Source organism: Lactuca serriola, chromosome 4, assembly GCF_051521515.1.
Source record: "Lactuca serriola cultivar US96UC23 chromosome 4, Lser_US96UC23_V15, whole genome shotgun sequence".
NCBI lineage: Eukaryota > Viridiplantae > Streptophyta > Magnoliopsida > Asterales > Asteraceae > Lactuca > Lactuca serriola.
This window is the reverse complement of record NC_136411.1, coordinates 277,516,972-277,589,060: the sequence shown is the minus strand read 5'-3', so window position 1 is coordinate 277,589,060 and position 72,089 is coordinate 277,516,972.

Genomic DNA, 72,089 nt, shown 5'->3' with positions numbered 1-72,089 from the left:
CTCAGAACCCTCCAAACCTGTTGGCGCTAAGCGGAAGATCTGGGAGGAAAAGAAGAAGAAACAGCGAGCTGCCAAAAAGCAGCAAATTGTGGTAGTACACGCCGCAATAACCCCTGCTGCTGCTACTGCTCCAGTAGGACAGTATGCTGGAAATTTGCCTAAGTGCAGCAAATGCAATTACCACCACAACGGCCCCTGCCGTGAAATGCAGTGCTCTAACTGCAACAGGAAAGGACACACAGTTCGTTTCTGTAAATCTCTGGCGAGGCCGATCACCCAAGTCCCCGGCTCTGGCGCGAGCCCGACCTGCTATGGATGTGGTGAAGCAGGCCACTATAAGAGGGACTGCCCTAAAGCGAAGAATCATGGCGGAGAAGGGAGGGTACTAGCAATAGCTCATGGGGAAGCAGTTGCTGACTCCAAAGTGGTGACTGGTACGTTTCTCCTCGATAACTCCTATGCATTCATTTTGTACGATAGTTGAGCGGAGCGAAGCTTCGTGAACCACAAATTTGCTCGCATGCTTAAACAACAACCTCACACACTTAAAGAACAATTCACAGTAGAAATGGCTAATGGAAAAATAGAAAGCACGAATAGCATATACTTAGGTTGTACCCTAACTCTAGACAACCATTCATTCCCAATCGACCTTATGCCGGTCTCGATTAAAAGCTTCGACATTATCATCAGCATGGATTGGTAAATTCTTCATCGCACCGACATAATGTGCTACAAGAAAGCAGTCCGTCTAAACCTCCCGTCTAACGAAACTCTTATCGTCTACGACGACAAACCCGGTGCGAGTCTTCGTATTATATCAAGTATTCAAGCACAGAAGTATCTACGTAAAGAATACCATGCATTCCTTGCTCACGTCGTCGATACGAGCCTCGAAACGAAAGAACTAAAGAGCATCCCAATAGTGAGCAACTTTCCCGACATCTTTCCAGAAGAGCTACCAGGATTACCTCCGCAACAACAGGTCGAGTTCAAAATCGACTTAGTACCAGGAGCTACCCCAGTAGCCAAGTCGCCTTACCGATTAGCACCAGCAGAGATGCAGGAACTATCTGGTCAACTTAACGAACTGCTCAGCAACGACTTTATAAGACCAAGTTTCTCGCCTTGGGGAGCACTTGTATTGTTCGTTAAGAAGAAAGACGGATCATTCCGTATGTGTATCGACTACAGGGAACTCAACAAACTGACGGTCAAAAATCGTTACCCTCTGCCTCGCATAGACGATCTATTTGACCAACTGCAAGGGGCGAACTACTTCTCCAAAATTGATCTAAGATCCGGATATCACCAGTTACAAGTGCTAGAGGATGATGTTCCGAAGACAGCCTTCCGAACTCATTACGGACACTACGAGTTCGTAGTGATGCCATTCGGATTAACCAATGCGCCAGCAGTTTTCATGGATCTGATGAATAGAGTATGCCGACCTTACTTGTATCAGTTCGTCATTGTCTTCATCAATGACATCCTGATCTACTCCCGAAGTAACGAAGAGCATGGCGATCATCTGTGACGAGTTCTAGGAACTTTACGAGCGGAGAAGCTCTATGCGAAGTTCTCTAAATGTGAATTTTGGATCCGAAGAGTCGAATTCTTAGGACACGTGGTAAGCGAAGAGGGAATCCACGTGGACCCATCCAAAATTAAGGCCATTGAGAATTGGTCAGCACCGAAGACGCCTACAGAAATTCGTCAATTTCTAAGTCTCGCTGGCTACTACCGCAGGTTCATAAAGAACTTCTCCCGAATTTCGAAACCACTTACAGCACTGACCCAGAAAGGCGTGGCCTTTGACTGGGAAGAGAAACATGAGAGAGCGTTCCAAACGCTCAAGCGAGCCTTGTGCACCGCACCAATACTATCCCTCCCCGAAACGATAGAAGACTTCGTAGTCTATTGCGATGCATCTAATCAAGTGCTCGTGTGTGTTCTGATGCAGCGAGGTAAGGTCATAGCCTATGCCTCAAGACAGTTGAAGACACACGAAGTTGACTACACGACCCATGATCTTGAGCTAGGAGCAGTTGTGTTTTCCCTGAAGATCTGGAGACATTACTTATACGAAATGAAAAGCACTATCTTTACCGACCACAAGAGTTTACAACACATATTTGATCAAAAGGAGCTCAACATGAGACAACGACGGTGGGTCGAGCTACTCAATGACTACGAATGCGAAATTCGTTATCATCCGGGTAAAACCAACGTAGTAGCAGACGCCCTAAGTCGGAAGGAATATTCTGGTCGAAGAGTCAGGTCGTTGACAATGACTATCCATTCACACTTGTCTAAGCAAATTCAGGAGGCCCAGCTTGAAGCCATGAAACCTGAAAACATGACGAGTGAATCCCTTAGAGGAATGGACAAAAATTTAGAAGCCAAGGGTGGCAGAGCTTTATATTTCATGAACCGGATCTGGACACCGAAGCACGGTGGTTTCCGAGACTTGGTCGTGACCGAGGCGCACAACACTCGGTATTTTGTCCACCCAGGTTCAGATAAGATGTATCTGGATCTCAAAAAGCTATACTGGTGGCCTAATATGAAAGCAGACATTGCTACCTTCGTAAGTAAATGCCTTACTAGCGCAAAGGTTAAGGTCGAGTACCAGAAGCCCTCCAGTTTATTACAACAACCAAAGATTCCATAATGGAATTGGGAGCGGATCACTATGGATTTCATAACCAAGTTGCCCTAGACAACGGGTGGACTTGATACCATATGGGTCATCGTCGATAGATTGACCAAGTCTGCACACTTCCTGCCTATCAAAGAAACTGACAAGATGGAGAAGCTTACGAGAACATACATTAAGGAAATCGTACGACTACATGGTGTACCTATATCCATTATCTCCGATAGAGATAGTAGGTTCACCTCAAGATTCTGGAAATCGCTACAACATGCCCTGGGAACAAGGCTGTACATGAGCACAACCTACCATCCACAGAAAGACGGACAGAGTGAGAGGACCATCCAAACACTGGAAGATATGTTGAGAGCCTGTGTGATTGACTTCGGAAAGGCATGGGATACTCATTTACCCCTTGTCGAGTTTTCCAACAATAACAATTATCACACAAGCATCAAGGCTGCTCCATTTGAAGCCCTCTACGGCCGAAAGTGCAGATCCCCTCTGTGATGGGCTGAAGTGGGTGATACCCAATTAGCTAGGAGGCAAGTTTCTGACAGTACTCTCATCGGTCCAGAAATGATTCGGGAAACGATAGAGAAGATCGTTCAGATCCGTGCACGATTGAAAGCCTCTAGAGACCGACAGAAGAGCTAAGCTGATAAGCGAAGGAAACCTTTGGAATTCCAGGTGGGAGACCGAGTCCTCCTTAAAGTCTCACCTTGGAAGGGCTTGATATGCTTCGGTAAGCATGGGAAGCTTAATCCGAGATATATAGGACTCTTCGAGACTCTCGCAAGAATCGGCCCTGTAGCTTACAAACTCAATCTACCCGATGAACTTCGTAACGTACATTCTACATTCCGCGTATCTAACTTGAAAAAGTGTCTGTCCGATGAGACTCTTGTAATCCCACTCGACGAGATCAAGATCAACGAGAGCCTCAACTTCGTGGAAGAACCAGTAGAGGTCATGGACCGAGAAGTCAAGCAGACGAAGCAAAGCCGTATCCCGATTGTGAAGGTCTGCTGGAACGCCAAGCGAGGACCGGAATACACTTGGGAGCGTGTGGATCAGATGAAACTGAAATACCCTCATCTTTTTGCTTAGTTTTTTGTAACTTTTATTTGTTTAGACTTTAATTTCGGGACGAAATTCCCTTTAACAGGGGGATGATGTGACAACCCGAAATTTCCATTCGGTCAAACCCTAAAAGTCAACCACTTCGTATCATAAATTAACATCATTATTTCTTATTTTTAAGAAATATAAAGTTCGTTTGATTATTTTAATGTTATTTTTAAACGAACGGGTGAAAGAAAGTGTCGTCTTGGGTTTTGAATTTTAAAAACCGCAAACACTTTGCGTATTAGAAACACCCGACCAAACTTTTATGTTTTGGGTTGAGAAATCACCCAAAACCATGAACTCGTACCTATGTATGAGTTTACTCCCCAAAAACTTAGTCATTTGTGTTTACTCCCCAAAAGTCAAAAGAGTAAACTCCAAAAACTCTCTCAAGTATCATCCTAGATTTAATTCCAAATCTTCAAAGTTGTAATTGTTCTAACCATTTCAAGTTTGTAATACACTTAATCTAGTGTTTGTGCATCTATTCATCCATTCATTTATGTATTTTGTCTAGATTTTCCAAAACACCAAGAACACACACTAAGTGTTCTTGGCCTTTTAGCTCAAATCAAGCTTCATTATAGTAAGTACTTCCATCCTTGAGTGTTATTAAGCTAGCTTTACATTTAAACATCAAGAAAATATGTCAAGAACACAAGGATTTAGGTGTTCACGGTCCAAGGAGATGCTTGGGCCGTAAACACCATAAAGGGCACCAAAGTGTGCCTAATTCCTTATGTAAGCCCTAGTTTGATGTATAAGCCTTCCTTGATATGTTTAAACCTTCCTTTGATGTGTCTAAGCCTTGAAAAACACCATAATCCAACATTTATAGGTGTTTACGGTTTGGGGATCTCCCAAAACCGTAAACACCCTAAAGTATGTTTAAGTTGGTCATTTTCCTTCCTTAGGCTTAGAAACTAGCACACACACTTACCTAATTGTGTTAAGGACTTGAAAACATGGCAATACCCTTCTCCTTAAGGGTTTACGTGTAACAACCCGTTATTTCCGGGCATTATAAATCGAGTCTTGTAACCTCTTTGGAATGTAATAGGAATACCATCGATAAATGAATTATTCAAAAGCTCTGATTGGAGTACACTATGTAGTAGATATCGTCTTAAGGTTTCCAAATATATAAAGAACACTAAAATCCGAGTTATGATGAAGAAGTTATGACCATTCTAAGATTTCCGACAACACCGATTAAACGGAAAACGCAAAGTTTCAATATGATAACATTTAGCCTTAGGTATCTAAATGAAAGTTATAGATAACATTAAACCATGAGCGTACACAAAAAGAACGTCCAAATCTGACTTCGTATGAGGAAGTTATGATTTTTCCAAGATCCGAATATAGCAGTAGACAGCTAAAAACTCGAATCGGAGATCGAGCGACTTTTGGCCGGAATGACCTAAACGAGAATCGAAGGTCTCGACAATGGTATTTTAGCGGTAAAAAGTCTGGCAAAAACCGACATTAGATAAAGAAGTTATGAATTTTCAAAGAAATTCCTTAAACACGTTGAGTTATAAAATAAATAATAAAAATAATTTCTGAATTTGCCAACGGAGTCTAAACGAAAGTTGTAGAGCGTAGTCTCACCTATGCGTGGATATAAAGACCATCGAAAACGGAGTTCGTATGAAGAAGATATGAATTTTTGAAGTTTATTAAATAAATTATATATTTATTTAAATCAAAATTTCGGACCTTATCCGAAGAGGAGTCAGCGTCCTCATCCGCGTACGCGTTGCGTACCCCTGTACGCCCCGCGTACCTGAGAGACTTGGCCTCTGATCATCCACGTCGCCCTATCCGAGCCATCCTACCCGTCCGAAGTACCCGACCCGTCCGACCCGCTGTCCCGTCCGACCCGCCGTCCCATCCGACCCGCGTACCCAGCAACCCGTCCCATCGGAAGCCGAGGCAGTCGAGGCTTCGGTCATCCATGACGTACACGTACGCGCTGCGTACGGGCGTACGCCCCGCGTTCGGAGGCGGTTCAGCCTTCCTATAAATAGGATGCGAGGGCTTCCGAGAAAAATGCTCATTTCTCTCCTCTCTCTCACAATCTTGCCTCGTTTTCCATGCCCGTTCAAACCCGAAGCTCTGGTCTTTTTGCTCAAATCCCGAGGGTCGATTTTACTCCCGAGATTCCTGAGAATCCCGAGGAAAATCCGTTTCCCGAGACGAAACTCTGTTCGGTTTTCCATCTCGCTATCTTCAAACTGTCAGGTGAGTTCATACCCCTGCAAGCACACTTTAAATGCGTTTTTAAATGCTTTTTTATACTCTTTTAGGGGGGGAATACAAGTAAACACACGACTAAAATCGTGTGAAACATCGATCTTTTTATATACTTTTCATACTGTTGCTTTAACTGTCTTATGAAGTCGTTATCATGCAAAACGCCTCACAACACAACTTTACCCTCTTGGGATACAATATGTTTATAAATAGAAATATGTTTTATTTATACGTTTGCATACAAATACATCATATCAAGGGTAACATTCTTTACTAAATCATTTTATGCATTCAAAGAACTTATGATTTATGCTTTGTCAAACATTGTGAAAAAGGATAAACTTTGCATACGAACTACTACTTTAATACAGACTTAGTTGAGAATCCATGAGACGTGTACATCTTCAAACACTGCCTTTTTGATAAAAGGTATCGCTACAAGTCCTGTCTATAACCAGAGTCTCCCGTTCGGAGAACGTGTCAAATGTGTATAGATCTATACGGGAAGTCATGATCCCGCGCCCTGACTGTTAGCTACAGTCCGTCTTTTGGGGTGACAGTTGTCATAACGCTACGACGCCTGAAGAACGTCGCTACAGGCATATTATGTTTAGTATGGTTATAAAACTCATCGGATATACAATTATTATGGTATTATGCTTTTATGAACGAGTAGTTATTAAAACTATTCTTCATCTATCAAGTGCGAATCTTCGTATAGCTTTACTATGTAAAACTATGACACAACTTACAAGCACGTCGTTTGCTTGCGATTTTCGGTCTTAGAGACTGCCAGTTATGTCAGGAAAATAAGGGTTTTTCCTGTATAAAAACCAAACAACTAATAGGAAAATAAGGGATTTTCTCGATACAATTAGTTGCAACTTATATCACGAACATTCATATGCATTTCATACTTTTATAAGAAAATAAGGGTTTTTCTTGGAAAACACAACAAATCTTATCTCAACTATTAGGGAAAATATGGGATTTTCTGGATCTAATACATTCATTTTCAACACACGAATCATAACTCATTACAATTGAAATACTACATTTTCTGGAAAACATACAAACACTTTCGAATGGCATACATTTTCTCAAAACACCACTTATGAACTCACCAACTTAAATGTTGACAGTTTTTCTTTGAAATAACTTGTATTCTCAGGAAACCGCTAGACCAGGTAGCAACTACTTCTGAAGACTAATGCGCTGGCGTTAGTAACATATTTTGGATCACCATTTTGTATTTGATTTCTTTTGCAAACATGTAACATATACAATCATGTAAACTTTTCAAATATATTTATGTTATGGTGGTGTGTACTTTCCTTTCTATGAACTATTATGATACTGAATATGACGTCCTCCGCCCCCGAACGTTTCCGCCGTTCTGGTTTGGGGGTGTGACATTACGGTAGTAAACCTAAAGGAAAATGCCATGAGGCCGTAAACTCTCAAAGGGGGTGTTTTGTTGCCCTAGTCCATTCCAAAGGCCAAACCACTTAGTAGAATTGCTTCAAAAGGCTTGCTAAACCACAAAACAACACCTAGTCATTAGGACTAGAGTTTATGACCGTAAACTCTAGAGTTTATTTCCGTAAACTCTTTGAGTCAAGACCACCAAAATCGTAAACTCCCAAGGAGTTTACCCTTGAACCCTAAACACCCTAGCTTTACCCTACTAACACTTGGATGCAATCCTTGCGATCTTTAACACTTGAAACAAAGTGTTTTCATGTTCTAGAGTGTCCCAACTTATTTTATTAGTTATAACTTGGCTAATTAGTTATATATATGTTCATTATATGATAACTAGGCTCGTGCGTGTGTACAAGTCTTGATTTGTCACCTAGTACCGTACCCGACACTTCAATCCAATCCACTCACCACAAGTGAGTTCATACCCCTTTAATTAACCTTTGAAATACTTTTAAATGTTTTAAATGCTTTTATGGGGGGGGGGGGAATACAAGTTGAATACTTATTGTTATTACATCAATCACATGTGATTAATAACTACAAAACCAATGATTTTATTACTATTCAAACTGTTAATCAAACTGTTTTACTTCAAACTGATTTACAAACTCTTTTACTTATCAAATACTTTTACTTAAACTTTTTTACACTTATTATAAATTGCATGCCCGTATATGTATAGTCATATAAGCAATGTTTAAAAGGCTTAGGAAGGCCGTCCGCCCTGTTTCCTTTTCCTCGATTTGGATGTGGTCAGGTGGGATATCGGGTAGCCGTCCGAAGGTCGTTTCAATATTAATTATATATCATGTGTACATATATAGACATAAAAGTGCTTCCATACTCATGCGTACTAGTTACATCATTAGTAAGCTACCATTGGGGTAGCACGGGATCATACTTATACTATTGCTAGATCAATGAGTCAGTTCATTCATGAGTCACTACTTATTAATATGAGAACATATACATTACATTACTATGAGTACATATGAAACTATACTAGAGGAAGAACATATACAACTATACTAGAGGAAGAACATATACAACTATACTAGAGGAATAACATATATAACTATACTAGAAAGAGAACATATACAACGATACTAGAACGGGTAACAATACATTACATATACATATATATACATTGACAAAATTGTGATCCACTATATCGGAGCATGCCTTAAATGTCATGGCCTGAGTTGTAGCCAGAGTCTCTTGGAGGGAGAGCGTGAGTTTGCGTATAGATCTATACTGGATTGACTATCCTACAGCTTGCTGCTAGCTACAGCTGGACCTGCAGATCTGCGGGTGCCAAACGTCATTTCTTTTTACAACCATACCTTTGTCGTTGTAACCAGTCGATAGTATGGTACAATTAATCACATGATACCTTAATATAAATCCAGTTTAAGGTAGTTAGTACATCAGTAGTTCCTATAATACAACACTACAGTACTACAGTAATTTACCCTTTACATATATTTAGTGATTATTTCACTTAAACATTAATGTACAAACTATATTTTGTTAATGATAGTTACACTTGGGAAATTACACACTTTTACAATAAACAAACATACAAAACAGTTACGCCTTGGTAGAAGGCTACTTTTAATATAAAATATAGGTTTTTTTGAGAGATTCAAACTTTTACAAACATTCACATGCTTTTATCACCAATGTTTACATATTTGTACTTTAGAACCATGTTCAAACATTTTGATACAAACACCGACACTAAAATACTTATGAACACACCAGCTTAATGCTGATAAACTCTTTCAAAATAAATTGTATTCTCAGGTCCACAGTAGACAGGTACCGAGGTCAGCTTCTGAGAAGATGGAGCGCATCCAAGACTCATCTTATTATTTTGATTTACATTTTTGGTGTCTATAACTGTACGAAACACACTTGTATTAAAATTATATATTTAATGCAATGGATGATGTTGTTTGCTTATTTACTGTTATACCGTGTTATGATACTTTACATGACGTCCTCCGCCCCAGAACGTTTCTGCCGTTCTTGGTTTTGGGGTGTGACAGATTGGTATCAGAGCATTGTTTATAGTGAATTGAGTATATCAACCCATAAAAGATATACTAACTATAAACCCATTTGGGATTAAAACACTCTGACCAAGAGTCTATACTTTAAATATTAAAATATTTAATTAAGTATACTAGTCTGCATTCATGCTAAAATCAGTGTCACAATGACAAGAGCAAAAGTATTACGATTGTTAAATATCACAAGTGAGCTCGGGGATGTATGGTCAGTCCTGGGAATGGCATAGCCTGATCAACTATGCTGGTCCGAGGAGTGATTAGCATATGCCCTAGAATGGTTGTGATATGTTAACAAGTCTAAAAACTTACCAACAATACCACAAGGAGATCAGTAGAACCTAAACTTAAAATACTATAGTGGTATTTTGTGCTACTACAAGCTACTTTTATACTATATTCTTATACTTCTCTTGTCACGTAGATTAAATGGATGGATTCCATCATGGCGACCCGTACTTCACAAATGAAGGCAATGCTGGGTGGATTGAAGAAGAGCCCGAAGATGAGCATCCAATCCCTTTGGATGATCACCTCGCAGAAGGCTTTTCTGATGGATCCAACTCTGAGCCTGAAGTCAACAACCTACCGCCAGTAGGTCAAGCCCCAAACAACAACCCCCGACCAGCTTTTCCAGGTCCTACACCTTTGTGGGCAACCAACTTGAATCGTTGGAGCGATGAACAGGGTCAACCCTTAACATACTTTGGGGACCGGAGGTTTTACAACGTCAGCTAAGGTGGTTCTGCTGACTGAGCTTTGCCCGTCATTATCCGCAGAATAGCTCGTAATGTTGAGCAAGGTCGAGCAGCCATCGACAGGGTCATGGAGATTGATACCAACTCTGGTGTCAACACGGTCCGCATCCGCCGTCTTGAAGAAGACATGGAACAGACAAGGAGAACCAATGAGACCCTGCAGCAACATCTGGCTACCTCCTCAGCCGAAGTCATGGAACTTCGAGCCCGTTTGAGGGCTCATGAACGACACCTTCAGGAAGTGGTTCGTCAAGTTGCAGACCTCAGGGCCGTTAGAAGATGCCTAGTACATCTTTGTCTTTTGGTTAAGGAATAGCCTTTAATATCTGTGCTCTAAGTAGCACTTGTCTATAAAATATTCCTAACTTTTAGTACTATAACTAGGAATCTAGGAACTGTCAAACTTTTCCGTATGGTACGACGTAAGACCTAGTGTTTGGTCGATTTTCCATGAACTTATTGCATCATTAATACCACTATTAATGACAACTAACTAATCTATGGGAAAAATCTGTACACTTGTGTTTTCCTACTAATCTTGTTAGTTGTGATCTTAAACACTCATTCAACTGTTGGGCTATGGTTAGTTAGTCCATGTGTCACTCTCACCTCACTTACAATCGATTGTTACCACTTTGTTTATCTTTAAAAACTTTTAGTTGAAAGATGCCTCCTCGCAAATCTACCAAGAATAACCCTGCACCTCCTCCTCCTCCGGTCATCGATACTGCAGCCATGAATGTTGTCGTAGCTGCAGCAGTGGCAACTGCCATTGCTCAGTATCACTCTACTGATGCCAGCTGAGGTGGAACCCCTGTTGACTAAATTCCTGTTGAAATCCCTGTGCGCTCGAGAGAGTGCTCCTATAAGGATTTCACCAACTTCAAGCTGAAGTCCTTTCATGGAACCGGCGGAGTCATTGCCCTCTCGCAATGGTTCGAGAAGACTGAAATAGTCTTCGAAATTTGTTCGTGCCTTGCTGCGAGCAAAGTCAAATATGCCGCATCACGTTAAAGCGCTAACTCTCATGGTGGCGAACGACATGGGTTGGGAAACCATGAAGGACCTCATGATAGAGGAATACTACCCGAGGGGCGAAATCCAGAAGTTGTAGCAGGAGCTGTGGAGCCTATCCATGAAGGGCTCCGACGTAGTCTCATATACCACTAGGTTCAGCGAACTGGTGGCCCTCTGTCCCAATATGGTTACCACTGAAGGGAAGAAGATCGAGAGGTACATATAGGGGCTAGTGCCTTCGTATTAGGGGAATGTCCTATCATCAAACCCTGCTACCTTCGATAGTGCCAAGCAACTGGCACAGCGACTCATTGACCATGGAGTCAAAGCCCCAGCAACAACAAAAACCCTAGCCATCTCAGAACCCTCCAAACCCGCTGACACTAAGTGGAAGTTCTGGGAGGAAAAGAAGAAGAAACAACGAGCTACCAAAAAGCAGAAAATTGTGGCAGTACACGCCGCAATAACCCCTGCTGCTGCTACTGCTGCGGTATGACAGTATGCTGGAAATTTGCCTAAGTGCGACAAATGCAATTACCACCACAACGGCCCCTGCCATGAAATGCAGTGCTCTAACTTCAACAGGAAAGGACACACAGTCCGTTTCTATAAATCTCTGGCGAGGCTAATCACCCAAGTCTCCGGCTCTGGCACGAGCCCGACTGGCTATGGATGTGGTGAAGCAGACCACTATAAGAGGGACTGCCCTAAAGCGAAGAATGCTGGCGGAGCAGGGAGGGTACTGGCAATAGGCCATGGGGAAGCAGTTGTTGATCCGACAATGGTGACTGGTACGTTTCTCCTCGATAACTCCTACGCATGCATTATGTTCGAAAGTGGAGTGGAGCGAAGCTTCGTGAACGACAAATTTGCTCGCATGCTTAAACAACAACCTCACACACTTAAAGAACAATTCACAGTAGAAATGGCTAATGGAAAAACAGAAAGCACGAATAGCATATACTTAGGTTGAATAGAAGTTGAATACTTATAGTTATTACATCAATTACATGTGATTAATAACTACAAAACCAATGATTTTAGAAGTTGAATACTCAAACTATTTATCAAACTGTTTTACTTCAAACTGCTGTACAAACTCTTTTACTTATCAAATACTGCTATTTAAACTTTGTTACACTTATTATAAATTGCATGCCCGTATATGTATAGTTATATAAGCAATGTTTAAAAGGCTTAGGAAGGCCGTCCGCCCTGTTTCCTTTTCCTCGATTTGGATGTGGTCTGTTGGGATATCGGGTAGCCATCTGAAGTTCGTTTCAATATTAATTATATATCATGTGTACATATATAGACATAAAAGTGCTTCCATATTCATGCGTACTAGTTACATCATTAGTAAGCTCCCATCGGGGCAGCATGGGATCATACTTATACTATTGCTAGATCAATGAGTCAGTTCATTCATGAGTCAATACTTATTACTATGAGAACATATACATTACATTACTATGAGAACATATACAACTATATTAGAGGAAGAACATATATAACTATACTAGGAGAAGAACATATACAACTATATTAGAGGAAGAACATATACAACTATACTAGAGGAAGAACATATACAACTATACTAGAGGAAGAACATATACAACTATACTAGAAAGAGAACACATAAAACGATACTAGAACGAGTAACAATTCATTATATATACATATATATATTGTCACACCCCCGAACCAAACGGCGGAAACGTCCGAGGGCTGTTGTGACTCAATTGAATACCATCACAGTGAATATAGATGAAACATAACATCATTCATCACCATGCATTGAAATATTACAACTGGTAGTGTTTACATTTAGTACCTTGTTTCAAAACATTACATTCCCAAAAAGTAAATTGTTCGATACTAGTTAAACAAACAACAAGACATCACTGAGTACATTTTTCCTTCGATTTTACCTGTTACCAGAGAATACAAGTATTTTGAAAAACGTCAACATATGAAATGTTGGTGAGTTCATAAGTAATGTTTGAAACATAATGTTTTGTATTATTTTGAAAAACCACCAGAAAATCCGATATTTTCTGAAAAGATTATTGTAAGTAAGAAAAAGCATGAAGATCTGTAAGTATGCTTGTTTATTTCTATAAGTGTGAAAAATTGTTATACTTGGTATGCATCACGTAGGTGTAAGTGTTGAAATCCCTAGGAAACCCGATGTTTTCCTAATACTTTAAATTATGCGTTTTATATATTGTTATACCGTTGCGACGTGTGTATTCAATGATTCCAGGTGACATTGGATTAAGTATGGGTGGTGAGTTGTTATAATCACGCATTAATGAAAATGACTAGCTTACAACTATACCAACGATCCCTTAGGCATCGTCTGTACTACTCACCTAATCCAACCACCTTGACTTCCCATAGCCCCACAACCTAAGAAGAAAAGAGGGTTTGAATCCCCCGTTAATTCCATGAGTCGTTAAAGGCTATCGTGAATGCAAATGGCCCTTGGCCCGACTTGCATTTGACTTCTCGACTTTACTAGCAGTGCCAAAGGGCCCTTGGGGCCCAACAACACAAAAGCTATTGAAAGTCCTTTTACACGGTATTAGGTCATATAAGTCCCAACAACATGTAAGCGCATTTCCTTCGGGCCTAAAGATCATGTCATTGGGCTAGCTAGGCCCAACAAGCACGATTTGAAACTTTCGAGCCCAAAGATGGTGTATCGACGTCTGGTGAATTCCCACATGTGTATTGACTTCCCGTAATTTCCGCATGTGTATTGGAGTGTCGTCGTGTATTGATTTTTTATTTGTTATTGATTCGAGACCGAATCAATTCGTTTGGTAACGATTTTGGTGTTGAAGGTGTATTATGTTTTGCCGGTAGTCGTGGTACTCGTATTTTATCTTAAAGGACTTATTGTTTAAAACATTAGAATTTTTCATTTGAAGCCCTTTCTTGGATAAATTTACACTTTTAACCCTTCATATAAAAGAATTTCCATTTTTTTCCTTAAACCACTTTTCTTGACACTTTAGTATCAAAACTTGTTGAAAAGGTATTTTTCAGCTCAAATTTACATGAAAAACAGTTTTAGTCCCTCAAAATGAAGTTTTCTCGGTTGAAACCTCTATTTTCGCAATTTTTACAATTTTGGCCCGAAATGGAATCTTTTTGCATCTTTGGTCTCTTTTAAATTTGAAAAGCGTTTTTAATCCTTGAAATGGACTTGGTACACTAGTAGTCCCCTGTTTTACAGAAAAGTGCAGTTTCAGCCCCTCCAAATTTAAAATCTCGCAATTTGGGCTTTATTGGGCCGAAAAGTTCATTTTTGGCCCATTATGTTTAATAATTCACATTTTAGTCCTTCAAAAGAGTAAGTTTTCAGAGAATACATTTTTAAACTGTTTTGACTCATCTCAACCCTCAGAATATTTATTTTGTCATTTTGGGCCCTTTAGTTTTATATTTTTAGCATTTTGAGCCCAAAAATGGGTTTTAAGCCCAAAGATGTTCATATTCACCAACTTGGTTATTTTTCTAGAATTGATTTGTATGAAATAATATAAGTTGTACATATTTCATTCAACGTATTGTAGATCTCGTTTTCTAAGCTCTTTTTGACTAGATCCAACACCACCATCACATAAGAACATATATATATATATATATATATATATATATATATATATATATATATATATATATATATATATAAGCATAGAAATCACACAAAGCATACATATACTCATAGATCTACACATTTGCTTGTATTCTCCCCCCACAAAACTTATAAAAACCGAAAAATAGGGGGTATGAAGCTCACCTTGAGTTGGGTTTCGGTTTTTGAGAAGATTGGAAGAAGTTTGATGTTGTTTTCGGCTCTAACAAGTCTTCCCTTGTTGATTTTGAACTTATGGAGTTTCTAAGAGAGTGATCATGATTTTTGCATGGATTAGAAAGAGATTTTTGATAGATCAAAGAATCTAGATTATAGATCCAAGCATAATCTTACCTTAGATGAAGAATTTGTGGAAATATCTTCTTCAAAAACCTTCTAAAATTCGAGATCTTGATGAAGAGTGGAGGGAGTTTCTTTGAGAGATTTGTGGGAGAATTGTGTGTGTGTGTGTGTGTATGGAGGCGGCTGAATGCAAGAGAGAGAGAGAGAGAAAAAGATAGATCTTGAAGTGATATGTGCATGGAAATATGAGATAAGATGCATGGAAAACCATAATGTAAAAATGAGGTGGCCATGAAAGTCAACTCTCCCTTTTTACATGGGATTGGGCCGAGAATTAGAGAGGAAGAGAAAAGAATTTGGGCCTTGTAAGCTTAAGCCTTTTTCATGATTATGTTAAGTGGTGTTTGGTCCAAATAACCATAAATATGATTCTTATGACCTATTAGGGCTACATTAGGTTAAATATGGCCCAAAATGGTTCATATAATTAATTTATTTCATTCTAGGCCCAATATGGCCCAAAATGTTGAATTAAATGGAAGTGGGTCCAATTAGAGCCCATTTAAGAGTTCTAAGCCCAAGATGGTCAAATTGGAAGCTTATTGGTCCATTGGGCCCAATAAGGAAGTCTTAGTCCAAAATGGACCTAAGCAAGAACTTCTAGGGTTTCCAATTGCTTGTTGACTATTTGTAATGCTTGTATGGTGTATATGATTGCAATTTTGTTGTCATAGAATAAGCATCATACATGCTCTTATGTTTTTGGATTTATAATTTGACTTAAGTATTGTAGTTACAAGGCACAAAAGTTCCTGATTGTGACATCATCCCCCCGTTAGAGGGAATTTCGTCCCGAAATTCTTTTGAACGTTAGATTTGAGAATGCTAGAATAGGTGAGGGTACTTTCGCTTCATTTGATCTTTGCGTTCCCACGTGAATTCTAGCCCACGCTTCGCGTTCCACCATACTTTCACGATCGGGATGCGACTTTGCTTAGTACGCTTCACCTCCTTATCCATAATCTCGACTGGTTCTTTAACGAACAGGAGATTCTCGTTGATTTCAATCTCGTCAAGGGGAATAACGAGTGTTTCATCCGATAGACACTTCTTTAGATTAGAGACATGGAACACGGGGTGTACACTGTTTAGCTCTGCGGGTAGTTGCAGTTTATACGCCACTGGACCTATTCGGGCGACGATCTCGAAAGGTCTAATGTATCGTGGGTTTTGTTTTACCCGTTTTCCGAAACGAATGACTCCCTTCCAAGGTGAGACTTTTAACAGTACTCGATCCCCGACCTGAAACTCTAAGGGCTTTCGCCGTTTATCGGCATAGCTCTTTTGTCGGTCGCGCGATGCTTGTAATCGAGCTCTGATTTGAACTATCTTTTCCGTGGTTTCACGAATGATCTTCGGTCCCGTTAGCGCCTTATCCGATGTGAGTGCTTTTGCTAGCTGGGTGTCGCCCACCTCAGCCCAACATAACGGTGATCTACACTTACGCCCGTATAGTGCTTCGAAAGGAGCGACCTTGATGCTCGAATGGTAACTGTTGTTATATGAGAATTCGACTAAACGTAAGTGGGTATCCCAAGACTTCCCAAAGTCTATCACACATGCGCGAAGCATGCCTTCGAGCGTTTGAATGGTTCGTTCGCTTTGACCATCCGTTTGTGGGTGATAAGCGGTGCTCATGTCGAGATGGGTTCCGAGTGCTTTCTGAAGTGATTGCCAAAAACGTGAAGTGAATCTACTGTCTCTATCTGAGATAATAGACACTGGTATTCCATGAAGTCTCACGATTTCTCGAATGTATAAACGCGTCAGTCTCTCCATCTTGTAGGATTCTTTTATTGGTAGGAAATGAGCAGATTTCGTCAGTCAGTCGACTATTACCCATATGGTGTCTAGTCCATCCAGCGTCTTGGGTAGCTTGGTCACAAAATCCATAGAAATCCCTTCCCATTTCCACTTAGGGATCATCGGTTGCTGTAATAATCCTGAGGGCTTCTAGTACTCCACCTTTACCTTGGCACAAGTAAGGCACTTACCAATATAGGTGGCAATTTCTGCCTTCATGTTAGGCCACCAATAGTGTTGTTTAACATCCAAATACATCTTGTCCAAGTCGGGATGGATGGAGTATCGCGTCTTGTGAGCTTCCTTCATGACTACCTCCCTAAATCCTCCGAGTTTAGGGACCCAAATACGGTTCATGAAATAGTATACTCCATCCTCTTTTACCTCTAGATTCTTCTCCATTCCGTGTAATGCTTCGTTTGCTCTGTTTTCCGTCTTCATGGCCTCTGACTGGGCTACCCCAATCTGAGTGGTTAAGTGGGATTGGATGGTTATTGAGAGAGTTTTCGCACGACGATTAGAGTACTCCTTCCGGCTCAATGCGTCAGCTACCACGTTGGCCTTGCTCGGGTGGTACTTGATTTCACACTTGTAATCGTTTAATAATTCGACCCATCTTTGTTGCCTCATATTCAGCTCTTTTTGATTCAAGATATGCTGGGGACTTTTGTGGTCCGTGAAGATGGTGCACTTTGTACCATAAAGGTAATGCCTCCAAATCTTCAGAGCAACGACCACGACTCCCAATTCCAGATCATGGGTTGTATAATTCACTTTGTGTGTATTTAGTTGACGGGATGCGTAAGCTATCACTCTTCCACGCTGCATGAGAACGCAACCTAAGCCCCGATTCGACGCGTCACAGTAGACCACGAAATCTTCCGTTCCCTCCGGTAGAGATAGTACCAGGGCACTACAGAGGGCTTGCTTCAGGGTTCGGAATGCAACCACTTGTTTGTCCGTCCATTTGAATGGTACGCCCTTTTGTGTAAGTGAGGTAAGTGGCTTGGCGATCTTAGAGAAGTTTTGAATGAACCTCCTATAGTAGCCTGCTAGACCTAAGAATTGACGAATTTCCGTGGGTGTTGTCGGGACGGCCCATCCTTCGACGGATTTGACCTTGGAAGGATCGACATGAATTCCTTCTTGACTAACAACATGACCTAGGAAGTTCACACTACGGAGCTAGAACTCATACTTGGAGAGTTTTGCGTACAGCTTTTCTGATCGCAGAGTTTCTAGAATTTGTCGGAGATGTTGACCATGCTCTTCCTCGCTTCGGGAATAGACAAGAATGTCATCAATGAAGACAATGACAAAGTTGTCGAGGACTGGTCAATAGATTCGGTTCATCATATCCATAAGGCGGCAGGGGCATTTGTTAGACCGAAGGGCATTACGACAAATTCATAATGTCTGTAACGAGTTCGGAAAGCAGTTTTAGGAATATCCTCTTCCCGGACTTTGAGTTGATGGTATCCGGACCGTAGATCTATCTTAGAGAAGTAACTAGCTCCTTGGAGCTGGTCAAATAGATCGTCGATTCGTGGGAGTGGATAGCGATTTTTGATAGTGAGTTTATTTAACTCTCTGTAATCGATGCACATCCTAAAAGATCCGTCCTTCTTTTTGACAAACAGGACCGGAGCTCCCCATGGCGAGTAACTAGGTCGAATGAATCCCTTGTCCAGGAGTTCGCTGAGTTGACTGGACAATTCCTGCATTTCAGCAGGAGCTAGCCGGTAGGGCGATTTAGCGAGAGGGGTTGCTCCTGGAACGAGGTCAATTCGGAATTCAACTTGCCTCTCTGGGGGTACTCCAGGAAGATCTTCAGGAAATACGTATGGAAATTCACGTGCTACTGGAATATCTTGAAGGTTAGTCTCTTCCTTGGTTTTATCCAATATGTGAGCCAGAAATGTCAAATCTTTCTTTCGTAGATGTTTTTGTGCCTGGATGCACGAGATGAGGCGAAGGTTCGTGTTAGGTTTGTCTCCGTAAATGACTAGGGTTTCGTGATTGGGAAGGCGAAGACGAACAGCCTTTTCGTGACACATAATTTCAACATGGTAGAGGCTTAACCAGTCCATGCCAATAATCACATCGAAACTCCTAATGGACACAGGCATTAAGTCTATTCAAAAGACGTGTTGGTTCAAGGTTAGGGTACATCCGATGTAGATTTCCCCCGTGGATTCTGTTTTCCCATTGGCCATTTCCACCGTAAAGGTTTCATTGAGCTTCTGGGGTCGTTGTTATAGATAGTGTTTAAACTTATTGCTCACAAAGCTTCGCTCCGCTCCGGTATCAAATAGGATGCATGAATAAGTGTGGTTTAGGGGAAACGTACCGGTAACAACTGCGGGATACTGAATTGCTTCCCCCTTACCCATGGCCAACACCCTTCTCGTTCCTCCATTTTCGGGATTGTTGTTGTTAGGGCAATCGCGACGAAAATGCCCAGTCCTTCCGCACCCATAGCAGGTGTGGCTAAGACCGGCGTTGTTGCCCCCAACATTGATGTTGTTGTTGTTATTGCTTCCCTGTTGTTGATTCTGAGGAGGGTAAGTCCTGCAGTACCTCGCCACGTGCCCTTTCCGATTGCAACTGGTGCACTGCAACTCCTTGCATTCTCCATTATGATGGAAACCGCACTTGTTGCACTTGGGAAGATTACCGGAATAAGGTCTAGGAGTATTTGGAGCAGCTGAGGCTGGAGCATGTGGTGTAGCTGGAACTTGCGCGGTGGCAGCATTAACCGCTACTGCCTGCTGCTTCTTGGAAGTCTCGGAGCCTTGACGCCCCTTCCTTTTGTTGTTCTTCCCTTTCTTGCCATCACTTTCCTTCTTGGCCTCAGTCTCCGCTAGCTTTTCCCCCTTCTTGTTGTTGTGGTCATACAGCTTCTTCGCCAATCTTTTAGCATTGTCGAAAGTTTTGGGATTTGCAGCTATCACGTTTCCTTGGATCGGAGAGGTTAGTCCCTAGATGAATCGCTCAATCTTCTTTCCTTCCGAGGTGATCATCGTCGGTCTCCCCGAACTAGTAGTCGGTGTCTATGTATTCGTCAGGTCCGACGTCATGTGCTTCCTCTGGATTCCCTTCTGGTTCATCTTCAAGCATCCCGTGAGCCACTAGGACTTGATGAAACTGGATACCCGGCTGCTCTCCCTCCATGAAGACTGGGGGAAGGTATAAACTATCGTTACTCCTATGACTCTACAACTATGATATATACTAAACATACGTTCTTCTCTTTTTGGTGATAAAGGGGTTTGTTTTTAGGTTCCCTAGTTATCGCGATCTCATCAGAACATGTGTTAATTATACCTTGGAGGGAATGTGGTTGATCAGGCTACATCCACTCCTTGATACCACTAAGAACAGTCCTGAATTAACCGGGATACTAGCGTTATCTTGTTTGGTTCGACGTTATGTTCTTATTCCTAATGCAAGCAAGGGTGTTTTATTGTTGTGTTTTACTTGTTTTGTTCAGAGTTGTGTTAGTCCCTCTTTTGGTTTATAGTTGCATATCAATGTGTGGCTAGATATGCTAGTTCACTACAAACAGAGCTCTGATACCAACCTATCACACCCCCGAACCAGACGACGGAAACGTCCGAGGGCTGTTGTGACTCAATTGAATACCGTCACAGTGAATATACATGAAACATAACATCATTCATCACCATGCATTGAAATTTTACAACTGGTAGTGTTTACATTTAGTACCTTGTTTCAAAACATTACATTCCCAAAAAGTAAATTGTTCGATACTAGTTAAACAAATAACAAGACATCACTGAGTACATTTTTCCTTCGATTTACCTGTTACCTGAGAATACAAGTATTTTGAAAAACATCAACATATGAAATGTTGGTGAGTTCATAAGTAATGTTTGAAACATAATGTTTTGTATTATTTTGAAAAACCACCAGAAAATCCGATATTTTCTGAAAAGATTATTGTAAGTAAGAAAAAGCGTGAAGATCTGTAAGTATGCTTGTTTATTTCTATAAGTGTGAAAAATTGTTATACTTGGTATGCATCACATAGGTGTAAGTGTTGAAATCCCTAGGAAAACCCGATGTTTTCCTAATACTTTAAATTACGCGTTTTATATATTGTTATACCGTTGCGACGTGTGTATTCAATGATTCCAGGTGACATTGGATTAAGTATGGGTGGTGAGTTGTTATAATCACGCATTAATGAAAATGACTAGCTTACAACTATACCAACGATCCCTTAGCATCGTCTGTACTACTCACCTAATCCAACCACCCTGACTTCCCATAGCCCTACAACCTAAGAAGAAAAGAGGGTGCGAAGCCCCCGTTAATTCCATGAGTCGTTAAAGGCTATCGTGAGTGCGAAAGGCCCTTGGCCCGACTCGCATTTGACTTCTCGACTTTACTAGCAGTGCCAAAGGGCTCTTGGGGCCCAACAGCACAAAAGCTATTGAAAGTCCTTTTACACGGTATTAGGTCATATAAGACCCAACAACATGTAAGCGCATTTCCTTCGGGCCTAAAGATCATGTCATTGGGCTAGCTAGGCCCAACAAGCACGATTTGAAACTTTCGGGCCCAAAGATGTTGTATCGACGTCTGGTGAATTCCCACGTGTGTATTGACTTCCCGTAATTTCCGCGTGTGTATTGGAGTGTCGTCGTGTATTGATTTTTGATTTGTTATTGATTCGAGACCGAATCAATTCGTTTGGTAACAATTTTGGTGTTGAAGGTGTATTATGTTTCGCCAGTAGTCGTGGTACTCGTATTTTATCTTAAAGGACTTATTGTTTAAAACATTAGAATTTTTCATTTGAAGCCCTTTCTTGGATAAATTTACACTTTTAACCCTTTATATAAAAGAATTTCCATTTTTGTCCTTAAACCATTTTTCTTGACACTTTAGTATCAAAACTTGTTGAAAAGGTATTTTTCAGCTCAAATTTACTTGAAAAACAGTTTTAGTCTCTCAAAATGAAGTTTTCTCGGTTGAAACCTCTATTTTCACAATTTTTACAATTTTGGCCCAAAATGGAAATTTTTTGCATCTTTGGTCCCTTATAAATTTGAAAAGCATTTTTAATCCTTGAAATGGACTTGGTACACTAGTAGTCCCCTGTTTTACAGAAAAGTGCAATTTCAGCCCTTGCAAATTTAAAATCTTGCAATTTGGGCTTTATTGGGCCGAAAAGTTCATTTTTGGCCCATTATGTTTAAAAATTCACATTTTAGTCCTTCAAAAGAGTAAGTTTTCAGAGAATACATTTTTAAACTATTTTGACTCATCTCAACCCTCAGAATTTGTATTTTGTCATTTTGGGCCCTTTAGTTTTACATTTTTAGCATTTTGAGCCCAAAAATGGGTTTTAAGCCCAAAGATGTTCATATTCACCAACTTGGTTATTTTTCTAGAATTGATTTGTATGAAATAATATAAGGTTTACTTATTTCATTCAACATATTGTAGATCTTGGTTTCTAAGCTCTTTTTGACTAGATCCAACACCACAATCACATAAGAACATATATATAAGCATAGAAATCACACAAAGCATACATATACTCATAGATCTACACATTTGCTTGTATTCTCCCCCCACAAAACTTATAAAAACCGAAAAATAGGGGGTTTGAAGCTCACCTTGAGTTGGGTTTCGGTTTTGGAGAAGATTGGAAGAAGTTTGATGTTGTTTTCGGCTCTAACAAAACTTCCCTTGTTGATTTCGAACTTATGGGGTTTCTAAGAGAGTGATCATGATTTTTTCATGGATTAGAAAGAGATTTTTTGATAAATCAAAGAATCTAGATCATAGATCCAAGCATAATCTTACCTTAGATGAAGAATTTGTGGAAATATCTTCTTGAAAAACCTTCTAAAATTCGAGATCTTGATGAAGAGTGGAGGGAGTTTCTTTGAGAGATTTGTGGGAGAATTGTGTGTGTGTGTTTGGAGTCGGCTGAATGCAAGAGAGAGAAAGAGATAGATCTTGAAGTGATATGTGCGTGGAAATATGAGATAAGATGCATGGAAAACCATAATGTAAAAATGAGGTGGCCATGAAAGTCAACTCTCCCTTTTTACATGGGCTTGGGCCAAGAATTAGAGAGGAAGAGAAAAGAATTTGGGCCTTGTAAGCTTAAGCCTTTTTCATGATTATGTTAAGTGGTGTTTGGTCCAAATAACCATAAATTTGATTCTTATGACCTATTAGGGCTACATTAGGTTAAATATGGCCCAAAATGGTTCATATAATTAATTTATTTCATTCTAGACCCAATATGGCCAAAATGTTGAAATAAATGGAAATGGGTCCAATTAGAGCCCATTTAAGAGTTCTAAGCCCAAGATGGTCAAACTAGAAGCTTATTGGTCCATTGGGCCCAATAAGGAAGTCCTAGTCCAAAATGGACCTAAGCAAGAACTTCTAGGGTTTCCAATTGCTTGTTGAGTATTTGTAATGCTTGTATGGTGTATTTGATTGCAATTTTGTTGTCATAGAATAAGCATCATACATGCTCTTATGTTTTTGGATTTATAATTTGACTTAAGTATTGTAGTTACAAGGCAGAAAAATTCATGATTGTGACATATACATTGACAAAATGGTGATCCACTGTGTCGGAGCATGCCTTAAATGTCATGGCCTGAGTTGTAGCCAGAGTCTCTTGGACGGAGAGCGTGAGTTTGCATATAGATCTATACTGGATTGACTATCCTACACCTTGCTGCTAGCTACAGTAGGACCTGCAGGTCTGCGGGTGCCAAACGTTTACATATTCATTCACATGCTTTTATCACCAATGTTTACATATTCATAGTTTAGAACCATGTTCAAACGTTTTGATACAAACACTGACACTAAAATACTTATGAACTCACCAGCTTAATGCTGATAAACTCTTTCAAAATAACTTGTATTCTCAAGTCGACAGTAGACAGGTACTGAGGACAGCTGTTGAGAAGATGGAGCGCATCCTAGACCAATTTTATTATTTTGATTTACATTTTTGGTGTCTATAACTGTACGGAACACACTTGTATTAAAATTATATATTTAATGTATTGGATGATGTTGTTTGCTTATTTACTGTTATACCGTGTTGTGATACTTTACATGACGTCCTCCACCCCAGAACGTTTCCGTCGTTCTTGGTTTTAGGGTGTGACAGACTGTAACATCCAAAATTTCAAAACAATTAAAACTTTTCAAAATCACCCATTTTATTAACATTGTTGCAAAAAGGTTTTCAATACATTATTAAACAGAGTAATTTCCCAGGTTCATATCATAAAACACCAACGCGTGGAACGGTACGATCACGCCTTTGCCTTGCCACAGACTCTTGAGAACCTGAAACATAAAACCACAACTGTAAGCCCGAAAGCTTAGTGAGATACCCCCAGAATACCAACCACATATACGCCTTTCCAGGCCCTGACCTTCCGGTCCATGTGTCTCAGGGGACTTCCGTCCCTGCTGGGTAAACCTTCCGGTCCTACCCACGCCGACCTTCCGGTCCATCACACAACATAATCGCCTTCCGGCCCATAACATATTGCCTTCCGGCCCATAACATATCGCCTTCCGGCCCATAAGCATAAAATGCATATATAAAATAACAAACAATCATATAGCAGTTCATAGACAACAATCGATCAACAGATCACATATCATAGCATTACTCTAACAAGATACCGGTCTAGCCGGTCACTATCATAACATTACTCTATGAATCAGTCAACATACTAAATGCATACATACGCCTTTCCAGGCCATGACCTTCCGGTCCACATAGTAATGCCTTCCGGCCTGTAACATATAATGACAACTACCCGGATTTCCATCCGGTAAAAAGGGTCGGCCTTGGTGCCATAAACCCTAGCGATATAGTGAGGATAACTCACCTCGAAACTACCGACTGAACAGATAGCTCAAGCTGCTCCAATCACTGATACGATCTCCACCTCTGGACAGTCACCAATACATTGAACTCAAACAATAAACAACAATTACCAAAATACCCCTGGAACCACTGGTCAATCCTTGGTCAAAGACAAGGTCAAAGTCAACCCCTGACTGACCCTACTCGTCGAGTCAACCCTATGACTCGCCGAGTCCCCATACTCAGAACTTCACTTAACCCACGACCTAACTCGCCGAGTCACCCCAAGACTCGCCGAGTTCAACGACTCTGAGTCCACTCGCCCTTGACTCACCGATTCCTTAAGATTCCTTTTCTACACGTCGAGTATCCCCTTTTTACTCGACGAGTTCCTCCTGGAAGAATCGCGGGGCAACCCCGACTCAACTCGCCGAGTCTGAAGAACAACTCGACGAGTCCCAGTTATTCTTCAAGCTACTCGCCGAGTCTGTTCATCGGACTTGTCGAGTCCATGCCATGCAGTCGATCAAACTACTTCCTGAGATAAGTATTGTCCCGAAATACACAAGCATGGGACCTTCTGGACCTCTAAGGTTCTAATACAGGGTTACAATCGTTTGGGGGACTAGGGTAGCATTCAATCTAATCACAAAAGGGTTCCACAAACCCTAATTCCATAAACACATCAACATAGCAGAGCATAACTCGAATTCTTACCTTAATAATGTGCCCTCTGTGTCCCCAAATCCTCAGAACGTGACTCCCTTGCTGTTCCTTTAGCCAAGCCCTTCTCTTCCTTGCACAACAACTCTTCCAAGATCAACAATGGCTCTTAACTTTGCTCCAGATGCACCCAAACGATTTAGGGTTCTTCTCAGAAGGCTAAAATGAACAATGACGGCCAATCAGTGCCTCTTATACGTCCCAACCTGAACGGTTAGGGTTTTCGCCAAACAGCGCAGACTCGCCGAGTCCATATCTGGACTCGTCGAGTCCAGTCGCGAACCCGCGACCACGTCTGCGATCCTACTCGGCGAGTCTAGGCTCCAACTCGCCGAGTCCCCTCTTAAAACCCCCAAATCATAATTATATCAATATTTGAAATTCCGGGCTGTTACAACTCTCCCCCACTAGAACTAGACTTCGCCCTCGAAGTCTCACTCTGAAAATAGCCCCGGATGCTGCTCCCACATATCACGTTCCAGGTCACAGTTCATTTCTGATCCCCTCCGGTGCTGCCACTGAACTAACACCAGAGGTATCTCCTTATTCCTCAGAACCTCGATCTTCCGTTCTCTGATGACCACTGGCTTCTCGGCATAATTCAGGCTTGCATCCACCTGAATGTCTTCTAATGGAACCACTGCCGACTCATCGGCTATATACTTCCTCAATTGCGACACATGAAAAATATCGTGGATTTGTCTCAAATCCGTGGGCAACTCCAACCGGTAGAACCCCAGGCCTACCCCCGCAATCACATGAAAAGGCCCAATATACCGGGGCCCCAACTTGCCCCTCTTCTTGAATCGAACCACTCCTCTCCAAGGAGAGGCCTTCAGGAATACGAAGTCACCGACCTGAAACTCAAGCTCGGACCGGCGTCTGTCTGCATAACTTTCCTGTCGGCTCTGGGCGGTCAATAACCTCTGTCTCATCTGCTGAATCTGCTCTGTCGACTGAAGCCCGATCTCTGTACTGTCCACCGCTCTCTGTAACCGAAAAATTACCCAAGATGCAACTCTGCTCTAAATCTCAACGATCACTCGACCCATAAGGGTTAGGAAACCATGAACCACCGGATCCCCGATCCAAAGCCCACTTTGTCCATTCCGGACCGACTGAGAGATCCGTTCTCACTCTCAGAGCAACTCTCATAAGTTCTCCTCTTGCCATCACATACACATGCTGAACTAACCCCAACACCCGCAGGGTGGAAGACCCGATACACTGATGATATCCTCGAACATCTCCCAAAATGAACCACTACATCCACCCTACACTCTGATCAGAATCACACTGAGAATTTAAGATTCTCTCTCCCTCTGCATCCCTTCTGAGCCTCAACAGACATCCCCAAACCGGATGGGTTCCTACTTCGCTGCCGCGAACACGATGCTCGAAGCCATACTCGAAATACTTTAACCATAACTCTGCTTTGTAGCTTTCATTCTTGTGAACTTGCACTCCCCTTCGGAGTTACACACCTTTCTCTTTTCCTTCCAAGGGACCCTCTTGGCCATAATGCCACTCCCACCGGTGCCACGGTGCTTGCCCCAAGCGACACCACCCTTTTTCGTAACCGCTATTCACATACTCTGGTTATCATTGCAGGGGCTCTCAATCCCATGCACTCTCTCCACTCATCAAAATCACTGCCTCAGCTAAACAAGATTACTAACCTGGGGCCAGACCTTCCAATGCAATCACATTGCAACATACACAATCCGCAACCTCAAACTGATCCAGCAATACCAACAGAGTCTCCAGCATGACTGGACCGACTCTCATAACACATACTAGCCACTCGAGGCTATATCCCTATGGGTCCGTACACCCAAACTCTGCGAACCCTCAGGTTCTAACTCTGGGAACCTTCCGGTTCCAGCTCTAGAAACATGCACAACATAATCCCGTGGGATTAATACAGTACAACCCATCACGTACCTCAAACATACCAATACTCTGATCGCATAACCCCGATTACTTACTCAAGCTTGATCCCGGCCTCCTCTCAGGCCTCCACAATCAAATGCCCTAGGTCTGTATCCCGCCCCGCATACCCGACACCCGCTCTCGTCGGCCTATACTCTGAGCTGACAAACGCTGCTGAATCCCAACAGCTAAGCACCCTCACATACTCATCGATCTCCTGGAGAATTCTCCAATTCTCCCCCACTAAAGCACTGACTAACTGCCACCGATCGTCATTAATGACCTTTCAGAACAATCCTGCACAGAGAGAACATTTACACACTGACTGCTTCCCACCAGCATAAGCAACCCTCAGCAAAACACATCTCCTCCCTGATCAATCCACTCAAAAGAATCCGGTCTTTCAATTATCCACTCTACGACTGCAGATGCTATCCGACATTCAACCCAGTGCCGCATCTCCACTAACAACCCTCACGAACAATAACCAACGGAGTTCCCAACAATAACCCGTAACCAAACCCACCACCAGCCAAAGGATGAATACCACATCGAAAACCGCATAAGGCTACCGGCACCAAAACACCAAACTATAACCATGCCAAACCCGCGAAACAACGAATACCGCATCGAAATCCACACTACCAGCACAAACAATACGCCACAATCAACGCAAGCTAATCAAGACATCAAGAAAGCATCATACCCGCAGCTGCCTCCGGCACTGCTCTGTCTCCCTCTGCCGCAAGCCGATAAGCACGACCCTGAGCCCTTGGGGCTCCGCTCCCTCCTGTCCTCCTCCTGAACTCCTCGAGGTGGCCGGTGCTAGAGCCTGCACCGGTCCTGCAGAAAGCTGTGGACAGTTGACCCTCAAATGTTCAACCTGCCGACACTGATAACAAATCCTCAAATCCCGAATTGGCACTGACTGCCGACCATCCCGTGCACCGTGCCCCTCCTTTCCGTACTTGCGGTATGCACCACCGGACCAACAAGCTCCGGTGCCATCCCTCCCACACTTCCCACAAGTGTGACCGCTCCGATCCCCCATTCTAACGTCTACGGTCCTGGACCGTTTCGGCGCCGACTGCGACTGCATCGGGGCCTGCCTCAGCTCACGCAACTGCAACTCAACCTCTAACTCACGCCACATGGCGGCCTCCTGCAACTCCAACAAGGTCTCACACTTCTGCGCAGACACGAACTGTCTGATATCCCTCTTGAGCATACTCAGATCTGAGCCCGCTCCGAAGCGAACGCAGGGCAAAACATCGCCCTCTCAATAAACATCCTGGTGATCTCAGTCACCGACTCCGAATCCTGCTTCAGCTCAAGGAACTCCCGAGCAAATCTCTCCCTCTCATCTCGCGGAACATAGCGAGTACTGAACATCTCTCTAACTGATCTCCCTGAAACCGCAGCCCTCTGCGCGTCGGAATATGACCCCATGGTCAATCTCCACCAATAGGTCCAGAGCACACCTCGCCCTCTGATCAGCAGGGCATAAACTCGTGGAGAAACACCCCTCCACGTCTGATAACCATCTCATAGCAGCAATCGGGTCCTGAACTCCATCGAATGTGGGAGGCTTCGCATAATAGAAGTCCCGATACTGAAAACCCCGACTAGCTCCTCTCTTTGCCGTTGCTACAGCCGCTGTAACTGCCGCGACAGCCGTCTCTGCGAGAGTCGCATATCGCTCATCAAACTACTCAATCATAGCGGTCCTGATCGACCCAAACAATTCTGGCGACTCAGCCCGCAACAATGCAGCAACCTCATCACGCAGGATCTCGCGAATCCTCGCATCTCGCTCGCTCGTGCTTGTCCGATCGATAACCTCCGACGACACCGATCCACCCGGAACTCGCTCTCCAGCTCCCGATCCTGATCCGGATCCACTATCGTCATGCCTCGAGATCTCCATAATGAAGACACCCTACCAATCTCAGACACTTCCCAAAATCCTGGGATCCAACTCTCGCAACCCTACCCTAGAGACCATGGTTTCCCTGATACGCGTATGGGTCCTGTGCTTTCAGTAGTACGGGCCCATACTACCTTCCACACCTACCCATATTTGTATGAAGTACTACCACAATACCCTAGGGAACATGCATAACAACTATCAACCCTCACCACTAGAGGAACACTGAGAATATCCCATAAGGGACCCTAGGCTACAGGCATCACATATCAGGCAACATTATCATGAATTCCTGAAGATCCCTAGCCTAACTCTAGCATGTTGTTCTATCAAGCTCAATAAAACAAATATCACGTATGGTATCTTGGGGTTACTTACTGGCTCCGGCTGATCGTACCTCCGCGTCCTCCTTTTACGAAATTTGAAAACCATTTTAATTTCTTTTTTTTTTTTTAAAAATCCTCCTCGATTTGAGACTGGAGTCACACGAATGTTTCCCCAATTCACTCAAACCAAGACTCTGATACCAACTTGTAACATCCAAAATTTCAAAACAATTAAAACTTTTCAAAATCACCCATTTTATTAACATTGTTGCAAAAAGGTTTTCAATACATTATTAAACAGAGTAATTTCCCAGGTTCATATCATAAAACACCAACGCGTGGAACGGTACGATCACGCCTTTGCCTTGCCACAGACTCTTGAGAACCTGAAACATAAAACCACAACTGTAAGCCCGAAAGCTTAGTGAGATACCCCCAGAATACCAACCACATATACGCCTTTCCAGGCCCTGACCTTCCGGTCCATCTGTCTCAGGGGACTTCCGTCCCTGCTGGGTAAACCTTCCGGTCCTACCCACGCCGACCTTCCGGTCCATCACACAACATAATCGCCTTCCGGCCCATAACATATTGCCTTCCGGCCCATAACATATCGCCTTCCGGCCCATAAGCATAAAATGCATATATAAAATAACAAACAATCATATAGCAGTTCATAGACAACAATCGATCAACAGATCACATATCATAGCATTACTCTAACAAGATACCGGTCTAGCCGGTCACTATCATAACATTACTCTATGAATCAGTCAACATACTAAATGCATACATACGCCTTTCCAGGCCATGACCTTCCGGTCCACATAGTAATGCCTTCCGGCCTGTAACATATAATGACAACTACCCGGATTTCCATCCGGTAAAAAGGGTCGGCCTTGGTGCCATAAACCCTAGCGATATAGTGAGGATAACTCACCTCGAAACTGCCGACTGAACAGATAGCTCAAGCTGCTCCAATCACTGATACGATCTCCACCTCTGGACAGTCACCAATACATTGAACTCAAACAATAAACAACAATTACCAAAATACCCCTGGAACCACTGGTCAATCCTTGGTCAAAGACAAGGTCAAAGTCAACCCCTGACTGACCCTACTCGTCGAGTCAACCCTATGACTCGCCGAGTCCCCATACTCAGAACTTCACTTAACCCGCGACCTAACTCGCCGAGTCACCCCAAGACTCGCCGAGTTCAACGACTCTGAGTCCACTCGCCCTTGACTCACCGATTCCTTAAGATTCCTTTTCTACACGTCGAGTATCCCCTTTTTACTCGACGAGTTCCTCCTGGAAGAATCGCGGGGCAACCCCGACTCAACTCGCCGAGTCTGAAGAACAACTCGACGAGTCCCAGTTATTCTTCAAGCTACTCGCCGAGTCTGTTCATCGGACTCGTCGAGTCCATGCCATGCAGTCGATCAAACTACTTCCTGAGATAAGTATTGTCCCGAAATACACAAGCATGGGACCTTCTGGACCTCTAAGGTTCTAATACAGGGTTACAATCGTTTGGGGGACTAGGGTAGCATTCAATCTAATCACAAAAGGGTTCCACAAACCCTAATTCCATAAACACATCAACATAGCAGAGCATAACTCGAATTCTTACCTTAATAATGTGCCCTCTGTGTCCCCAAATCCTCAGAACGTGACTCCCTTGCTGTTCCTTTAGCCAAGCCCTTCTCTTCCTTGCACAACAACTCTTCCAAGATCAACAATGGCTCTTAACTTTGCTCCAGATGCACCCAAACGATTTAGGGTTCTTCTCAGAAGGCTAAAATGAACAATGATGGCCAATCAGTGCCTCTTATACGTCCCAACCTGAACGGTTAGGGTTTTCGCCAAACAGCGCAGACTCGCCGAGTCCATATCTGGACTCGTCGAGTCCAGTCGCGAACCCGCGACCACGTCTGCGATCCTACTCGGCGAGTCTAGGCTCCAACTCGCCGAGTCCCCTCTTAAAACCCCCAAATCATAATTATATCAATATTTGAAATTCCGGGCTGTTACACAGACGATTACAACTAAATACACAATCAAACTAAAAACACAAAGTCTAGAATAGTCAAATAGTCGATTACAACCAAAACATGCAAATACGAATATTCAATCCATATCCATGTAAATTTCTTCACCAATTCCCAATTTATCTACAAACCAAAACACATTAGTATTGATCAATGATTATTTAGTAATAAACTTGTGTAAAAGTATAAAATTATAATTATTGAGTTATAAACCTTTAAAATTCAAGTAAAATCCTCATCCATGCAACTCCCTTGACCACGCCCCCATTCCTGTACAAACACAAAACAATAGTATGTAATTATAAACATATGTAATTACAAACTTATAATTATGTACAAATAGTAAAATATTTACCGGTTTCTATTGGCCCCAACTTCTCTCGCGTCTTTTCCATATCTAAAGTCGTCATATTTTTAAACTGGATATCAATTCGGGTGTCCTGTATCCAATCTTGTGCACAAATCAAAGCTTCGGTAGTCACATGTGTAAGGGAGCTTCTACTTTCATCAATCACCCTCCTGCTAATACTGAACGCCGACTTTGATGCAACTGTAGAGATTCACATTCCTAAAACAAGTTTTGCGACTTCAGAAAGTACAGGAAACGTTGTTAAATTAGATTTTCACCACCCCAAAATCTGGAAATCTTCCGCCCGCTTTTCCATCCCATCTTATAAATAAATATCAAACTTTGTTTTATTAACCCCATGCCCACATTGTTCCATAAAACTTTCAAAATCGTCTTCCATATCAACTCCGTGCCCAATATCAAAATGACTAGGTGTAGAAGACGATGCAATCCTTGTCTTTTCACATCTTTCTCTCTCTGTCTTGTTCTTGAAGTGTTGAAACAAGTCCTCTAGTGTTTTGTTGAGATGCTCCAGAATTGTTTTTGTGTAGGTAGAATTCTTACCATAAATCAACTCCAAGCAATACTCCAAATAACACATCTTGTTGCGGGGATCTAAAACGACAACAACATGAAGCAAGTTCATGTTCTCAATGTTGTCCTAATATTTGTCGTATATGTCTTTCATTGACTTTGCCATCATTTTCTTTTTCTCATATGTGCTTGAACACATTCTAGTTATGCTTGCTTGCATTTACAAAAGTATATTTGTTGTCACTTACTTGGACCTATATATTTTTTTATGACATTGTAAAAGATCCTCAAATTGTCGATAAGATACCTACCAAAGCAATTAAACAATATCAGATTTCACAATTAAAGTATATATATATATATATATATATATATATATATATATATATATATATATATATATATATATACCTAGCAACCTCCCAATTGTCGGCATCGGGAGTCCCCACAACTTTCTCAATTCTTCTCTTTTTTCTCATAGTCACTTCACCATCATCAACCTCACTTCCGCAAAAAAAATTAAAACCACTATCAATCACAAGAAGCCTACAATACAAAATAAAACCCAATAAAAACATTAGTATGTAAATTATATATATATATATATATATATATATATATATATATATATATATATATATATATATCATACTTAATAGTATATAAAATACCTATCAAACGCCGCCTCATACTTTTATGTCGTCTTTCACATAAAAAATGTAGAATTTCATCTTGTGTCAACATCAATGGATGGTTTCTTACTACAATTAATCTTCACTTTCTCAACACACTCTAGGAATGTAGCAAACCTAGCACCCGATGACCTCACATACTTCATATCATTTCAGATCTTTGTGATGGAACTAAAATGTTCTTCTAACTCGTCCCTAACCACAAGATTTATGATATGAGCATAACACCTCAAATGCAAGTATTTTCAATCCAAAAGAGCATGGGGTCCCCTAAGCATGCTCGCTAGATACCTAATTGCCCCATCATTTGAGGAAGCATTATCCACACTCACTATAAACACCTTCTCAATTCCCCAATTCTGTAAGCATTTGTAAATGACTTTTCTTATGGTTACACCTTTGTGATTTGTAATGGGACAAAAGTTTGGAATTTTATTTCTTAAAACGCACATCTCATCAACCCAATGTACCGTTAAACAACTATAGTTAATGTTTTTGATGGATGTCCAAGTATCAGTTGTAATGGAGACGATTTAATTATTTAAAATATCCTTCAATTTATACATTTCTTCTTTGTATGTCTGCAAACAATACCTTGCGACAGTTCACCTTGAAGGCAATTTAAATAGAGGTTGAAAATCCCGTGAATATTCCCTAAATCCTTCATCTTCAACTATACTAAAATGTTGATTGTCTTTAATATGCATGCGGGCTAAGGAATTCCTACATTTCTCTTAGCTGAAGGAATGAACTTCCAAAGAAGTAGCCCCTAGGCCTCCTACTTTTTTGAAACTCAACACAAATTGTTTTTGCGTATCACCAACTTTACCTTTAGGGTCATAAACAGGAGATTTTAGACAATAGAGTCTTAAATGACTTCCCATTGCACTCGTATCATTTTTCTATGAATTTTCACACATCATTGTTGGATAATATGGGCATTTCACTTTCTTTGCCATTCCCAAGATACTCTATGACCACCACCCTTATTTTCTGCAACTTCTTCATCATCTCCTTCATCAACATCAAAATCAAAATCAACACTTTGTGGAGCATCAACATCAACCGTTTGTGCATCTAGTTGAGACATTTCCATCTACATAGAAAAATGCAATGAACATCAACAGTTTCTGGCATTACCAAATAAATTATGTTTTTAGGTCATACATGAACTATATTTCAGCATCAGAATGTCAGAATTCATAATAAACAAGCAATATTTTAGCATTATAATTCATAAACAAAATCCAAAACCAAACCATCAACTTTGAGTTAAGAAATTAAGTATTATATACAAATTTATAGTAGTTGGAATAAGAAATTGAAATTAGTGTGTAATAATTTCATAAATTGAATCGGTGTAGAAGACTAGAAGAGTCGGCAGTTTCCTACCATTCCAAAATCAGTGTACTAATCGACTTTTTAGGGATGAACAAGTAATCAGTGCAACCAAGAAGTGAGAAATTGAAAAGCGAAAAGGGAGAAATTTGAAAACAAACCTGATAATTTGATAAGTGAGACGCGAGAAGGAACCATTGGAGGCGTAGCACACTAGCAGATTTGGAAGGGTGGCGTCGGTGGTTTGGGAACGGGGTTGAACTCGTCGGAGCTCTTGCTACTGGAGTGTTGTGTCGTCGGCTTTGCTCGGGGGAGGGAGATGAGCAATATTAAGAATGGAGCTATGTGTGAAAATGACACCTGATTTCCGATTTCTGTTTATAGATTACACCATTTAGGGTTGTAATATTAAATATTTTGTTTTTTTTATATATACATGGGTCGGTTTCTTGGGTTTAGATATAGGTCAGTTTTACGGGTTTAGTGGGTCGGTTTTATGTAAAAACCAAAACCAAACCCGATTTTTCGATTTTTAAAAAATTTAAACCCTAACCGTCAGTTTTGCTTCGGTTTCAGTTTTGCTTCGGTTTCGGTTTTGCTGGTGTTAATCGGTACCTTTGGGTTTGCTCACCCCTAATCCACATATAACACTAGAAAGCTAACTATACTCCCACTAGCTTTGACATATACACAAGACTTATCCTCGCTTCTTGAGAAACCAAAATATTTGACTTTCTCATCAAAACAAAGATTCCATCTGCGAGATGCTTGCTTTAATCCATAAATGGATTTCTCAAGCTTGCACACTCTATTAGGTTACTTTGCATTGACAAAACCCTCTGGCTAATCCATGTAAAAATCCTTAGCCAACTTACCATTAAGGAAAGAGGTTTTGACATCCATTTGTCATATTTCATAATCATGAAATGCTGCTATGGCTAGCATAACCCTTATAGATTTAATCTTCGCTACGGGTGAGAAGGTCTTGTCATGGTCAACTCCAGGAGTTTGAGTAAATCCCTTTGCAACTAATTGCATATTATTAGTGTGTACTTTCCCATCCATGTCGGTCTTCTTCTTGAAGATCCATTTGCACCCAACTTTCTTACGGCATGGGACATTGTCAACCAAGTTCCAAACTTGATTGTCATACATGGACTGAATCTCGCTCTCCATTGCCACTTTCCATTTAGCAGACTCAGGGCCTGCCATGGCTTCGTTGTAGTTGTTAGGTTCATCCAAATTTACCAGTGTGATATCACTGATAAATGTATCACCCTCAGTAGTAATATGGAAACCATAAAACTTAGGTGCATTGATAACTCTACTGGAGTGCCTCAAAGGTAAGGACTCGTCAATTGGTTCAACAGGAGTTTCCTCCTCGGGTTAGTGCTAGTGTTTGAGGTTCCTTCATCACTTAACTCTTGAAGCTCTTCAAGGTCAATTTGCCTCCCACTGTCCTCTTGGCATATGAGTTCTCTCTCACGAAAGACTCCTCTCCTCGCAACGAAGTCAACATTGTCACTCGGTCTATAGAAGAAATATCCGAAGAATTTCTATGGGTAGTTGATGAAAATACATCGCTCACTATGAGGTTCGAGCTTGTCGTGAGTTTCTCGTCTTATGAAAGTCTAGCAACCCCAAACCTTGATGTGGTCTAACGAGGGAAACTTCCCTGTCTACATCTCGTGAGGTATTTTGGAAACCTATTTAGTTGTGACTAGATTTAGGATATGAGCGACAATATTAAGGTATAACCCCATAATGAGATAGGTAACGAAGCTCGACTCATCATAGAATGAACCATGTCTAGCAAGGTTAGATTGTGCCTCTCAGCTACACCATTAAGCTATGGTGTTCTAGGCGGTGTCAATTGTGAAACAATTCCATATTCCATAAGATAGTCGTGGAAATCGATACTAAGATACTCTCCTCCTCGATCAGATCGAAAAATCTTTATCTTCCTACCCAATTGATTTTCCACTTCTTGCTTAAACTCTTTGAACTTTTCAAAGGTTTCTGACTTATGCTTGATTAAGTACATATAGCCATATCTGTTGTAATCATCAGTAAAAGTCACATAGAAGTAGTTAGCATCCCTTGTAGCGGTTCTGAAGGGTCCACACACATCGATGCGTATGAGATCCAACAGACCCTCACACCTTGTACAAGTGCTAGTGAAGGGTGACTTTGTCATCTTTCCAAGTAAACAAGTGTAACCCCTTAAAATTTGAACAATTTTTCATTTGAAAATAACCATAAAACATCATTCACATTCATTTTAAAAACATTGTATCAGTACAAAACCCCAAGATCAGAATATATAAACTCCAATGTGCGTCTGTACGAATCATGCCGGCGCCTTCCCGCGTTCATCACTGGTACCTGAAAGACATAACACATCAACTGTAAGCATAAATGCTTAGTGAGCTCCTCAAAATACCGCATACAACACATACGCCACTCGAGGCTAATATACGACCCTCTAGTCGATGTGTCTCAGCAGGACCCTCCAGTCCCGTAGCTCGTTGGATCCTCTGGTCCGGTCATAGCTCGTTGGACCCTCTGGTCCGGTCTATATCATTACACGACATACATATATCACATAGCACATAATCTCATACACAACACATAAGACCCTATGGTCATCACATAATACCACTCTAGGTAACGTATAGTGAGAAGACTCACCTCAGGTGTCTCGGTAAGTCTCTGACTCAATAGAAATGTGATCTAGCCTCCGCCTAATCACACAAAGTAAATACTCTCATAAATACAACTCTACTCAACCCTAAAAGTCAACAAAAGTCAACGATCAAACTTTGACCCGACTCGTCGAGTGCACTTGGGCGACTCGGCGAGTCTACACGTGTCCACTGACTCGACGAATCCCACCTGGCATGAATCGCGGGGGCCACCCCAACTCAACTCGCCGAGTCTCAATAACAACTCGGCGAGTTCCGCCTTGAACTCCAGTCCCCCTACTCTCCCTGACTCATCGAGTTATTCCCCAACTCGGAAAGTCCACTCACTAAGTGATTTACGGGAAACCCTCATACTACTCGCCGAGTCTGTTCTTTGGACTCGGCGAGTTCATGCCATGCACAAACTCTATAGGCCTCCTGAGGTCAGTTCTTTTCCTTACATTCATAGATCTGGCCTTGCCAAGCATGATAATCATGTAAAGTTCAGACCTTGACACTTATATAACATCTAAATGGTCTAACTTGGTGATTTAGCCCCAAAAATGACATCCCAAGCTCATGGCTCCCAAAATGACTCATAAAGATCCAAGGGTTAAGGTCTCTGGACCTCTTTGGGTCCAGATCCAAAACATAGACTCGAGAAGGGACCAAATGCTCCACTTATCCAACCTCTAAAAAGGTTAGAAAACCCTAACTCTAAGAATCAACACCAAAAGTGAAGAAGGTCCGAACAGATACCTCAATATGATCTCTAAGAACTCAGAAATCACCAAAATCGCACCTCCTTCAGCCTCCTCTTGCCTTGGTCACCTCCTTCTTGCAAAACACCAACAAAAGGATCAAGAATGGCCTCTCCTTCCTCACAAACGCTCTAGATCTCTTAGGGTTTTTCTCAGGGGTTTGGTAGCCGCAAATGACGGCCTTAAGGGCCTTTAAATAGGTCCCAAACCCTGGAAATTAGGGTTTCATTAAACAACATGGACTCGCCGAGTCCACTCATGGACTCGCCAAGTCCGGCTGTGAGCCCGGATACGAATCCGCGACCATACTCGGCGAGTTTAAACACCAACTTGCCGAGTCTCCTCACAACTTCCAAAAATAAAGGACTAAAATATTATACCTGGAAATTCAGATGTTACAATTCTCCCCCACTAGAATCAGACTTCGCCCTCGAAGTCTTACTCTGCAGAAAACTCTGGATGCTGCTCCTGCATCTCACGCTCCGGCTCCCAAGTCAACTCTGACCCTTTCCGATGTTGCCACTGGACCTGAACCAGAGGCACCTCCTTGTTCCTTAAAACCTTGATCTTCCAATACCTAATTGCCACCGGTTTCTCAACATAATTCAGGCTCATATCCACCTGAATAGCTTCTAATGGGACCACTGCCGACTCGTCGGCTATATACTTTCGCAGCTGCGACATGTGGAAAGTGTCATGAATCTGACCCAACTCTGCTGGTAACTCCAAACGGTAGGCTACCCAGCCTACCCTCGCGATCACCCTGAAAGGACCAATATATCGGGGCCCCAACATGCCCCTCTTCCTGAATCGAATCACTCCTTTCCAAGGAGACACCTTCAGGAGCACGAAGTCGCCGACATGAAACTCGAGTTCGGACCGGTGTCTGTCTGCATAACTCTTCTGACGAATCTGAGTGGTCAACAACATCTGTCTGACCTACTGAATCTGCTCTGTCGTCTGAAGCATGATCTCAGTACTACCCATCACACGCTGCCCTACTTCTCCCCAGCAAATGGGGGTCCGACACCTCCTCCCATACAACAGCTCAAAGGGTGGCATACCAATGCTCGAATGATGGTTGTTGTTGTAGGAAAACTCCGCCAAGGGCAAGTACTTGTCCCAACTCCATCCGAAATCCAACACACATGCTCGAAGTATGTCCTCGAGCGTCTGAATCGTCCGCTCACTCTGCCCGTCAGTCTGTGGGTGGTATGCGGTACTAAAATGCAGTCTCGTACCCAATTCCTCATGAAACTTCTTCCGGAATCTGGAAGTGAAACGTACATCTCGATCTGAGACAATCTAGATCGACACTCCGTGCCGCGATACCACCTCTCTCATGTACATCTCTACCAACCTTTCCGTGGAAAACTCTCACTGATAGCAAGGAAATGAGCGCTCTTTGTCAACCTGTCCACAATCACCCAAATTGCATCAACACCCCTCGCGGTCCTTGGCAATTTGGTGATGAAATCCAAGGTAATCTATTCCCATTTCCACTCGGGAACCTCTAATGGCTGCAGCTTACCATGTGGACGCTAGTGCTCAGCCTTAACCTTACGACAGGTCAAGCATCTCTCTATAGACCATGCGACATCCCTCTTCATACAGGGCCACCAATATTCCTTTTTCAGGTCCAAATACATCTTAGTGGCCTCAGGATGGATCGAGAATTTCGATCAATGAGCCTCTTACATCAAAATGGTACGCGTTCTGCCCACGGACGGTACCCATATCCGACCCTGAAATGTCATAAGCCCCCGGATATCGGTAACGAATTCCGATACCATCCCGACAACTCTCTCTCTCTCTCTCTCTCTCTCTTCTGACTTTCTGGCCTCACAGCCTCAGCCTGGGCCCCACGAATAGCATACAACACCGGGGTCATCACTGTCAATCTCAAACAAACATCTCGCATTGGGGCGCCCTCCGCCTTACAGCTCAGTGCATTGGCTACAACATTAGCCTTGCCCGGGTGGTACAGGATCTCACAATCATAATCCTTGACCACATCCAACCACCTCCTCTGGCGCATATTCAGGTTGGGCTGATCCATCAAATACTTCAAGCTCTTGTGGTCCGTGTATATCGTACAACGAACCCCATATAGATAATGTCGCCAGATCTTGAAGGTGAACACCACCGCTCCCAGTTCCAAATCATGAGTGGGATACCTCGACTCATGAGGCTTAAGCTGCCTCGATGCATATGCTATCACATGCCCCCTCTGCATAAGCACCGCTCCCAATCCGGATATCGATGCATCACAATATACCACAAAATCCTCCATCCCTTCCGGAAGGGCTAATACTGGGGCTTCGCCTCAATCTTCGCCGGATCGACCAATATTCCATTCTGGTTAACGAGATGCCCCAAAAACTGAACCTCTCGTAGCCAGAACTCACATTTGGAGAACTTGGCATAAAGCCTCTCCGATCTTAGAACTCTAAGGATCTCCCTCAAATGCTCCTCATGCTGCTCTCTGGATCTCGAATACACCAATATGTCGTCGATGAACATGATCATTGAGTGATCCAACATCGGTCTGCACACCCTATTCATGAGATCCATGAACACCGCCGGCACGTTGGTGAGTCCGAAAGGCATCACCACGAACTTGTCATGCCCATAACGAGTCCGGAATGCTGTCTTCTGGACGTCCTCATATCACACCCTCACTTGATGATACCCAGACCTCAAATCGATCTTGGAGAACCAAGATGCTCCCTGCAACTGATCGAACAAATTATCGATCCCCGACAATGGGTAAGGGTTCTTGACCGTTAGCTTGTTCAACACCCGGTAATCAATGCACATCCGGTGTGAACCATCCTTCTTCCTAACAAAAAGGATAGGCGCCCCCCATGGCGAATTGCTCGGCCTAATAAACCCCTTCCCCAGAAGCTCCTGGAGCTACGAGGATAACTCCTGCATATCCGGAGGCGCAAAGTGATATGGTGCCTTGGCGATAGGCGCAGCTCCCGGAACCAATTCAATATTGAACTCTACTTGCCTCTCCGGAGGCACACCCGGTAACTCCTCTGGAAACACATCCAGAAACTCACGCACTATAGGGACCTCATCAACTGACTTTGGTCTCTCTAAATCAACCCTCGCATCCATCACATATGCCACAAACCCCCTACAGCCCTACTGTAGACTCTGTCTCGCTTTGGCGGCCGAGCAAAATGCTGACTCCGTACATGTACCCTCATCGTACACCGTAAGAACTCCTCCACTAGGGTCTCGAATCGTCACCAATTGATGCTCGCAGTCTATCACAGCTCTATATCGGCTCAACCAATCCATACCCACTATAACACACACGTCCCCCATCGCGATCGGAACCAGATCTATCAGAAACTCCACACCAAAGATCTCAAGGACACATCCTTGAATCACGTCTGAAGCATACACTGCTCACTCATCAGCTATGGAAACTCGCAGAGGTCGTTCCAATGCCTCTCGACGGATACCAATGTGCTGACTAAATGTTACGGAAACAAACGACCGACTCGCACCCGAGTCAAATAATACCAAAGCAGGCACAGAACTCACAAGAAAAGTACCTATGCACATCATCATATAAGCATAATAACGTAGCTCAATAAAAGATGAATATAGAATACATACCAGCCACAACATCCGACGCCGCTCGGACCTCCTCCGCAGTCAACTGGAATGCTCTCCCATGAGCCTTCGGGGCCTCGGCCTTCACCGGCCGAACCTCGGTAGCCCTAGCAGCAGGCGCAGATCCCTGCGCTGACCCCTGAAGTAACTGAGGGCACTCTGCCTTCCGATGGCCGGTCTGGTTGCAATGAAAGCAAACCAAAAATCCCTTGGGGAAATCCCTCGCGATATGCCCCTCCTTCCCGCACTTGTAGCATACTCCAGCCCTGCACGACCCCTCGTGACTCTTACCGCACTTCCCACAAGTGCAACCCTTTGTGCCCCCAGATCTCAAATCAACGGGTCTAGCCCGCTTGGCAGCCGGCTGAGACTGAGCCGGTCGCCGATCCACCCTCTGTGACTCGGCCTCCTCCCTGGCCTGAATCTCCAACTCAATCTCCCTCTTCCGGGAATTTGCCTAGAGCTCAGCAAATGTCTGGTAAGTCGAGTTCGCCATGAAATCCTGAATATCTCTCCCCAGAACACTCAGATAACGGCTCATATGAGCCTGCTCAGAAGACACCTGCTCAGGGCAAAACATCGCCCTCTCATGAAACTTCCTGGTGATCACTGCCACAGAATCAGTACCCTGCTTGAGGGTCAAGAACTCCTGAATCAACCGCTCCCTCTCCATCGGGGGAACATACTCCTCTCTGAACATAGTGGTGAACCATTCCCAGGTCACCTCGGAAATCTCAGCCAAAGTGAAGTTCGTCGTCACAAACTTCCATCAATCCTTCGCTCCTAAGCGGAGCTGGTTCAGGGTGAATCGTACCCTCAAGTGCTCTGGACAAGAACACGTATAGAAACATCCCTCGATGTCCAAGATCCATCTCATCGCAGCAATCGGGTCCTGCGTCCCATCAAACTCTGGTGGCTTCGTGTTGCTGAACTCCCAAAACAACAACGAGTCACCTCCCTGAGGTCTGGCAGCAGCGACAGCAGCCGTAGCTGCGGCTGCCGCAGCCTCAGTCAGTGCTGAATACCGCTCATCAAAGGTCTCGATCAATGTGGTCTTGATGTCCCCAAACATCTCAGCAATCTCATCCCGGATGGCAACAGCCACCTCCTCGTGAATCAATTGACGGATCTCCTCGTCGCTAACACCACTGATCCTAGGTGTGTGTCGAGTCCCAACCATGATGCCTCTGAAATACAACAATAATTATTAGAGACTCGATCGAGCATACTCATACTCGATGACGCAACCCTACTTGACCTCCGTTGTCTAAAAGATTCTTACTTGGAATGCTCACTGATCCGGTGTCTTCAGTAGTACGGGCCCAATACTAATGACCACACCACATCAGCATTCACTCCAAGTCCTCCTCCTTGGATCTTGGATTACAAGTACTCTATTTCTCATAAGCTCCTAACTGCTAACTACTCGCTCTCAAAGCATCTCAGTAGCAGAAATCTCCTAGGCTAAGGCATCACAAATCAGGCAACTCTAGTCCTAATATGTATACCTAGCCTACTCTAGCATGCATAATGTAACATAACATATCTCATAACACATAATGTAAGGGTACTTTTGTGGATTCACCGTTCGGGCGCTGGCTAATCGTACACACGACTCTACTCTGTTTTTCTCAAAACTCTTTTTACTCTTTTCAAAAATTTGACTTAATTATCAAAATTTTCCTGAAATCCTCAGTTTGAGTTCAGATGCGCCCGAAGGTGCATCCGAATCCCTCAAAGCAAGGTTCTGATACCAACTTGTAACACCATAAAATTTGAACAATTTTTCATTTGAAAATAACCATAAAACATCATTCACATTCATTTTAAAAACATTGTATCAACATTGTATCAGTACAAAACCCCAAGATCAGAATATATAAACTCCAATACGTATGTGTACGAATCATGTCGGCGCCTTCCCGCGTTCATCACTGGTACCTGAAACACATAACACATCAACTGTAAGCATAAATGCTCAGTGAGTTCCTCAAAATACCGTATACAACACATACACCACTCGAGGCTAATATACGACCCTCTGGTCAATGTGTCTCAGCGGGACCCTCCAGTCCCATAGCTCGTTGGACCCTCTGGTCCGGTCATAACTCGTTGGACCCTCCGGTCCGGTCTATATCATCACACGACATACATATATCACATAGCACATAATCTCATACACAACACATAAGACCCTCTAGTCATCACATAATACCACTCTAGGTAACGTATAGTGAGAAGACTCACCTCAGGTGTCTCGATAAGTCTCTGACTCGGTAGAAATGTGATCTAGCCTCCACCTAATCACACAAAGTAAATACTCTCATAAATACAACTCTACTCAACCCTAAAAGTCAACAAAAGTCAACGGTTAAACTTTGACCCGACTCGTCGAGTGCACTTGGGCGACTCGGCGAGTCTACATGTGTCCACTGACTCTCTTAGTCCCTCTCTTGGCACGTCAAGTACTTCCCCTGACTCGACGAGTCCCACCTGGCATGAATCGCGGGGGCCACCTCGACTCAACTCGGCGAGTTCCGCCTTGAACTCCAGTCCCCCTAACTCTCCCTGACTCACCGAGTTATTCCCCAACTCGGCAAGTCCACTCACTGAGTGATTTATGGGAAACCCTCATACTACTCGCCGAGTTTGTTCCTTACATTCATAGATCTGGCCTTCCCAAGCATGATAATCACGTAAAGTTCAGACCTTGACACTTATATAGCATCTAAATGGTCTAACTTGGTGATTTAGCCCCAAAAATGACATCCCAAGCTCATGGATCCCAGAATGACTCATAAAGCTCCAAGGGTTAAGGTCTCTGGACCTCTTTGGGTCCAGATCCAAAACGTAGACTCGAGAAGGGAACAAATGCTCCACTTATCCAACCTCTAAAAGGGTTAGAAAACCGTAACTCTAAGAATCAACACCAAAACTGAAGAAGGTCCGAACAAATACCTCAATATGATCTCTAAGAACTCAGAAATCACCAAAATCGCACCTCCTTCAGCCTCCTCTTGCCTTGGTCATGTCCTTCTTGCAAAAACACCAACAAAAGGATCAAGAATGGCCTCTCCTTCCTCACAAACGCTTTAGATCTCTTAGGGTTTCTCTGGGGTTTGGTAGCCGCAAATAACGGCCTTAAGGGCCTTTAAATAGGTCCCAAACCCTAGAAATTAGGGTTTCATTAAACAGCGTGGACTCGCCGAGTCCGACTGTGAACCCGGATACGAATCCGCGACCATACTCGACGAGTTTAAACACCAACTCGCCGAGTCTCCTCACAACTTCCAAAAATAAAGGACTAAAATATTATACATGGAAATTCGGATGTTACAACAAGATTCACAAGAGTCATCTAGCTTTAAGTCAAATGACTCCAACACTCCATCCTTTTGGAGTTGGGCTATGCGCTTCTTGTTAACATGTCTAAGACGATAATGCCATAAGCATGCTTTATCCAAATCATTTGATGAATCGATATGAAACACATTATTTCTTAACTTCTCTACGACCATCACAGTTTCATATATGTCATTTCAAGGTAATGCTTCAAAATAAAATACACCATTAAAATAAGCATTTATTGAACCAATTTCATTATTAAAAGAAAAGGTAAAACCTTGTTCATTCAAACTGTGAAAAGAAATAATATTTCTTTCCATATCAGATGAGTAGCATCAATTTTTCAAATCTGATTTTAACCCACTACTAAGCAATAAGGAAAAAACTCCAATCTTGGTGACGGGCAACTTTTTTCTATTCCCCATGATTAAGTTCATCTTCTCGTGCTCCACATCCCTACTTCTTTTTAGACCCTGAAAATCAGAACAAATGTGGAAATCACATCTTGTATCAAGGACCCAAGAATTAGCATTTGATGAGATATCAGATAGAATAGTATAAAACCTGCAAAGGAGGGTTTGTTCTTCACATCCTTTATGTCCTGCAACTATTTCGGGCAGCTTCGTCGCCAATGCCCTTTTTCAGGGCAATGGAAGCACTCGGCTTCCTTTGGATTGGAAGAGGGTGTGACAGAACCAACTTTGGTTCCTCTCGAAGAGGATCCAACATGTGACTTTCCCTTTTGACTCTTAGAAGGAGTCTTCCTCTTCTTTCCATTTCCATGTCCAATTTCCAGGACAGTAGCAGATACAGTAGGAGTAGGTAAAATAGATTTGCCTTTCAAACTGCTTTCAATAGTTCTCAAGAAACCTTGAAGCTTTCTTAGTGTAACAACTAGTACTCTTGGCTAGGAAATTTTGTCTACGTGTAATCAACTTTTGATGTATTCTGCAACTTTCAGCTTGACAAAATATAATTTTCATTCCAAGAACCAATGCACGTTATACATTCAACATTGGATCGTAACCCTAATGTTTCAATTCAACCTCAAAATAAGCCATGATCTTCTTATTGGGCCTAATGGGCCAGTAAACTTTCAATTTGGTTATTTTGGACCAAGCAACTCTATTTGGGCTCTAATTGGACCCACCTTCATTAAGATCTAGTCTTTTGGGCCATATTGGGCCTAGAATGGTTCATTTTATTTTTAATGGGCCATGATCGGCCATAATTGGTTTCATAAGCCCTAATGGGCCATAAACTCCATTTCTTTTATCCTATTGGGCCATGAACCCTCATAAGGGCCCAATGGGCCGAGAACCATCCAATTGGGCCTCATAGTATCGAAGTCAAGCATGTAAGGCCCAAACTACTTCTCCTTTCTTCTCTTATCCCTTATTCTCCGCCCCAAGTATAAAAGAAAAGGAAAAGAATTTGCATGGAGTTAAATGGTGACACCTCATTTTTTTTAGAGGATAACCAAGCCATTGCACATCATGTATCTAAGCATGTGTTAACCCTACATGTAATAACCTAGTTAACCCCTCCCTCTCTTCTTCTTAATCTTCGACTGAACCCACCCCTCACCACCTTCAATTTTCTTTCAAACTCTCTCAAATATCCTCTCAAGAACTCCCCTTTCCTCCTCAAAATTTCGTGAGTCTGTGTGTGTGTTTCAAGAGAACTTCATCAAGAATTCATCCATTTTGGTAAGCTACTCTTACTCAAGAAGTTTAACTTCATGATTTTGTTAAAACTTGTTACTCATTTGCTCTTCAAACCGTGACTCATGCATCTTGAAGCTCTTAGAACTCGAAGAACTCATCAAGGAAGTAGACTAGGATGAAAACAATATCATCTCCTCTCATCTCTTCATCAAAATGAAATCTAAACCCCAAAGTGAGTTCATACCCCCTCGTTTTCGGATTTACTATGCTTTGGGGGAGAATACAAGTTGCTTATGTGATAGATCTATGTATTTGTGAATGTTTATGTGTGTTTTCTAAGTTATATGTTGTGATTATGTGAAGAAACTTCATAAATATCGAAAACTCTATTAAATCTTGACAATATTTGTAAACTAAAACACTTTATGCAACTTACCATAAAGATGAAAGTGTTAAACATGTTAAGGATGTTGAAAAACTAAACAAAATCTTGTAAACGGACCATTTTTGACAAATAAACAAAAAGATGAAGCTTTTATGATACTTACGATTTTTCAAGGACCAAAGAGTCATTTTTATATAAACGTGGGTCTTTATGTTATTCATGGTTTTAAAAGGGCCAAAAGAGTAAATGTTCATAAAATGGGCTTAAAATTTGGGCCTTCACGGTTTTGTTGGGCCAAATTGGAAAATTAAGACTTTTGTAGATTAAATTGTCATTATAAACAAATTTGAGCCAAAGATGCTTTTCGGTTAAAAAGGGCTGAAAATGCCAATTTTATTAAATTGGGCCGAAAATATCAAATTTCATGATATTGGGTCGAAAATGTTATTTTTAACAAAAGTGGGCTAAAAATGTCATTTTATTGGAAATAAGCCCATAAATGTAAACTTTTGGTCTTAAGGGACCTAAATTGTCAACTTTACCAAAAATGTGCCTAATTTGTAAATTTTCGGCTTAATGGGCCAAAAATGTCATCATTACAAAAAGTGGGCTTTTTATGTAATTTTGGAAAACAATCGAGCTAAAACAAACAATGTAATAACAAACGAACTAAATACATCGATTACATGTTTATTGGGCCTAATACTTACATTACACGTTTATTGGGCCTTAGCGGTCTATTTACATGCTTATTGGGTTTGGATTATACATGTTTATTGGGCCTTAGTCGTCCATTTACATGCTTATTGGGCCTGGGTTATACATTACATGTTTATTGGGCCTTAGTGGTCCATTTACATGCTTTTTGGCCCTGGAAATAACTTACATGTTTAGTAAGTCTTAGTTGTCCTTCTACATGTCTATTGGGCCTCATACATTCACATACATACTCATTGGACTTTGCTAACATTAAACGTACACGGAAATATTATACACAACGTAATATAATATTCGGGTAAAGTCAGTTAAGGATCTAGTGAGACATGTCAGTTGACCCCTCTCGAGTGTACAATCGTAGCCTGTAGTTATAACCAGAGTCTCCTAGAGGGAGAGCGAGAGTTTGTGTATAGATCTGTACGGGGTGACACCCCACACCTGAGCTGTCCGCTACAGTTAGACTAGGCCAGTCTAGGGTGACAAACCTAACATTAACAAGTCGGCGCCTGGAAATGCCATGACAGACGAATTAGTCATTATCAAGTATGGTTGTAACGACTCACATAGAGATTAACTCCATCATAATTTTACAGAATACCTATAAAATCTTGTGGATACGAAAACATACATACATTGATATTCAGTCTTAAGGTTTGAGACCACGACACTTTTATAAACAAAAAATATCAGATTTTTTGGGGAAACATACAGTTAAACAATACCTTCTACTTACAACAGAAAATACAAGATCATTTCCGGATTACATTTTTATATACATTCCAAAAACAGAACACACACATGCATTAGTACTTGATTATGACACATCACTTTCAAACCATTATATATGTTCACATTTTCAAAATAACTTGTATTCTCAGGGAATTGTTAAGTGGAAAGGTCAACAAGAACATGTGGAATTTGTCATAATTTGTTTCCATCATACATTGAATATTTTGGCATGTAATTTATGATATTGTACTTGATGTAAACAATGATGGTTGTATTTTGTTATGTATGATGATGGTGTTGTCTTGTTTCAATTATATACATTGTGATGATATTACAAGATGAAGTCACCCCAACCCCTCGAACGTTTCCGCCGTCTGGTTCGGGGGTGTGACACTTAGAGTGTCCTCCTCCTTGTTCATATGATAAGTCATAAAAAATGATCATAACAAGGAGGTAAAGAGTGTAGAACAATATTTATGGCCAACTCTTCATCGAAGTTGACATCCAACTTCAGCAAGCGGTCAACAAACCTTTGCATCTTTTTCAAGTAGGTCGTGATGGACTCTTCATCCTTCATTTTGGTTGTGATCATGTATGTAATGATCTCATACCTCTCCTGCCGAGCACTTTGACGGTACCTTTCCATCAAGTCCTAGTGCATTTCATAAGGCCATAAGTCCTCATATGACTTTTGGAGCTCAGTAGTAGATTCATCAATCTCCTTAAGCTCTTTATCAAGGACATATTCTTTGTCCTCATAACGAATAGCCATTCGGATGTTTCGAATCCAATCATTGAAATTCGATCCATCGAAGATGACCTTCCCACATAAGTTCATGAGGGAGAAAGAGATGGAAGGGTTTGGGTTGGAAGCATTGTTTGAAGTAGACATCTGAAAAGAAAGAAAAAGTTTATATTAGATAATAATATGACACCCAAAATGGAATATTAAGGCTAGGATCCAACACAATATTCTACGATTCAAAAGAGGGATGTCGTAATCCAATTATAAAATATTTGAAGGTAGGTAAATGACGATTTACCAATTTCCACCATGAGAAACAAAATTGAAGATTAGGTTTTAAATGAATTGAAATTACTAGATTCTTTTAAGATTCATTGAACTCTTCAATGTCATGCTTAAGTCTCGATTATGCCCTTCAAGTTTGTGATTGGGATACCAAGTATTATAAACAAGGTGTGAATAACCATGCAAATTAGTGTGCAACTCTTGATGTTACAAATCACCTAATTAATGTGCCGGTTAACCACACACGCTCTATTGATCCATGATTAACACCAAGCTACCATTTGCCACAAATTGTCAGTCCAAAAGTAGTGTGTCGGTTAACCACACACGCTCCACTAACGACTTAACAAGGTGCAAAGTGCAATTTCATGGAATAGCACCATTTTCACATTTTTCCTAAAGTAACTAAGACTGGGAATTTATAAAAGTTTAGTTACTTTAATAATTTTCATTATACTTATAAATGAGAATTAATGTCTTATCCTACCTGTTCGGCTAACGACCCTCCACCAGCCAAACAAGTGGTGGGTGAGAGCAAACACCCATTAAACCACCATTTTATAGGCAGTAACCTTATACCCCCTTATAGTCCGGCTTCGTCAATGAGGCCTACTAACGGTAAGACTGACTTGTCTTATACATACATACATACATACATACATACATACATACATACATACATATATATATATATATATATATATATATCTATGTATATATATATATAAGTATTAAACTTTAATATTATAATAGTAAAAGGGTTGAATTTTAAACTTTTCAAAACTCTAGGGTTTGGAATTAAAGTTTCATTAATGTAACTTTTGAAGTTCCAAAACTTGAGGGCAAGTTTTGTAACTTGTCAAAAACTTTTGACATTCATAACATATAAACTTTTATGTTCCATGAATGAGACCTTTCAAATTCCAAACTTGAGGACAAGTTATGAAACCTTTCAACACTCTTTGAATTCTATAACTTACATTAGTTAATGGTTTCATAAATAAAGACTTTTCATATTCCATAACTTGAGGACAAGTTATGGAACTTCTTCAAGAACACATATATATCAAATTAACTAATCCAATTATGATAGGATGATTATTTACCGACTTGGCCTAATTTGATTCATATTACATGATAACTTCAAATTTTACAAATAACTAGTATTTCACAAAAAAATCAATTAGTTATCTTCGAATTTGACAACATCATGTTATTGGATGGGGATTAACATTACCATATCATTAAAGTCGAATTATATGAACCAAAACAGTTTGTGGTAATGTTCCTAATCCAAAACAGGCCAAAAACTCGAAGATTATGCCCACTGACTGTCCAACTCGTCGAGTGCACTTATGAACTCGACAATTTCATCATCATAAGGCACCTACTCGTTGAGTTCATATATGGACTCGTCGATTCAACCCTGGTAGAATCCAGTTTTGCAGTTTTTTCAGCTTTGAAAATTACACAGTTACATCAATACAGTAGAAAACACCCATGGCTCTGATACCACTGTTGGTTTTATGTACTTTAACATTCCTATGGTGCATATACAACCTTAATGCTTTGGATCTATGTTTTCTTTAATTAATACATGCAACATTGGTTTCCAAAGCATGACGCGTAAAGTAGCATACAAAATTTAACATATGAATCATAAAATAAGTTAGAAAGTTACCTCTTGATGTAGCTAGTAAGACTTTGGCCTTAAGAGAACTTAGCACCCCAAGTGTTGTGCCTCAAACAAGTCACAAACACCAAATGAATAACTAGATGGATATGAGAGAGGCTAAGGAGACTAAAAACTGATTTCTCTTCTTGGTATGCAAGTAGTGGTTGAGTTTAGGGCTTATCATAACATATATATATATATATATATATATATATATATATATATATATATATATATATATTTGTGTGTGTGTATGTGTGTGTGTAGAATATCAAAGGTCATGTGTAACCGTAATCCATACACATTAGCCCATGATCCATCCATTTGATTTGAATAAACACTTCATGGTATAACCCATAAGCCCATCACAAATCAAACCATGGATCATTAGCCCAACTCATATGCATCAATTTAATTAGTCTAATTTGATCACTAAATTGATTCTTAATTAGTTCTTGATCAATACTAATTAAATAATATGATTCCTCAATTAATATATTATACTTATATTATATTAATAAATTATAAATAACCTCTTACTAAAATATCCATCTACTAAATTGTTCTGGTGAAGGCAACCCGAAATGGACCATGCTACTATCGGGTCAAGCACATACCAATTATAGTTATGGTATTAGACACCTAATCCAACAATAATATCCTTGGCTGACGCATGCAGTGTCATGCCTGCTACAACTGTTTTATGTAGAATCTTCTTAAAGAGCTTATATAGATGACACTTTGCATTAAGGACCTCAAATATGAATCAAATGACTCAAGGAGATTTAAATATAGGTTATAAAACATAATATTAGCATACTAAAGGATCCCCACATCATACATCTAAACATCTCTCAAAGTCCATATAGAAGTCCAATGAGCACATAGAGCCTAAACAACATCAAATCACTATATGTGAAACTTGTACTGCAATCACATGGACCTAATTAAATTCTTATAACCTAAAACAACTAAAAACAATAAACCATGAAGTTTTGCAACTCAATCATTTAATTACCATATGCCCTAAACTTTACATGAACTCTATAAACCATCAAATTAATTGTTATGCCACTAGTTGCATAAATTACGCCTTTAAGCATAAAATGATGATAGAATAAGAATTATTGTGACAACCGTCAAAATTTGAGACAGTTCTAGAATTGAATAAACTTAGTTGCACATATAGGCACAACATATACTAGAGTTTGTAACTAGGAGCTATGTTATAATATACTAGAAACTTGGAAACAATTAGAAACGATGGATAGTGTACTTATATTTTACATTGATACGTGACTTCTATAGTTACTTGAACAATAACATTTATCCATATTCAGGTCATTCCTTGACTTGAACACCTTTTATGAATCTTATACACACATAATGCACTTGACCAAGAAGTAGAAATTAGGTCAGAGTTGATGGGTTTTGAGTATTCTAACACTCCTATGGTGTGTATATACCCTATGTGTCTTGGATCTATGTTTTCACTATTATACATGCAAATATACAAAATTCCAAAGCATCATCCTAACTAGCATGTTATGGAGCAACTATACTACAAAAGTCTAGTTAGATGACATACCTTTTGATGGAGCTTGAAGTCTTGAACCTTTAAGAGCTTTGCCCCAATAGTGTGGGAGCCTCAAATGGAGTCACGAAATCACCACCAACAATTGGAATAACTTGAGAAGAAGGTTACTATGGTGAACCATGGGGTACTTTATATAGTGTGGCTCATTTAGTGTTACACCATGTAACTCATGACTTTCCATTTCCTTCATGATCCATGCCCTAAACTTTACATGAAGGACAATGGATCACAAGCCCACATACATAAGAATGAATGATTTACATAATCAATCCCCATATATTTAATTAGTCTCTTTTGATCACAAAATTAATTCCAAATTAATTATTGATCAATAATAATTAAATAATATGATTTCATATTAATATGTTAGAACTTATAATATATTCATATAAATCATAAATAACCTTTTCTCACTTGTCTATCCAATTTTTCCGATGCCACGCAACCCAAATGGACCATGCTACTCTCGGGTCGACTACATACCAATAATAGTTATGGGCTTAAGCATCTAATGCAACAGTCTCCCACTTGGATAAGTCTAAAATTATTCTTCAAGTATTACTCCAAGATTCCGACTAGCAATCATAGCTCTTAAAGCCGTTGTCGAACTCTGACCTAGTCAAATGACATGTCCATTAGATAAGGGATCATATATTCCTCCATTCTAGATATCATATGGACTGAGACATGGATTATAATCATTCAATCTATCCATTTTTTGTTTCCCGATTTCCGATTTACGACGACCGACTAATTGAACAAATCAAATCAGTCTAGGCTTGGCCAAGCACTTAGGGGTGTCATCACTAAATCATCGAGGGGCCCATAGATATCGCTTTTATCCCTCCAAGGGTAAAAGGAATGGAAAAACTCAGACCCAAATGTTCGCTTGTACTTACTCATCAAATCACACACACCGATATGTTTTATAATAGCCAAGTTACTGGTTGCGTTTACATATGTCAATGTGCAACCTACTCGCAACTACAACTCACACGTCTCCATTTGAAGAATATAGGTTATTATCATCTCGTGATTCACTCGTGATAAAATCCATGAAGTGAGTCAAATGAGCGTGGGTTGAATCTAATACTCGAATTTGATTCCAGGAGCACTCATGAACACTGCAACCACTTTGTCCCAGACAAACTGCAGACCCTTCATGACAGTCATGCCTCAATACCTACTCCCAAAGTATGATCGATTGTTGATGGTTTGAATAACCTATTTCTTTGGGAAGTCAAAAATGCAAAGTGAAACACAAGAATAATCGAATCCAATATGGTCTCAGAACTTATAATATAAATAGAACACCTTTTAGTTATCACCATATTAATTACACATTATTCATTGCATAATGTTTCGATTTATCAACTTAATACTTGAATTAAAACAATAGTTTTCCCATGCTCCAAGCCTGCACGCTATGTTTTCTAAACAATAGTTATCCCATACTCCAAGTATGCACATTATGTATGTCTATGATCCTTACTTTGTGAAATAGATCAATGTAATGTACAGGTACCAAGAGTCACAAAGACTTGACCAACGATGCTACAATACATTCCACTGGAAATTGTTACAAGACAACTCCAAGGAGATGAAGTCTCAAGTTCAAAGTACATTCCTTTGAACATCCTTCTTGCATAAAAGTTTCTAACATTCTTATAAATTCTTAAAATCCATCTCCCAATATGGAAAACATTTCCATATTCCCATTTTGACTATCACTTCTGAGCAAGAGCTACCTCTTTTCAGAATATGTCAACATGATCCCTCTCCAAAATTTTACACCATACTTCCAACTGCCCATGAGAAACCAATCTTAGGTAAACCTCAAATTGTCCTCAACAATTGCTTAATCGTTTCAGTCATATCCGGTTCTATTCATTTTTCCCTCTTAATGCCCTAGGCACTTGGAAAATTTAGAATGGATAAATATTATAGCACATGCAATCGATCCTATATCCGAAGCATACAGGACATGATTCATGATTTCTAGCACATGCAATCGATCCTATATTTGAAGCATACGGGACACGATTCATGATGTCTCACATAAAGACATGATACTTGACCATTCTTTTGCTACAATATTTCTTATAATTTTCCATGTTCTAATAATTCGAATTATGAAAAGGGATGTCGTAATCATAATCGAATTTTAGAACACAAATAATGTTATCATGACTAAATTTGATTAAAATCTCACAATTTAAGATTTTAGATTTGAAATGAAGTATAATTTCATCTCCCTTAATTATAGCAAAAACAACTTTTTCAACCCCTGCAACTTCACGAATTGAAACTTTTGTTTTCAATAGTTAACATTGCTAACTTGCAATATTCACCATAATTGAATATGCTCCCACTAGCATAATAATTACATCCTTATTAGCATAACACTTATGCTCCCACTAGCTTTGACATGTACTCAGAAATCAGCTGGACTTCTAGAAATCAACACTTGCTTACTTTCTTACCAAAGTTCAGATTTCTAATATGAGACGCTTTGATAAGACTTTATGAAAATTATACACCTTTCCTTAGATAGCTCACATGTGTGTCTAAACGGTTATAAAGAGGGATGCCATAATCATAATGTTTAGACCTTTTTCCATTATCACTAGTCTATGTTAGTGTGTCGATTAACCACACACGCTCCACTAACGACTTTGAGAATGCAAATATCACGATTGCAATCTACTTAAAATATACTTAGTGAAAGCGTTTCCTCACCATCATTTTCATGAATCAAAGAGAAACCTTATGACACTTGGATTTTATGGTGTATGTTTTCCTATCCACGTGAATTTGTCAAAACCATTATCGCAAGACAAGGTTAGTGACAAACTCAAACTCATATGGATTGAACTTGTTCAATCTTAATTTTTTGCCATTTGGCAGCACAAGGGCCTACCATTTCTTATAAGTTGTTACATACGCACTCACATACATAGTCAACTTTAACTTGAATGGGCACAGAAACAAGAATATGTCAACACGATAGGTTACAAACCTCAAGTCATGTGCGAGTGATAAACTACAGGTTTTATTCTTGATTAGTTCTTGAAACTTTTTCAGGATCTTTAAGACTCCAACTGACCTCTTGACATATAAGTTTCTCTTTTTCAAATACCATTACTTGACAACAAATATTCAAGAGTTAGTGTGGATTCTTATCAAGACATACACTTCACACAATTGGCCTTAGTTGGTCTTTGTTTTATCCAAAACATCACAACTTACCAATTTCAAATGTACAAGAGTAGAAAACATTTTACTCTTCATTTGACAAATGTTATAAACCTTCTTTAAGATATGTCACTCAAGTTACAATCTTGGAGTATGACTCTAAGAATTGTTTTGGAACAAAGTATGACTCATCTTCTTGATTTAACCACTTCAACAATTCATGACTCCTCTTCTTATCCATAATAATGCACTAAGATGTCCTTATAGGATTAATTGTGATATGGTTTCATAATCATTAGGATGATCATAAAACATGATACCAAAGTACTCTCCCATATTTTCAGATTTTAGAAACTTTTATCTTTCTGCCTAATTTGATTATTCTCATTCATTCTGCCATACATTGAGACTTTTCTAATGTTTCATAATTGTACTTAAACTTGTAAGTATAACCATATTTACTAAACTTTAGTAAATCATGACGAATAGTTTTATCGATCTTTGTGGTAGACTTGACCAGTGCACAAGAATGTATACTCGATCCCTTAGTCCGTCACTTGACTCATATACATGTGAACAAGGAATTAGTCGTAATTTTCTAAAGATGAAAATTACCATTCATCATACAATACAACTTGCATGACTTCATGTTTCTGTCCAATTGAAACTTGGGTGATGAGAGTATTTCCTTATTTGGTAAATTTAGACACTACTACAAATGAAAGAATCAAATTCATATTTCCAATATTGCTAGAAACATACAAACATCAATTTTCCATGAATGCCATTGCAAGGAGATATAAAACAAAACAAAATTTTATTTATTTATAAAATGCGGAAAAAACTTTCCCTTACAATGCAATTACAAGTGAAAAACTATGCTATTACATATTTCCTAGCAATCTATCATAACTCCCAAGCAGTAGCTCAGAAATCTGATATTCGAACCATGCAATTGAAATCCATCTTCGCGATCAAATTCAACATACTCTTCTTTTAAGCTTCATTCGCTTTGCTTGATCCTGCCAAACATCAAAATGCAACCTAGTCACATCATGTATTAAGAATCAACAATTAGAAACTTAACAGAGTTAGATAGTGTACTTACCTGAAGCTGAGTCAAACACTTTGTCTCTACTTTCTTTCAGATCTTTCAGGTATTCAGGGCAGCTTCACTTCCAATGTCCCTTCTCTTGACAGTAAAAGCATACCGACTCTTTGGGAATGGTTCACGGGACTATCACAGACTTAGCCTTTCTCTCTACCATTTGGTCAACCGGGTTGACCATGGCCAATCCCATTCCATTAGGAAGAGAAAACTTTTATGGGATATCCATGTTATATTGAGAGGCAGACCTTCCAATCAAATTTGCTTGACCACTGCACCAAATCATTGCTGATCCAGCATCAATTAGCAAATAGGTAAGATCTATTAGGGTCATGTCGTGATCTATCACATAGTAGTCCTTAATGAACTCACTATATGACTCAGGAAGTGACTGAAGAACCCAGTGAATAGCCAACTTCCTTAGGAAAACAACACCCAACATTCTCATCCAATCAATGTGTGCCTTCATCTCTAAGACATGTGCATACAATGGCCTTCTATCTTCATATTTCATTGCAGGTAGGGCTTGAGTGACCTTGAATTTTTCAAGTCTTCGAGCTTGTGGGTCAGGGATAATAATTGGAGGATGTGGAGGCAGAGAAGTATGATTTCCATGATCCAACCATGGGACATCATCTTCATTAGGAAAACTTGTTCCAAGGGATTTGGGAAGATCATAGTTGTATGAACCACATATCTACAATGGGAGAATTTAAGTTAGTTGATTTAAGTTATTAATATAACACCCAATATGAAATATTAAGGCTAGGACCCAACACAATATTTTATAACTTGGAAGAGGGATGTCGTAATCCAAGCTATAAAATATTTGAAGGTATGTAAATGACAATTTACCAATTTCCACCATGAAAAACGAAATTGGTCATTAAGTTTTAATTGAGTTGAAACTCCTAGATCCTTTGAGATTCATTGAACTATTTAATGGAATGTTTAAATCTCAACTAGTCCATGTTAGTGTGTCGGTTAACCAGACACGCTCCACCAACGACTTGGTAAGGTACAAAGTGTAATTTCATGGGTTAGCACCACATTCATATTTTCCTAAAGTAACTAAGATTGGGAATTTAATAAAGGTTTAGTTACTTTATATTTTTCATTATACTTTTAATGAAGGGAGAATTAGAGTCCTATCCTACCCATTCGGCTAACGACCCTCCACCAGTCAAGGAAGTGGTGGGTGAGAGTGGATACCTATTAAACTGCCATTTTATAGGCACTAACCTTATACCTCCCTTATAGACCGGCTTCGTGAATGAGGTCTACTAACGATAAGATTGACTTTTACTCTGATAAATATTAAACCTATAATATTATAATAGTATAAGGGTTGAACTTTAAACTATTTAAAGTTCTAGGGTTTGGAACTAAAGTATTCAAAAGTGTAACTTTAAAAATTCCAAAACATGAGGGCAAGTTTTGAGCAATTCAAAAAACTTTTGGAATCCATAAAATATGAGTTTAATATGGCTTTTAATGGCAAGACTCTTTAAAATCCATAACTTGAGGACAACTTATGGAGGTCATAAAACAATTTATGGGAGAAGACTCTTCAAGTTCATAACCTAAGACTCTTTAATAATACTTTTAAACAAAAGACTTTTGGTTTTCCATAACTTGAGGACAAGTTATGGAATCCATTAATGGTCATTTAGATAATCTAATAAACAAACAAACATGTCAAGAAAAACTATGATCTAGATTAAACTCATATGAACAAGACAATTCAAATCAAACAATTTTCATGTAATTAGCCTAACCATTAAACTAATACAAAACATGAAATTTTTAAAAACTATTTATTGAATTGGATTAGAATGATCATACCACATCAAAAACAAGTTTATAAGTTCAAAAAAACATAAGGTAATGATTCTAGTCCAATTCCAGCCAAAAACATCGAAAATCTGTTGTCAGGGGCTCCAACTCGTCGAGTATATGAACCAACTTGACGATTTGGATGAGTTTGTGCTTGGACTCGGCGAGTCCACAGTCCAGACAGCATAAAAATCGATTTTTTCAGCAATTGCATCAAGTATAATTGAAAACCAAGCCTAGGCTATGATACCACTGATGGGTTTTTAGCATTCTAACACTCCTATGGTGTGCATACAACCCTATGTGCCTTGGATCTATGTTTTCACTATTATAAATGCAAATATACAAAATTCCAAAGCATCATCCTAACTAGCATGTTATGGAGTAACTATACTACAAAAGTCTAGTTAGATGACAAACCTTTTGATGGAGTTTGAAGTCTTCAACCTTTAAGAGCATAGCCCCAATAGTGTGGGGGCCTCAAATGGAGTCACAAAAGCACCACCAACAATTGGAATAACTTGAGAAGAAGGTTTCTTAGGTTCACGCTATGAAAATCGGCCTTGCTCTCTTGTGTACACACACTAGTGGCATTTCATGAACCATGGGGTCCTTTATATAGTGTGGCTCATTTAGGGTTACACCATGTAACTCATGACTTTCCATTTCCGTCATGATCCATGGGTTTTAACCTCCATGGAGTATCCATGGGTTACCACATGGGTTAATCTCAACATGAAGGACAATGAATCACAAGCCCACATATATAAGAATGAATGATTTATATAATAAATCCCCAAATATTTAATTAGTCTTTTTTGATCAAAAAATTAATTCCAAATTAATTCTTGATCAATACTAATTAAATAATATGATTTCATATTAATGTATTATAACTTATAATATATTAATATAAATCATAAATAACCTTTTCTCACTTGTCTATCCAATTGTTCTAATGCCATGCAACCCAAATGGATCATGCTACTCTCGGTTCGAGTACATACCAATAATAGTTATGGGCTTACACATCTAATCCAACAAGACTCTCATAATATATTAGGTCAAAGTTGAAAACTAGGACTAGTATATTTGATTCCTTAATTTCACTTGAATCTCAGAACCACTACATAGAAATGCCAATAAACCGACAAAAAGGAATTACAAAAATTATTTATAACTATAAAAGAGTTATAATCAAGGTTCTAAATAACGCACGGCATGACTTGGCGGCAAGGTCAAAGTTAAGCTATGCCAAGCCTTGGCGAGCCATGGCGTTTTTCAAAGTGTGACTATTTTAGATATACTAAAAGAGATAAATCATATAATTATTGAATTTTATTAAATATATGAAGTTTTCAAAAGTGTTATATTAATATTTAATATAAAAAAGTTAACAAAAAACTCAATTATTCTAGAGATATATTCACAAAGAGAAATCTTGGCAATCCCCAAATTCAATGAAAGGAAGAAATTTTGGCATTCCTAAAATTCAAGCTACATTCACAAAGAGAAATCTTCAAATCAAAGGACAAAAGCTAGTTCGCCTGGAAATGATAGTCAATGTTCGCATTGTCATACTTGCAATCAGAAAATGCAATCAAAGAACGTTACTCCAAAACCCTCTTACTCAAAAAAAAAAAACGAGCGCAAAACAAAAATTCATCAATCCCTAAACACCTCACACAAAGACATCAAGGGAAAGGGAAAGCGTATCGAGGAGCCCAAAGTTCCAATCAAAAAGATGATATCTGATTCAAAGAAAATGTAGAAAGAATTCATCAAAAATCAAATTAAATCTAAAAGAAAACAATCTAATTTAAAAGAGACGGAACTCAAAGAGAATAAGATTAAAGCTTTCACCATTAAAAGGAAAGATGAAACAAATTTAATTAAGCGAACTTATTTGGTTGATCTTGCTATTACTTTTCCTCGTTCATGGCGAGCAGTTTGACAACGAATGGTACATAGATAGTGGCTGCTCACATCACATGACTGGGAAAAAAGAAGAGTTAAGTGAGTTTCGTGCACTGAAAAATGGCGGAAATGTAAAGTATGGTAACAACTCGTTTGGAACAATCAAAGGCTATGGGATGATAACGAACATAGATTTTTTAATACGAAAGGTGGCTTATATGGAAGGATTACAACACAACCTAACCAGCGTTTCACAATTGGTTGTGGGAACAGGCTTGAAAGTAAGGTTTGATGCCGAAGGTTCTGAGATTATGGAGAAGGAAACGAAAGTTGTTCTTTTGAAGTCGCCAAGGAAAGGCGAAATGTATCTAAATTTGAACCCGATAAGAGGAAAACCTACTATCTGCCTGCCAACGAAATCTCACTCTGATGATAGCTGGCTATGGCACAGACGACTTTCGCATCTAAATTTCAAGGATATCAATAAGATCGTGCTTGGTGGTCATGTGCGAGGGCTTCCTCTATTGAAGTTCGATAAGAATCATTTATGTTCAGGATGTGAAATGGGGAAGCAAAGTAGTAAAAGCCATCCAACTCGAGTAAACACGAAAATCATTGAACCTATAGAGCTTTTACACATAGACCTTTGTGGACCTTCTGCAATTGAAAGTGTCGGTGGTAGTAAGTATATTCTCGTAATAATTGATGATTTTTCACGCGTCAATTAGGTGTTCTTTCTTAAATAGAAATTTGAGCAACTCCTACACTCAAGAGTTTTATAAAGAAAGTTGAGCTTTAGTTGCAAAGGCTGGTTCGCAATATTCGTAGCGATAATGGGCTGGAATTTAAAAATCAAGACTTCGAAGAATTTCTAGCTGATAAAGGAGTCACACAATATTTCAGCTCCTTACACCCCACAACAGAATGGCGTAGTTGAAAGACCAAATCGTTCTTTGTGTGAAGTTGCACGAACAATGCTTACCTTTGCTTCGCTACCTCTGTATTTCTAGGCTGATGCTGTTGCAACTGCATGCTTTACCCAAAATAGATCTTTTCTGAACAAGCAATTCTCTCTTACTCCATATGAAATTATTAACAATCGCAAACCTAACGTTAATTTTTTCCATGTATTTGGTTCCAGGTGTTTCATATTCAATTCCAAGGAAAGCAAGAACAATTCGATGCGAAAGCTGATGAAGGTATATTTCTAGGGTATTCGCTGACTTCCAAGGCATTTAGGGTTCTCAACAAACACTCTAAGAAGATCAAAGAGACCTATTATGTCACATTTGATGATAACTATTTGAAGAAGATTCAGCAAAACGAAAGTCTACAGATGAGATCTTTCCAAAGTCAAGTCCAGTAACGGTTCCTATCTCAACTTTGCATGACGAGTTCATGCTCCTATTTGATGAACCAGAAAAAGCCATTTCCTCTGAAGATAAAGCAATAGACAATAAAGAAGATGAGTTCAATAAAATCATTGACGATGTTGTGGATGATATGGAAAACAAACCTCCAAGTTCAAGAGAAACAACAATAGAACACACACCATTGCAGGGGGAGGGTTCGTCTTCGTCTTCTACACCTAAAGTGCCTCTCAAGGGGGAGAATCCATCTCCAAGCACTACCCATGAACATCCAGCTGAGGGGGAGCAATTTGAACCTGAGGGTGACGAGCCATCATCATTCGAGGGGGAGAATAAAGAAGTGAATGATGATTTGGATGTACATTCTGAAATCGAAGAAATAAATGCCGAACTGGATCTTTCTTATGATCCAAATTATCCTCCACTAACGAAATGGACCAGAGATCACCCAAAAGCTCAAGTCATAGGTGAATCATCTGTCGGTGTCCTCAGACGATCTAGTTAAAAGCGAAGAAAAATGCATTATACTCTAAGGTGGAATTTTGCATGTTCAACTCATTCGTTTCTAAGGTCGAACCCAAAACTATCAACATAGCTCTATATCACTCTGATTGGGTGCAAGTGATGCAAGACGAACTCAATGAGTTTAAGCGAAACAAGTTCTGTAGATTAATACCAACACCACAAGATGCATCTACTGTTGGTTTAAAATGGGTGTTTCGCAATAAGGTGGACAAAGAAGGCAATGTTATTAGGAATACGGGGAGACTCGTGATTAAGGGATATTGTCAAGAAGAGAGTATAGATTACGAAGAAACCTCTGCACCTGTTGCAAGGATGGAATCGTTTTGTATCTTTCTAGGATATGCAGCACACAAGAACATTGAGGTGTTTCAAATGGATGTCAAGTGTGCTTTCCTGGATGGAGAACTGGAAGAAACCGTATATGTCGAGCAGCCACCAGGTTTCATGAACGAGAAATTTCCCAATCACTACTACATTCTGGATAAAGTTGTTTATGGTCTAAAACAAGCGCCAAGAGTCTGGTATGAAACCTTAACTCGCTTTCTTAAAATGTCAAAATTCAAACAAGGTTCAGTTGACCCAATCTTCTTTCGTATGATCGTCTAAATTTATGTTGATGACATCATATTTGGTTCTACGAATCCTAGCTTAACAGCTGAGTTTCGCAAGTTGATGGAAACTAAATTTGAGATGAGTTCAATGGGTCCAATTAACTTTTTTCTTGGACTTAATATTAGACAGGGTCCAGAAGGCATTTTTATAAATCAGGAGGCTTACACCAAAACCTTACTAATGAAGTTTGGCATGATGGGAGACTCAAGACTGAAAGTTCCAATGGCATTCGGAACGAAACTAACACGGTCCTTGGATAAACCAGCTGCTCATATGACTCTATATCGTCAGAATATAGGGTCAATGATGTATTTAACAGCTAGTAGACCAGATGTTATGTTTTCTGTATGTTATAGTACCAGGTTCCAGGCAAATTTGTGACATCCCCAAAATCACGGCCATAAAAGACCGGTTTCATTTATGGTTTTAAAATAATTTCAGGGTAAATCCATTGATTTAAAAAAGTTGCGGAATTTGTTCCCAAAACAAAATATGATAAAATAAAGTTTATCAAAGCATTTCATCAAGAGATGCATTTTCATTATATAACAATATTCGGGATGTCATGTTCCGATAAACAGACCAAAAGCATAAACAACAAAAAGATTGACCATACAACAGTTACATATAACAACTGGTCTAATATCAAAAGATCTTGATAAGTCATCCAACTTATGCTCTCGCGCCACTACCTGTAATACAACAAAACTGAGTGGGTCAGGCTTGAGAGCCTGGTGAGCATATAGGGTTTTCAACCCGCAATAAATAATTATATTTACTTTTACCAACCAAAAATAACCCGATTACCCATTCCCGTTATCCTCACTTTACCTCCCTAAAACAATATCTATCTCAAGGGACCTAATCTAGGATTTTCATCAGGACGGACATTATTGCTAAGGGGTTTCCTCAACAATAGATGTCCTAAAGGCAACCATGAGGGGGATAGAGTACACCGGTGAACACATCGTTCACAACACCTACATGTTATGAGCCTGCTAGCGTTCCACATGACTGTCTAGAAAGAGTCTGTGGTCGTTATCTATACTCCGCTGAATAACTAGATCAACAACAACAACATCGAGGCCTCTCATCTGTTTATCACACATCAACTATCTACCCATGTTCTACCCAACATATTAGTAGATAAAAATATATATTTTATACATAGTTTAAAACCTGTATAGACAATAAATCATATCTATGAGATAGAAGAAAGTGAATATACATTCAAACATATAACAACAAAATATACACATAACACGTATTTTGTATAAAACACTTCATAATTATGCGTTAGAAGAAGGTAACTACACACTCACTTGATTAGAAGGTGATCAGACAGCACTACGACTTGTAGAAATAGTATTCTTCGGTAGATCTGGAAGACCTTCACAAAAATCGGGCTTCTTGCGGGCAGAGCTTCGTTTCGGGAATTGCACTTCTCGGGATCTTCGGGGCTTCGGGACTTGCTTCGGGGATCGGGAATGATACCAGGGCTTCGGGATATAAGTTGCACGCAAAACGATGCAAAAAGGGAGAGAGAGAGAAAAGATTTTGGCAAAAGAAGCCGGATGGGCACATGCCTTTTATAGAGGCTGAAGCCTCGAGCGTAATGCTCTACGCGGGGCGTACGCCTCGAAAATCTTCATCGCGTACGTCATCGGAGCTCTTGAGTGTGAGGCGGTGTATGCATCGGGGTACGCTGGGCGTAGTTCGGATCAGATCGGTGACTCCTTCAGATATACATCCGAATTAAAGATTAATTAATAAATATTAATCATTTAAAAACTTCGTAAATTCATATCTTCTTCATACGAACTCCGTTTTCGACGTTCTTTATATCCACGCGTAGGTGAGACTACGCTCTACAACTTTCGTTTAGACTTTGTCGGCTAAATTTGAATTTATTTTTATTATTTATTTTGATTAGGCCTGGACAAGAAAACTCCGTTATAAATTCATAACTTCTTCATCCGACGTCCGTTTTAGCCTATCTTTTTATCGTTTCACTACAATTAACGAGATCTTCGATTCTCTTTTAGATTGTGTCGGCTAAAAACCGCTCGGTCTCAAATCGAGTATTCGGGCTGCATACCGCTAAGTCGAAACTTCGAAAAATCATAACTTCCTCATACGAAGTCAGATTTGGGCATTCTTTTTATGCACGCTCTCGGTTTAACGAAATCTACAACGTTCATTTAGATCACTAGGGCTAAATATCGCTTTATCTTAGTTTCGTATTTTACATCATTCAACGCCGTGCCGGTTTTGTCGCAAAACTTCGACAGATCATAACTTCTTCGTTATAACTCAGATTTCGGCATTCTTTATATCTCCAGAATCCTTGTTTCAACTACTACAACATTATCCATAAATATCGGATTTATCTAGTATTTCATTTTGACCCTTATTTTTATTCGTAATTAAATTAAGACACACAATTAAGCACAAAACACATAATACTCAAATAATACACTTCTATTATTTTAAAATGGGTTACAAAGGTTAACCTAGACTATTATATCAATATTAATGACAATCCCAGAAACATAGGCGTTACAAAATCCACATGAACCTCACATGGTGGCAGTCAAGAATATCTTTAGATACCTGAAACAAACCTCGTCTCTTGGAATATGGTACCATGCAAACTCAGGATTTTTTGTGCACGCATTCTTTGATGCTGATCTAGGGGGATGTGGTTTACATAGAAAAAGCACAACTGGTCGATGCCAATTTCTTGATGGCAAACTAGTTATTTGGCAATCCAAGAAGCAAACGTGTGTTTCGTTGTCAACAGCTGAGGTTGAATACATAGCTGCAACTTCGTGCACATCCTAGGTTATTTAGATTCAAAGCCATGTTTACTATGGCCTAAATAGTAAAAGAATCCCACTTTATTGTGACTCTGAAAGTGCAATTCGCATCTGTCACAACCCAGTGCAACATTCCAAGATGAAACATATAGCGCTAAGGTATCACTTCATCAAGGATCACGTGGATGATGGCAACGTTGAGATACATTCTGTAAGATCTGTTGATTAGTTGGCTGACATATTCACTAAAGCCATTCCTGAAACAACCTTTAATAGAATCCTTCAAGGGCTAGGAATGATGGAAGCTGAATCAATACCAAAACCACCTTCGCACTAATAAAGAAGTAGCTGTGAATTGGTGCGAACGCTCGCAGTCTCTCGCAGACAACTGTTCATTCTATTTTCTTTATTGTTGCGAATCGTTGCGAATGTTCGTAGGAGTTCGTTGTTCACTGTTCATTCATGGTTTGGTTCTTATATCATTTTGTACTTTTTGTGTATTGATGTTTGTCTTTATTTCATACCTTTTCTGTTTTTATTTCTTTTTCAGAAAATTCCAAAATCCAAAAATAATATATTCTTTTTTTTATTTTAATTTTTTTAAAAAAAATCAAATATTCAAAAATATGTTTCTTTGTGTCTTATTTCCTATTTCTTATATGTTTCACATGTCATAAAATTCCAAAAATATTAAAAAACTATAAAACCCATGAAACATGTTCGTGATTCATGAACCGGGGCAGGTATAAAATTCTTTTCCTTTGTATTAGTTAAGTGTCCCTGGAAGCATGTTGCTGCATGTTGTCCAAAGCCACAATAGACTCTATGTGGAGCCTTAATGAATCGAATCTACCATTCGTTTCTTCCCAATCAGGCTACTAAATTCACATTGGTCATGAGTTGCCTTACTATTCTCATATTAAGTTATGAGTTATCTGCTTGGTCACACCTGTTTAGCCGATGTACATTCGCTTTCTCTGGAACCACCTCCCAATTTCTCCATTACGTTCGTTTTCATCATTATAACCCTCGAGACTCTCAACATGTACCACTGAGGTTTATGGTTGCACAACGTCTGTGTTGATGATCTTAGTATCGTTTCATCATGTGACAACCCAAAGTTTATTCCATTGTTGTAACCCGTTTCCGTCAATAAAATTCGTCTTTATCAAATTGTTTCGTTAACATATTGGATTAGGCCATTTAAATTAAGACTTCTATTTTGACCTCATGAGTGTCCAAACCCATTAGAAACGTGTGAAAATACCCTCGCTATTTATTTGGAAAAATTTTAGTTACGACTAAGTCATAATTACGACAATTAATTGGGTACGACCATAAGCCTCGTTTAACGTCAGTATCGGGTAGATTTCCACCGGGCCACAAACTCAAGCCATATATAAAGGATGAGCGAACTTCAATTTAGCTTTTTACCACCACCTCATAACTTTCTCTCTGTACTCTCTCTCTAAAACTCGACTTTGATCCAAAACCACCCTTTTCAAGCTCCAATTTGGTAAGTGATCTATCCTAGCTTATAGTTTAGCATGTTTAGCTTTCAAATTCGTGTTTAAATCATCCAAAAGGACCAAAGACTTGTGTTTATGGTCCAAGAACCTCCCCAAACCGTGAACACCTATAAATGGGGTTTTGGAGCCCAAAACCCTTCCAAATCACTTCTAGTGCTTAGATAAGGCTTAAGGACTTGCATGTACAAATTTGTACACCAAAATCTTACCATTTGAGGAGTAAACATGAGTTTATGGCCCAAGAACATGCTTGGACCATAAATCCTCATTCATAGACCATAAACACCTTTTAAGGTGTTAAATTGCCCCTTAAACACCTCAAAAAGCTTCTATGAGCTTTCATGAGTGCATAGAACCTTATATTCCTTCATGAGATGCACGAAAACGTACACAAATGAGTCACACTTGAGTTTACAGTTTGGGAAGGTCTCCCAAAACCGTAAACACCCCTTCTTAGACCATAAGCACCCCCAAAGGGTGTTAAAGTGCCCTTAACACCTTGTATGGCTTAGAATTGGACCTAGAACTTTGTATGCTTAACCTACAACCACCAAAACACATGATTCATGGACAAACATGAGTTTACGGCCGTAAACTCATGTGTTTAAGGTAGTAAACTCACCAAGAACATCTTCATAAACCGTAAACTCCTTTCCAAGGTCAATTCAAGTCCCGATCACTTCCTAAGCCTTTAATTCAGCCCTAGAACCTCCCCTTGTGCATTGTATGACCATTTAGCATCCAAGAACACACCACCCATGAGTTTACGGCCGTAAACTCATGGGGATATGGTCATTGGACCGTAAATTCCTCAAGGAGTTTACTCTTGAAGAGCAAACTCCACAATTAGGCCCTACACACCCTTAGATGCAACCCGGATCACTCCTAACACTTGAAATGAAGTGTTTTCGCGCCTCAGAGTGTATATTCTTATCTAATTAGTAGTTAAAAGTCTAATTAGATACAATTATATATCTCTTCATATTACATAGGAACCTCTCACGTATTCAAGCCCTGAACGGACACTTAGCTTCCTATCCGACACATTTCTCGTCTGGTGAGTTCATAACCCTACACCTTTTTCCATGTTTTTCAATGTTTTCAGGGGGGAATACAAGCAAAAGTACAAGAATATCTTGTACTCAAACTTATTATTTCATTTGAATTGTTTCATATTCCGTATGTTTTTAACAATGAAAACCGTATTAACCAACTGTTTGACTTGTAGAGTTAGTTTTCAAACTGATTGCAAATCTTATTACAAAATGTTATATTTTACATTTCACCAATGACTTTCCACATTATTACTGTTAAAGTATGAACCTTAGAACTTTAAAAATGTCCTTGATAACACTCCCCCTAGATACGAGAGTGAAGGACTAATAACATTAAACTTAGAATATTAGAACCGTCCTTGATAACACTTCCCCTAGATACGAGAGTGAAGGACTAATAACATTAAAACTTAGAACTTTAGACCCATCCTTGATAATACTCCCCCTAGATTCGAGAGCAAAGGATAACTTTTAAAATTCATTAATCTTAAGATTGGAGAAATGTCCTTGGTAACACTCCCCCTAGATACGAGAGTGTAGGACTACCCCTGTAACCAGAATCTCTTGGAGGGAGAGCGTAACTTGAGTGTATAGATCTATACGGGATTGACTACCCCGCACCTGGCTGCTAGCTACAGTTGAACCGAAAGGTTTAAGGGTGACGAAAGTCATAAAGCGATATTGGCCCCGTTCCGAGCCTTATCTAGTCTATAGTATGGTTATGGAACTCGCAATCTAGATTATGAAAGCTTTTCTACTTACTTATTAGTTTTATATACGTGTTAAAACTAATGTACTTTTTCAAGGATAACCAGACTTTCAGGAAACTTCATACACACACTTTAAGTATGGTAGATACTTGTACACTACGTTCTGAATCAATAACCAACCACAAACTTTTAGGGAAAATAAGGGTTTTTCCTAGGATAACTGAACTGTTCTTAACATGACTGTGTATCAAATGGATAACTAAACTTTACTTATAAGAAAATATGGGATTTTCTTGGATTCATAACTTAACAGAAAACCAAAGGAAACTTGTTCATTTTCAGAAACACACCGCTTATGAACTCACCAACTTTATGCTGAGTTTCAAACTGCTTGTATTCTCAGGTTCTCCTTAGACAGGTATCCCGCGTTCTTTTGCAGACGACGGAGCATATGGAAGTCGCGTCTTTACTTTTGTTTAGACTATTATATATATAAAACATGTATAAATTTGTTTTCAAACAAATGTAATGATTCTATATAATGTAATGTTTTATGTTTACTATGCTTACTATGTACATTGGTTGTGATACTTAACATGAAGTCACCTCCGCCCCGGAACGTTTCTGCCTTCGGTTTCGGGGTGTGACGCATCACGTGCTAAGTGAGACCCAAAATCCAACACCAAAATGAATTGACGGTGAACCATTGATATTCTAGCTTTTCACCCATGAATTAACGAACGCCATGTTTGTGGTTTGTACCTCGAAATCTCATTCCTTTTGTGTGATCTTTATGAGGTGTTCTTGTTGGATTAGTGTCTAAGGCTATAACTATATTTGGTAAGTACTTGACCCGGTTGTGCATGGTCCTTTTGGGTTGCCTTCACCATAGCAACTTGACAGGATGATTTGTTAAGAGAGAAGATATATTATTGTTAATATATTATGAGAATAATATATTAAAGGAATAATAATGTTATTTGATTAATATAAGTCATATATTAATTAAGAATTAATTTGGTGACTTAAAGAGGATTAAATAAAGGGGCATAAACGGTCAAATGTGTGATAGTTGTGTTTTGGGCTATGTATCCTTATGGATATAGGGGTGGACGGATTTTAGGGTTAGAGGACCATAAAATCATCCAAGCCTAGTATCTAGGAGGAACTTGGATTGCTTAGGGCCTAAGTTATTCAATTAGGGTTAAAGGTGAAACCCTAGTAGCTCATAGTATAAATAGATCCCTATGGTGAGGGAAATCTGGACTCATACAAGGCAAGGAACCCTAGGGCCGATTTCTCACCCTCCTCCCTCTCTCTCAAGATCATCTTCTTTCTAGTTGGTGTTTGTAAGCCATTAGAGGAGTGACAATTGTGACACTAAGCTCCAAGAAGAAGAAGTATCAACCAAGTAATCCAAGGTATTGTTCTAGATCCCAATTCATATGATTAGACTCAATTGTTTACATTAGATCTAGTATTGTAAGTCTTGGATTCAATGCATGTTCAATTAGAGAAACCTAGATCCAAGCAATTAGGGTTTGCATGTGCACATAGGAAAGTTCTTATGGCTCAAACCCATCAGTGGTATCAGAGCTTTGATTGATTTCTATTGAATTGATGCATTAATTGATTGCTTGTTGCTTGAAAAATTCGATTTTGTGATTCTACCTGATGAACTCGGCGAGTTCCACTGTGGACTCGGCGAGTAGCCCCAACTCAGCGAGTCCATAGTGGGAACTCGGCGAGTTCGAGCGTCAGAATGAGGTGGTTTCGGAATTTCTTGCTGTTTTACTTCAGGAAACTTGCCTTAACTGTTTTGGGACATTAAAATCCGATTTTAAACATATATATGAGTATATTCTTGACCAAACAAAAGATAATTACCAATTAGTTGAATAATAATTTCCTTATATGATAATAATTGATTATTTAAATTGAATTGGTAAATTGTCTGGCAAGTAATGTTGAATAAGATCAAATTGAGATAATCTAATTAGTTGATTTATATTATTTGCTATTTGATCCTTATGTTTTGAAAAGTTTAAAACTTGTCCTTAAGTTTTGAAATTTAAGTTTTGTGATTAAAAGTTTAATTTGAATAATTTAAATTTCAAATTCTAGAATTTTACAAGTTTAAAATTCAACACTATACTAATATAATATTACAAGTTTAATATATATATATATATATATATATATATATATATATATATATATATATATATATATATA